Consider the following 72,089-nt stretch of genomic DNA (forward strand, 5'->3'; position numbering starts at 1 on the left):
ATAGGTATTTTATTTTTTAAGGATTATATTTATTTGAGAGAGAGTGCGAAAGCACACATGAGAGAGCATGGGCAGGGGAGAGGGGCAGAGGGATAGAGAGAAGCAGACTTCCCACTTAGCAGGGAGCCCAACGTGGAGCTCGATCCCAGGACCCTGGGATCATGACCTGAGCCCAAGGCAGATGCCTCACTGACTACTGAGCCACCCAGGCACCCGTGCATAAGTGTTTTATTTTATTTTTTTATTATTATTTTTTATAATAATTTTTTATTATGTTAGTCACTATACAGTATTATATCCTTAGTTTTTGATTATAGTGTTCCATGATTCATTATTTGTGTATAACACCCAGTGCACCATGCAATATATGCCCTCCTTAATACCCATCACCATCCTATCCCAATCCCCGCCCCCCTCTGAAGCCCTCAGTTTGTTTCCCAGAGTCCATAGTCTCTCATGGTCCATTCCCCCTTCTGTTTACCCCCTTCATTCTTCCCTTCCTTCTCCTACTGATCTTCCTTTTTCTTATGTTCCATAAATGAGTGAAATCAAGGTGGTTTTGATTTGAATTTCCCTGATGGCTAATGATTTTGAACATTTTTTCATGTGTCTGTTAGCCATTTGTATGTCTTCATTGGAAAAGTGTCTGTTCATATCTTCTTCCCATTTTTTGATTTGATTATTTGTTTCTTGTGTATTGAGTCTGAGAAGTTCTTTGTAGATCTTGGATACCAGTCCTTTATCTGTAGTGTCCTTTGCAAATGTATTCTCCCATTCCGTGGGCTGCCTCTTAGTTTTTTTAACTGTTTCCTTGGCTATGCATAAGCTTTTTATCTTGACAAAGTCCCACAAGTTCATTTTTTCTTTTGTTTCTCTTGCCTTTGGAGATGTGTCATGAAAAAAGTTGCCGTGGCTGATGTCAAAGAGGTTGCTGCCTATGTTCTAGGATTTTGATGGATTCCTGTCTCACATCGAGGTCTTTCATCCATTTGGAGTTTATCTTTGTGTATGGTGTGAGAGAATGGTCAAGTTTCATTCTTTTTCATGTAGCTGACCAATTTTCCCAGCACCATTTATTGAAGAGACTGTCTTTTTTCCACTGGATGTTTTTTCCTGCTTTGTCAAAGATTAGTTGCCCAAAGAGCCGAGGGTCCATTTCTGGGGTCTCTATTCTGTTCCATTGGTCTATGTGTCTGTTTTTGTGCCAGTACCATGCTGTCTTTGTGATCACAGCTTTGTAGTACAGCTCGAAATCCGGCATCGTGATGCCCCCAGCTTTGTTTTTCCTTTTCAACAGTTCCTTGGCGATTCAGGGCCTTTTGTGGTTCCACACAAATTTAAGGGCTGTTTGTTCCAGTTCTTTGAAAAATGTCATTGGTATTTTGATCGGGATGGCATTGAAAGTGTAGATTGCTCTGGGTAGCATAGACCTTTTAACTATGTTAATTCTTCCCATTTATGAGCATGGAATATTTTTCGTCTTTTCGAGTCTTCTTCAATGTCTTTCAAGAGTGATTTGTAGTTTCTAGAATATAGATTCTTTACATCTCTGGTTAATTCCAAGATAACGTATGATTTTTGGTGCTATTGTAAATGGAATGGATTCCCTAATTTCTCTTTCTTCAGTCTCATTGTTCGTGTATAGAAATGCAACTGATTTCTGAGCATTGATTTTGTATCCTGCCACATTACTGAATTGCTCTATAAGTTCTAGTAATTTGGGGGTGGAGTCTTTCCATATAGAGTATCATGTCATCTGCGAAGAGAGACAATTTGACTTCTTTTGTGCATAAGTATTTTAAATACATTCTTTATGTTCTAAGTTCTTAGCAATGTTTAAGTTATATAAACAGCATTGCTTCCTTCAGATATCCTGTTCATAGCACTGGAAGTAGCCGTGTATTACTGCAGATTTGTTTCTTCAATCTCAGTGCTGTGATCTTCTGTCAAGATCAGTATCAGTACCAGTATTTAAGCTGTGGCAATAGATGGGTATTTTTTTTTTAATTTTTAAGATTTTATTTATTAGGGGTACCTGGGTGGGTCAGTTGGTTAAGTGTCTGCCTTTGGCTCAGGTCATGGTCCAGGAGTCCTGGGATCGAGCCCCACGTCGGGCTCCCTACTCAGCGAAGGGCCTGCTTCTCCTTCTCCCCTAACCCCACTTGTATGCTCTCTCTCACTATCTCTCTCCTTGTTTCTCTCAAATAAAATCTTAAAGACCTTGTTTATTAGAGCAAGAGAACACAAGAGTTGGGGGAGGGTGAGAGGGAGAGGGAGAGAGAGAATCCCAAGCAGGCTCCGCACTGAGCATAGAGCCCAGTTCAGGGCTCCATCTCACGACCTTGAGATCATGACCTGAGCCAACACCAAGAGTCAGAGATTCTACCGACTGAACCACCCAGGTGCCCCCAGTGGGTGGGTATTTTATACCACCATTTTGAGATAGTCACTTTTTGCATCAAGTGCAAACTGATGCTGCCTTTTCTGTAAGTAAGGGGATACCTGACATTAGGATGTAATTACTCGAGTCTCAGAACTACATGTCATAGTAGCACTTTGCTGTGCATTGTGGGAAGTATAAAAATGAAAGGTAAAACCTCAAAGAGGTTTGAGTACAGTTGAAGAAATTATGGGAGGCATACATCTCCCATAAAGGAGAAGAAAACTAGCACAGAAAGAAAAGTAACGAGAGGTGAACCTAATTAAGGGACAGAATGACTTTATATTTTAAATTCTGTTTCTTCCATTTACTAAGAGTGGCCTTGGGCAATCCACTTCATCTTTCCATGCTTCAGTCTCCTTATCTGCAAAGTGGGGATACAATTAGTACCTTCCCGTATGGTTCTTGTAAGGACTAAGTGGGTTACTCTATCTAAAGCACTTCTAACAGTGCCTACTAGAAGTGCTTTATGAACATAAGCTATTGTTATTAATTATGAGGAGTTCAGAGAAGAGAAAAGCCTGGTGTTCCTCCTTTGGGCATATCTGTGGGACTCAGCAAATAGGATATTTCCAAATATTTCTCTTCAAATTGAGATTTAGCCTCCCTGAGTATGTGGGGGTAATGTTCTTACATAAGTTCTCTTTTTAAAAAATGTTTTAAATAAAAATTGCATATTTAAGGATTACGAAATGATTTTGATATACACATGCCTAGTGAATATGCTGGACACAGAAAGAAAAAACCTGTATGATCTCACTCATATATGGAATCGAAAACAGTCAAATACATAGAAGCAGACAGTAGAATGGTGGTTGCGGAGGTGGATAGATGGGGGAAATGGGGAGATGTTGATTCTACACAATCCCTTTGATTTTTCTCCTACCTTTCTTCTGCCTTCTTGCGCTCAGTTCACTTGCCCTGAGAAGACTGAGAAAAGTAAAATTAGAATTCTTTCTTTCCATTTCCAAGCTGGAAATGGAACCTTTTCTTCCTTAAACCTAAATGAAGTTCCCTGGGCCCATCTTTTGATATGTTAAATAATGAGATCAAGGAATTTCAAATATCTCCCTCTCTCAAGACAAAGCCTGACTTTGTAGCCTGTTGCCTTGCTTAGGACTGTCAGAATCTGTTTTACCTTTCCTTTCCTTTTGTAAGCACCCTATATAAAAAAATCTTGGTATTGCACCCGCATGTGTTCCAAAGCACATGGATGCCTTCGGTTGAATGCATCAAAGGCCCACTCTTGCACAGACGGATAACTGCTCTAACTTTCGGTTATTTAGGAATAGATACCACATACACTGGAAGCCCTTAGATTTATCTCAGAGTTCTTGCTCAGAGAATATAATTCACGGTTATCGCAAATTGTTCCTTCTATGAATTATTGTTATGACACAAATACACTTAATCAACCCGAGACATCCATGTGTTCTGGAGCAGATGTGGGTGCAGTGGAACAAGTTTTATCTGTGTGGAATATGAATGTTTTTTTTTTTTAATATATGGGGAGTAGCTATAAAGTAAGAAGGCACAGTTGCTTATGCGGCTTGTGAAATGTGTCCCCTTATTTTATGGTGATGAGTATGATGGGAAAATGGTTCAAAGTTCAGTAATATTGTCTCCATTTATTGAGTACCAACTATATGCCTGGCAAGATGCTAAAGGTTTTGAGTATTTCATACCCAAGGTGCCCCTGGTGTGATTAGAAACAGAAACACATGTGATTAAAGAATTAGCGTCTTCTAATTATCAAAAGTAGAATATTTAGCAAATGCAGTGATCTTCCTTATTTATTTCAAAGTGTTTTAACATTTTAAATGTCTTGACCTGACATATTACTGTTTATTCTTAGTTGTGCTTGGCTACCCAGTGCGCAACAGAAGATTAGGAAATCTCAGATACCCTTCGGTGAATGATAATGCAGTTTCTTGTGTTAATAATTATGGATGGTGGGCAATGAGGTCGAAAGCTGCCCAGTGGATAAAGAACACTCTTTGTTCCTGGGCAAGGTATACGTTGCCTCGTCTTCCTCGTTCTTCTCACACTGTATGTAGTCTGATTGCCATTCTTTGTCCTACCCCACTTAACTTCGGGGCAACGAGGGCAGAGACTGTGTCTGCATTCCCAGCATGCAGGATGGGGTCTGAAGCCAGCGTCAGGAAACGGTTGCTCAGTGCCTGTTCATGACTGTTAGTTGACAGGGGCATGCAGTGCAGGGTCTAGAATTGACATGTTGATAAACTGTGATCCAGCACTGCCCATTTCTTACCAGGTAGCCTTCTGTTAGTAACAGTTAGCTTTTTGGACTGTCTGTGGCACTTTTTTTTTAAAAAGATTCTATTTATTTGAGAGAGAAAGAGAGCACGTGAGAGAGAGAGCACGTGTGTGAGAGGTCATGAGCCAGGGAGAGGGGTAGAGGGAGAAACAGACTGCCTGCTGAGCCGAGAGCCTGATGTGGGACTCAGTCCCACCACCCCGGGATCATGACCTGAGCCCAAGGCAGACGCTTAAATGGCTGAGCCACCCAGGTGCCCTGTGGCACATTTTTACTTATAATTTTCTGCTCCCCGCCCCCCAATACTGCTTTGTTTTTGATTCTGTGACCCGCAGCCCCCCAACCACTCCTTCTCTTAGCATTTTCTTCAACTTTTAGTCAGAGGTGTGCTTTTGTTTTTTTTGGTACTTGAGAATGAAGCAGACAAAACCACAGAACGGTCACTTATGTGAAATATGAACAAGCAGAAAAACCGCAAAAGGAGCCGTGCCTGTTCCACATGCTTGAACTATACGGGTACTAGATAGTGTGGAAACTGACTTCAGGTGTCTGTGTTGTACCAAAGCTGATGGTCCTAACAGGATAGTACTTAGACAATAATGTGAAGGAAATGGGATTTTAAAAACCGCATTTCCCTGGGAACCACGTAAGAGGTTTGTCAGGTTGCTGTACAGCTCTTCATTTGCATCATTTTCAGCTTCCGCCTTCAGCCATGTCATTGGGCATTAAATCAGGAAGCAGTCCAACAGGGGACGCTGATGGCAGGCACAGGTTCTTCCCACCCCCTGAAAACAGGTAGTCTTAAAAAAGTAGGTAATAAATACAAGTCTTTTATCTTCCATAGAGAGCACACCTGGACTGTGCTATTTAATTGAGGATTCCCTGCAAAGTATACTTCAGTTTCATATTCATGAAAGCTATAAAATCATTGCCCACAATGTTGTGAGTTGTTAACATCAGTTCTTCTTAATCTTTTAATACAGCAGCTCTGAATTAGGATGGAATACGTGTTCCTGAGTTAAATGAAATTTGCCTTTCGGAAATATTTTTAAATGTGTGCTAATGTTTACCTCACTTAGGTTTATTTTCTTATAAGTCAATGATAAAAATAAGGGGCACTATGGAATTCTGGAATTCCTTGAAATTTTTTTTTTTCCTGGAGCCAGTAAAACTGGCAGGCTTATTGTTTGTTTGTTTGGAGACTGCCCTGAGGCATCTGTTCTCCTTTAGCTGTGGGACAAATGGTACACCAACTTACTCTCTCCTGTTGTCAATAATTAATGGGAAGTCTTAAGGAGATTCCCCCCGGAGATTCCCCCCGCTCTGTCTTGCAAAGAGTGCTGGTTTGTATTTTCATACTCTCAACCCTCCGCTTTTATACTACCAGCTGGTGATTTAGCACCTCATACCACTCAGTGGTTTTATATTCACAAGGCTTAGGTTTTTCAAACACCAAAATACGTGGGGGACCAGATCGTGGCTCAGTTTAAGGCATTCTGGGATGTGACACAGACTATCATCAAAATCAGATTTTATGACAGGCATTTAACTAAATGGGGATTGAATTCAGAAAAGAGGAATTACTACAGGCAGGAGGTACCTGGAGGTCAACATTAGAAGGATCCCATTGAAGAGGGACAGAGGGTACTGCTGAAGACTGCGAAGGTGTCTGTCGCCCAAGACACTGAGTATCTTTTGCGGGATACAGAGATTCCTCCAGGAGTGTTTCCATCCACAAAACCATTCAGGTTGATTTCTCACCCTAACTCAATATAGCCAGATGAATGGTTTTCAGAATCGCATTGGTGTTGAGCTCAACCTTTTGAACATTGAATGAATTAATCTCCTCAAAATAGTCTTCCTGTCCTGAGTGTAGATCTACCTCCTCTTTCATCGAATCCCTCCTACAAGACTGTTTTGAAAGGTTTTGTTGTTGTTGTTGTTGTTGTTGTGTTGTTTGACCAGATAGTGTCACTTTCCTGCATAGAAGTCTTGAATGGCTTGCTCTTTGGAGAACATTCAGAAGCTTATCAAGGTGCACATGGCCCTTTATGATCTGGGGCTGCCAGCTTTCTCAGCCTTCCCTTTTGCTGCTTTGTCCCCTTTTGTCTGTGCTCTAGTCAGAAGGAAGGGGCCAAGCATATTGGGCGCCATTAGCTAGCCCTTATCCCTAGGCCTGTTTACAGCTCCTTACTCAGGAGGAAGCTTTCTCATCCTCCTTCCCTGCATCATTCCAATTCATCCTCCAGGTCCAGCTCTTCTCTGAGAAGCTTTCCATGACTTCTCCAGTGTGGATCAGGTACTCCTTTTTTGGTTGTACTCCACAGTGTCCTGTGTATTTCTCCTATATTAGCCCTCTTCACATCTGATTTTCATTATTATAAGTTTGCTTGCTAACTTGATAGTTCCCTCCGAAGTGCTGTATCTGCTCTATCTTCTTCTCTCCATCATGTAGCACTGGAACTGGTACATAACAAGAATCCTACGTAATTACTGAATAAATGAATGACAAAATGAACAAATGAAAAAATGATGGACCTCCAGGAGTTTCTGATGCTTTGTTGAAGTGGTATGTTCAGATTAGCTAGACTGATCCAGATTCCACTAAGATGTACATCTCCTTGAAGAACTTTCATTGCATTATTGCCTCACAGGATTTTGTCTTTTAGGGCAGAAGGGAGGGGATCTTGATTCTTACTGCTTCTGTACTCATGGCCAGTCCTAGAACGGGGCTCAATAATACATAAGACCCTACGGGTTAAGTCTAGACTCTATAATGTCCTGAGAGTTTTATAGTTCTGAGTTTTACTTTTGGATCTGTGATATGTTTTGAGTTAATTTTTTGAAAGACGTAAGGTCTTTGTCCGGATTCATTATTTGCATGTGGATGTCCATTGTAGCAGCACTGTTTGTTGAAAATACTGTCATTTCTCCATTAAGTTGTCTTTTCTCCTTTGTCGAAGACCATTTGACTGTATTAGACCTATTTTTGTATAATCAGGAAGTTCATTACATAACTCAAAACTGAAAACCTTGATTAAATTCCCAACACCACAGAGGCAGTCTTGTATACTGGTACTTGGCTATACTCTTAGTGTTCCTTTTTGTATATCAACTTAAAAAAAAAAATCCCTGTTTACCCTCAGCTTCAACATCTTTTGCGATAATGATTCTCAATTCTAGCTTCCAGCTTTATCCTGTACTGTTCCCCTGCTTGTCCCTGTGCTCCCACCACATGGGCTATTCCCTGTGCTTCAAACACACCTTATACTTCCCTGCATATATGATGTAGCTTATACCATTCTATTCGATAGTTCTCTGTTCTTCCCAAATTCTGCTGAAGCATTCTGTCCTTTCTTGAATCCTAATTCTTCTATGGAATTCTTCTAGGAAACCTTTACTGGTTACCATGACATGTTTGCTTCTGCCTTTGAACCCTCTGAAAGTGATGTTTTTACCTTCTCCAACATACATTCAGGTCATACATATATAATTACAAACAGGCCACTTCATCATCTGCATTTTATAGTTCTCGTATCTTTTTTTACTGTCACGTATTAAGTCCCTGAGTTGCTTATTCATAGCCAGAGATCTCCAAGCCTACTGTTTCTGTACCTTCTGCTGAGCTGTCTAATTATTGAAGTTACCGAGCTCATTTTTTATTTATCCTGTCATGTGCTCCCATTTAATTACAACTCAGGCTTCTCACTTTCACCGTTTTTGTGACAGAGTACATACCATTAAATGTGACCATTTTCATAACCAGCCAGTTCGGAGCCAGGGTATTGGGAGGCAAATGGGTTAAAGTAGGAATCGTAGTAGAGGCACCACCTAAACCATTAATATTGTAAAACTAATAAACTTGCCTCCTCCTGAAGGTCCCAGGTGGTTTTATTTTTGTATTTTCTAATTTTTCAATATATGATAATATCTTCTACACCATCTGGTCAATCCCAAGCTTATTTTAGGTACACAGAAAATAATAAATTAGATTCATCAAAATATTTGATTTTTATAGTAAAACAGTGTTTTAGAATCCTAGTTTTTAGTTCAATGATTTATCATCTGTAATATTGCCTGCATTAACAAAATAGTCTATCTGTTTTGTTCACTGTTTGGATTTGAAAATAAGCCTGCCATTTTAGTAGACATTAGATAAACACTTATTGAATGAATGAATGAATGAATTGAGCTGCATATATTATTTTTCTTGAATATTAGTAAAGGTTTAAAAACTAAATTTTCTTCTGTCTTTCGGAAGTTAAACATTTGAAATTGTCTTCTTGGCATTTGGTATTTTTGATCATGCTTCTTCATTCTTATGTCCAGAAAAGAAAAAAATAGATAGGACCTGTAGAGAAGAAAAGTACCAGAAAGAATATTTCAGTCCATGAACACAAAGATATGTCAATTTTATAGTCATTCAAAGAGGTGTTTTGTCAAACACAATGAAAAATTTTTATTTAGAATTCAGGTGATGTATTTAATCCTGATAGCCACACAGGTCTTAAGTGCAGGTCTGATGGAGAGTGCCTCATCAAGATTGGAGTTGATGTCTGAGTCACAATAAGGAGAAAGAGCTAGGCTTTTGGGGTCCTTGACATATATGTGTTTGGACTGAGTATGCAGTTCACTGAATTGTCATCCCTTCAAAGGATGCTGGTATGTACTGTTCAGTTATTGAATGTTTCTTGGCAGGTTGGGATCAGAATGCCTGGCAGCACCTTGGTGTCTCTAAAGGAATATTTCCCACATTGCAGATAGGAATTGGTTCCAAATTGATTTCAGTGACCCCTCCAAAACTAACCTTAACCCCTTTGGATAGGAGTGCTTCTGTTAGAGGAATTGCACAGAAGTACAAACAGGGAGAAAGCATGAGAAAAGTTTACCAGGTTTGTATAGTAATGCTTTCGTTCTGTAGAATGACTTATGGTGAAGGTTATTTTGACCCTGTGTTAACTATGATTGATGAAAATGACGCAATCTAGATTCCCAACTAATAATAGAAATATGAATATCAATCATGAGTTGTTCAATACATTCCATGTTACTGCAAATAAAAAATAAAGCAACTGAAATTAATTGTGTGTGTCACTATAATCTTAGCATTCTTTGTTGTCACATCTTTGGAACAGTGGTAGTCTATAGATCATTTTAGCTAATCTGTATTTATCTAATACCAAAATAGGGAAGTATAATTTAAGCTATCAAGGTCAATGATAATCAATATAAATATATTTTCCTGTGTAAGTAGGGCTTGGATCAATTCAAGGTGTTACTACCAGGTGGCCAGTAAGTGAACTAAAGACGATTTCAACAGACTTCTTTCATAGGCCTTTTCTTTTCCTGTTTCTCTCTAGCTGTTGTCTATACAACCTTCTCTATTTTTTCTGTATGTAAAGCTTACACAGGCTGTGACCAAAGACAAAGCCATCTTATTTTATGATCCCCAAACCGCAGTCGCTTAGAGACCCAGAATAGAAAGTAATTTCTAGTGAGCTCATCCAAGCTTTAGCCTACGCAGTTCCTTTTTTGCACAAAATGACTTGGCTAACATTCCAACCAAGGACCATAAACCAGCAGTGTGCATAGACACTGAGAATAAAGATATATTTAGATAGATTGCATGGATTAAAGAGGCCTAAACCATCTGTCTTTAACACAGGCGAATGTCATTTTCTTTAGTCAAGGGCCTGGGTTTTCCAGCAATATCCCAGCATTTAAAGATTCAGAGAGGTGCTTTAACAATTAGATGTGGATATCATTCACAGAAAAGTCGTATGCATCTGTTTCTCTCCTTATTTACAGACTTTTATAAACTCAGAGAATCTTAGTTATGGTTTCAGAAATAATTTGTTATGTACTTCTTTTTTTTCTTCGTTGCTCCTCAGAATCTGTTGATGTTGCTATTCCAAGCACACTATTTTTCGAGTATTTGTTTACATGTCTACCTCTTCCTCTGGAGGGTGCACTTCTCCAGGATGGGGAGAAGGCTTTATTTAATCCTGTGTCCCCAGTGCCTGACACTTAGTAAGTGATCTACAAGTTTCTGTAAATGTGTGTTGAGTGGATTGCATATTTATAGAACCCCTGGTGATTGGGGATTATGTGCCTGGTGGGAGTGATGTGAGGAATTATTGAAGTGGCTTGGCAGACTCTAGTGAGCTGGAATGGGATTCTTTAATAGATGTCTCGTCCTCTAGTAATAAGGTTGCTCAGATAAAATACACGATACTTAGTTAAATCTGAATTCAGATAAACAAATATTTTTTTGGTCAAAGTATATCCCAAATATTGCATCCAGTTATTGCATGTCTCAGTATTTGCTGTTCATCTGAAAATCCAATTTAGCTGGGCATCGTGTATTTTTATTTTCTAAGCCTGAGAACTCTTATCAATATGGATGGGTTACCCAGTGGAACACGGGACCAGAGAGAGTGCCCTCACTCAAAGAAGTTGATGTATTTTATTATGTAATTAAAGCATAAGCAATTTAAAGACCTGATACCTATGTTCTTTGCTACTCACGGTAGCATGCCTTAATGTTGTAAGAAGAAATTGAGAAAAGTTTGGAATACCCTGACCTCATCTACCTCTTCTCTAGAAAGAGCTGCACCCTCTGCTGAGAGAAGCAGCTGTTGGCTAGTGTCAGGGAGTCTGAAGACCTCCGAACTTGTCAGAAAGAAGTCTTATTTAGAGTCACATGATGTGTGGGTGACATCGCACAAAGCAGACTCAGCTCACATGATGCCTAATCAGCTAATGATTTTGCCATAACAGCCCTTAAAAAGATATAAAAACATATATTCTAGATGAGCATTTGAGGGGGTGTTGAATTGGGGCCGTAAAGGCTTTTCACCAAAAACACATAAAATACGTGACAGGAAATGACATTTTGCCATTAGATTTTCAGGCAGACGTACTTACTTACTCAACTAACAATTTCCAGTCAGAATATATGGAACACAATTGAGTCATGTACCCGAAAAGCTTTACTTGGTGTAGGCACAGCATGTGAATGGGGTAAAGACATAGCATCTTTTACTGCCTTTTAGTCTTCTGTGCACATTCGCTTTTTCTGTGGAATTAAAAATGCTCTCATATTCAGCCTTTATTTTGCCCTAAGGTATTTTTCTATGCTACGATGTTATTTTTTAAATGCAGTTTGAGTGCAAGAGTACTGTGAACTCCCAAGTGGTTGAAACTTTGTGAAGAAAATAGTGCAAAAATTAGAAGAATGAGAACAGCTTTAGGCATTAAGCAAAATATGTGACAAATATGACAAAGGCAGTGGAAAAGATGGGGAAAGCAGAAGATACCTCTCCAGTATTAGCTCACTCTTCTGGGTATGCTACTGAACGGCTGCCAGAAGTCAATTACCTGCCATTTCAACACTTTGCAAAGGATCACAGACTGTGTCTTCTTCTCCACCAACCACCATCCACTATCAAGTTTTTACTTCTTCCCTTGGCAAGCACAACAAGACTTCATTGTGTTACACTTAGTGTAAGCATATTAATTTAAATTGTAATTTGGGTTGCTTTTATAAATTTGATTTTTTAAAAAGATCTTTTATTTGAGAGAGCAAGAGAGAACACATGACAGTGGGAGGAGGAGCAGAAGGTCAGGGACAAGCAGACTCCATGCTGAGCATAGAGCCGATGCGGGACGATCCCAGAACCCTGAGATTGTGACCTGAGCTGAAACCAGAAGTCGGTTGCTTAACCGACTGAGCTACTTAGGTGTCCCTATAAACTTGATTTTTATTCAACTTTTTTTTTTTCTGTGGCAGATGTTTAGATATTGTTGGCTGGCATGGAATTCACAATTATTTGGTATTGATGTTCCTGAAAAATTTAGTGACTTCTCGTATAGAAGCAACATTCCCAGTAATATATTAATATAATTAGATACATTCATATGAGACCCATTAGAATAAAGGAGGTAGCAGTGGAGATGGTAAAAAGTGGGTTATAGAAATATTTTGAATGTAGAGACTAATAGTTGTATTAGTTTCTAGGACTGCTGTAACAGAGTACAATAAACTGGGAGGCTTAAAATCATAGAATTTATGATTTTATGGTTCTAGAGGCTAGAAGTTCAAAATCAAGGTGTCCGTAAGGTCATGTTCCTTCTGAAACTTACAGGAGATCAATCCTTCCTTGCCTAGTCCTAACTTTTGGTGGTTGGCTGGTTTGTTGGCAATCTTTGGTTTTCCTTGGCTTGTAGTTACAGAACTCCAGTTTTGTCATCATATGGTGTTCTCCTTGTGTATCTCTGTGTCTTTACATAACCATCTTTTTATAAGGAAATCTTATAAGGACATCAGTCATATTGGATTGGAGCCTAACCCTCCTCCAATATGGCCTCATCTTAATTATCTCTGCAATGGCCTTCTTTCCAAATAAGGTCACATTCTTCAGTACTGTGGGTGTTAGTACTTCAACATATCTTTTGAGGTGGACACAGTTCAACCCGTAACACCAGGATTTCCTGACAAACTGACATGGAATGGGAGAAAAGTAGGCAAGTCAAAGATGACCCTGAGCTTTTTTTTTTTTTTTTTTTTTTTTTTTTTCAGTCCAGCAACGAAAAAGGAAAATGTTGCTGTAAACTGAGGTGAGGAAGATTATGGCTGGAGGAAGTTTGAGCAGATCAACAGTTCACTTTTGTATATGTTATGAATTCTGTTAGATATTCAAAATGAGATGTTGATGAGGATATATTAGTTTAGAGTTATGGACACTATTTCTGGGACAGAGTGTGTGTGTGTGTGTGTATTGGAAAAAGTCAGGGATGAGCACAGTACTGGAGAAAAAGTTGAAGAGGATGTGGTTTTTCTTTATGATAGAGTATGTATGCACACAGGTGGGTGTGTTTGGTGGTGGGGGGTCTGGAATTTCTCTTGTACGCAGACCGTTTTATTTGCAGTGGTTTTTGGAATGTCTCTTGTGATTATTTCAGTGTTACTAATGAAATAGAAAGCAAAGTCATCAGCTGATTATAAAGGATGAGAAAGTAGTCACTGGGAGTTTTGAGGTGAGAAGAAAAAGGTATGAAATCATTTTCTCAGAATTAGGAGAGAATGGAGTAGGAAGTGTATTAGAGTTACGTGATAGCATTAAAGACTCACTTGAGATTAATGAGCATGAATTTTAAGTGAGACCAATCAGCATAGATAACTCTTCAACCATATTCTCCTGTATTTTTGTAGGGAGCACTAGACTGAACTAGTTTTGTAGTTTTACTCTAAGAAGACTATGAGTAAAGAGAGGGGCAAGGGAATTAAGGAGCGTGTGAGGGGGTTCTTTTTATGATTTACCGTAAATTTGAATGAATTAATAAGTTGGGTGAGGAGAGGAGAAATGACATCAAGAGTCATGAAAAAGTAGAGATTAAAATTTGTTGGAATCTTCGTATTACAGGAAATAATCTGGGAAGATAGGACATGGTAGACAGCAATTGAGATTATAGAGAGATTGCACTTGTTGGTTTTAACAAAATCTTCTGTCCACAGGAGTGAGTGATTAGGTTGTGTGGAAGACTAGATTATTGGATGAGAAGAGGCAAGGAACTGAGAAATTTCAGGATATTAGAAGAATCATCTGGTCATATTTTGCAATTGCCAAGATTTATAACAGAAGTGGTATAGGAGGAATTTTAAGCCTAATTGTTTCTGCCAGAGGCACTGTGATACAGAAATTCTAATAGAAGCATATGTTAATCATATAAAGGAAGAAACTTCCTCTGCAAAGCAAAGCCTATAGGACTCTTCACTTTAATTGTACTACTAGTGAAGAGCTTTGTTACTGTGTGTATGGGGTGGGATTTTGATGGTGTTCTCAACAGGAACAGCCCATGGTAGTGCTCTTCTTTATATTAATAATCCCATCTGCTGCTGTCAGGAGTCCCTCTCATCCCTCTGGGTATGTTACAAAAAAAAAGAGGAATGTACTGATCTTGGGACCTGCTTTGAATCTTAAGTTGAACATAAAGTTAAGCACATATAAGTTCTACCCACCGGCACAATGTTTCTTAAAGTATGAATGAATAAATAAAATGACGAAATTAAAAAAGAAAAAATCAAGTTAGAGTAAGGGACAAAAATTGGACTATTAATACTGTGGTCATTAGTTATAAATAGTTGTATGAATTTTCAATAAAATGTACTTCCTGTCAGTCTTGCATGTTTATATCAACATGTTAACTGTGGTACACCTTGGGTGGCAGGATCACAGTTGGTTCTTAAAAGGGAAGTTTGTAACTTAACTGCCAGGCAATCTATTGGGGTATCCTGGACCACTTTCATATTGATAGCCACGTGAAAAGACGCAAATATTCTTGGTCTCGTGGGCTCAAAGCTAACAAATAACTCACATCTAACAAAGGGAAACTTTTAGAAGGAAACAATCCCTTGGCGGTTGGTCTCCCATCCCTCACCTCTCTCATTCAGACATATGAGTTAGCATAAATGCTAATCACAGATGTTTTCTGGGGCTTTAGGCAAATCTCACATAGGCATTTACAGACTAATTATTTGAATAATTAAATGTTAATTATAATTGTTTATTCAATATAACGTGAGATAGTTTGTTATTTTCCTTAATTGACCCCATAATTTTGATGCATCCTTCAACCAAAGTTCACTGCCAGATGAATATTTAATAGTTATGCCATTCAGAGATATTGGCTTACAAAAATCACAGCCATTTGTATCTGGAAAAGAAAATGCGGTCTATCCATTCTGGGTGTGGCAATGATAAGTAAAACACTAGGCCCTTTACTGAGGCATCTCCAAGTGCCCCTGTTCTTGGGCTGCATAGGGATACCAATACAGATTCATTGTAATGAATATTTTCTAACAAATTTCAATTTATTGAGAACCCATCCACTTAACAAATATTTATTGAGAACCTACTACATCTCAGGTAATGTTCTAGGCCTGCAGATACATCAGTGAAGAAAACAAAATTATCTTGCCTCGTGGAATGAATATTCAGGAGGAGGATGTAAAATAAATACATAATTACATATAATCAATCTGGAGGAGATGAGGGCTAAGCAAATAAATGAGGAAGCAGGTTATGAAGTATTGACATTGAAATCTTGAATATGTTGTTAAAGAAAAAAAAAGCAACAGATTAACTTATTGAAGTTTAAATTACAGGGATTAAAATGTATACTTAAGTATTTTACATTTAAGAAGTTTGACAATTGCATATGCTCATGCTGTAAGTACCTGAAGCAAGGTGGAGAACATTTCCATGTCCCCACAAAGTTTCTCTTTTCTAGTAGCAGTAAATCCTTCTCCCTACTCCCATAAGCAGCCACTGTTGTGATTTCGATCACTCTGGCTTAGTGTTGCCTGTTCTTTGACTTCATAGTAGTGCAGTTGTTTAGTGTGTGTGTGGTGTGTATGTGTGTATGTGCATGTGTGCTTGCCTTGCTACTTTTGCACAGTATAATGTTGGTAAGATTCTCCAAGTCGTGCAAGTAGCAATAGTTGGTTATTTCACATGGCTGCATGGCATCCAACATGATTTTCATCATTTTGCTGTTGTTGTTCACTATCCTGTTGATGGCCATTAGCATTCTTTTTGTTTTAGGCTTTTATGTCTAGGACTGCCTTGATCATGGTAAATAAAAAAATTTTTTTTGTAGACCCATGCTTTCATTTCTCTTGGGTAAATACAACTGGAATTACTTTATCATAGGGTGTATGTGTAGTTAACTTTAAAGTTAACTACCAAATAGTTTTCCAAAATAATCATTTTATGCTGTCATTAGCAGTGTATGAGAATTCCACTTGTTCCACATACATCCTCACTGATATTTGGCATTGTGTACAATTTTTATTACAGCTGTGATAGAGTGTAGTGACATTTTATTGTGGTTTTAATTTACATTCCCTTATGACTAATGAAGTTGAATGTCTTTCCATGTGTTTACTGACCATTTGTTTAAGAAGAGGATCTGTTTGTTTGTCTAATTTTTATTGTATTGTTTGGCTTTTTAAAAATTTATTTATTTGGGGTGCCTGGGTGGCTCAATCAGTTAAGCATCTGCCTTCAGCTCAGGTCATGATCCCAGGGTCCTGGGATCGAGCCCTGCGTCAGCCTCCCTGCTTAGCAGGGAGCCTGCTTCTGCCTCTCCCTCTGCCGCTCCCCTTGCTTGTGCTCTCTCTCTCTCTCAAATCTTTAAAATTTTTTAAAAATTTATTTATTTACAGAGGGAGGGGCAAGAGGCAGAGGGAGAGAGAGAATCTCAAGCAGGCTCCATGCCCAGTGCAGAGCTCAACGCAGGGATTGACCTCACAACCCTGAGATGATGACCTAAGCCGAGATCAAGAGTGGGATGCTTAAGAGACTGAGCCATCCAGGCGCCCCTTGTCTGGCTTTTGTTTTTGATTTTTGGAAGGTTTTAATGTATTTTGAGTAGGATCAGATATATCTATTATCTTTCTCAGTACGGCATTTGCCTATGAATTTTATTGTGTTTTTTGTTGTTGAATAGGAAATTGAAATTTGATGAAGCCCATTTTATTTAAACATTTTCTTAAGACTAATGCTTTTTTAACTTGTTAAGAAATCTTACCTACATGAAGGTCAGGAAAGTGTTCTATGCTTTCCTCTAGAAGGTTTATGATTCTGGGATTTATGTTTGGAATGTGATTTATGGTGCAAGGCCAAAGCCCTTTTTTCCATATAGATAACCATGTGTTATGGTACCATTTGCTGAAAAGAGTTTTCCTCTCCCAATGAAAATTACTTGGTGTGTTGATGGAACATACATTGATCTCTTTCTGTTATCTTTTATTTTGTTCCATTGACCTTTATTTCTATCCTTATACTAGTATTGCAATGTCTTGATTACTGTAGCTTTATAGTAAGTCTTTAAATCAAATAATTGTTTCAATTTTGTTCTTCAAAATTATTTCAGCTATTCTAGGTCCTTTGCTTTTCAAAATAAATTTTGAGTCACTTTGTCAATTTCTTCAAAAATTTCTGATGGAGTTTTTATTGGGATTGTGTTTGAATCTATGGATAAATTCAGGGAGAATGAATATCTCAATGTTGAGTTTTCCTATCCATGAATATGGCTTACCTCTCTTTGTGCTTTCCAGACCGTGGGAGATCTTTTTTCTGTTCTCCAGCATGGCTGCCAGCTTTTAGGGTAACTGCAGAATTCTCTTTGTTTGCCATTCCTGCTCCAGGCTTTCTGTACCTTAGGATCTTTCTCTGGCCTGCTTCTCAACCAGCAGTCTTCAGAAAACAATTGCCTTACTTAAAATTTACTAAGAACTAGAGTAGCTAGAAAGGATTTCTCTCAACTTTCCTTCCATTACCCTAGCTTTTGTGAAAGCATCTTCGTATACTCAGTGAAGACTCTTGGGAAGGATTTGGCAGACGGATGCAATTTCCTTCTGTTTTGAGGGCTCTTTGAAATTCTAATCTATCACCCTAGCCAGTGTGTAGGCATTACAACTTACTAAACTTTTGGCTAGTTTCTTTTTATCGCAGCCTATGGAAAAATTCTTTCTTTCTCCACCATTCCACCATGGACTAAAACAATCATGGATCTCTTCTTCTCCATGAAGGGCCTTTTCTTTTCTGGAATTTACTTCATTTAGATTTCTTGGATCTCTGCTTTCTGACATTTTGTTTTGCTTGCTTTTGTTTCTTCTTTTTAACTATGATTTTGTAGCCTACCTGGCTCTTTTTAGTTTTTGGGGTGAAAACCATGTTCTTTTTACAGATTTCTACATCCTAACTGGAAGCAGATGACCTGAGCAGGTGACCTTTGAGTACAGAACTGAATGAAATAAGATTGCCATGCCAGATATCTGGAGGAAAGAAAACTGGAAGGGACTAGGAAGTACAAAGACACATAGGTGTGGCCTTGCTCATTGTGGTGAAAGCACAGTAGGAAAGCCAGTGTGGCTGGAGAGTATTGAGGGATGACAAGAGTTGTTGGAGATGGTTGAAAAAGTACATAGAAACCATTAGGCTCCTGTAAGATTTAGTAAGGACTCAACCTTTTACTTTATGGGAAATTGGTTATTTTTGCAGGTTTCGAACTGAGAAATAACCTATTCCACCTTAGATTTAATGTGATTACTCTAGCTATTTTATTGAGTATAGAAAGAAAAGACTTCCAAGAACAGAGGCCAGGAAATCAATTTGAAGGCTATTGTAATAATCCAAGTAAGAAATGATGATTGTTGGCTTGAGCTAGTGTGGTACCATTACAGATGGTGATAAATGATTGCATCCTAGATGCATTTTGAAGTTACAGTCAACAAAATTTCCTATAACATTAGATGTGAGATGTTAGAGTGAATGAAGTCAGAGATGACTGAACAATTTTTTGGCATAAACAACTTGAAGATTTGCCATTGTCTGGAATGAGAAACACTGCAGAAGGACTTCATTTGAAGGGAACATCAGGGCCTTTGTTTTGGTTGTATTAAGTTTAAATCATCTATTAGACATTTAAGTACTGATGTGAAGGATGCAGTTTGACATATGGGTCTAGAGATCAGGAAAGTGCCCTCAACGTATATGTTGGGAAGTCAGCATGTGGTTGATAAAGACAGGACATTGGATGAGACCATCTAGAGAGTGAATGGATGAAAAATGCCTGACGTAAGTGGGTTCTAGAAAGGATGGGAGGGAAGAGATTGGGCTCATGTTATATACAATGCTCTCAAATCCTTCTGTAAATAAGATGGACTAGAGCTGTAAATAAAAGAAAAATGGTCTCACAAAAGGTGTATTTTTAATTTGGAGAAATGATCAGTGTTTTTTTTTTTTTTTAATGCTGATTAGCATGATCCATTAGAGAGCAAATTGTTTCTGTAGAAGAAATAGGGAACAATTGCTGTAGAGATGTCTCTAATTTGGCACAGACTACATAGGCACAGATGTAGGTAGGTGGGTATATGTGGATGGTGGGAGCACTTAGAAATTCTTTTCTAATTCTTCAATATCCCCGGTGAAATAGGAAGGAGAATTATCAGCTGAGAGTGAGAATTGGAGAGGAGGTGTGGGAAATTCGAAGAGATGGGAAAAAGTTTGGAATACTAGTCTAAAAAGGTGGGAGACAGAACTGACCGAAAAAAAGAGTACTAGGATTACTTGAAAGCATTAAGGCCCAATCAAAAAGTATTTTTTTAAGATTTATTTATTTATTGGTGGAGGGGGGAGAGGGGGAGAGAATCTGAAGCAGACTCCCCACTGAGTATGGAGCCTGATGACATGGGGCTTGATCTCATGACCTGAGCCAAAATCAAGAGTTGATCGCTTAACCAACTGAGCCACCCAGGTGCCCCAATCATAATTTTAAAGTGCTAATTGCCCGTGGAGTTGTTAGTAATCTTCCATGTTCATTTTAGGCATGGAGTATGCAGATAGTTGAGTTTAAGCCGTCATGATGAAGAAGATAAGGGGCAAAAAAGTGGTATGTATACTGGAAGGATTATAATGATTGGTCAATATTTGGGTATAGTAGTAGTATATCAGCATTTTCAAAGGCTGTCAACATCCTGATTATTGAAATAGTGTACAGTCATTTAACGTGGTACCGATCACTTAAGAGACTTTCTGAATCTGGTGTTTCACCATCAGGGTGAAATTCAAAGCCCTTAATATAGATTAGCTCTTTATGATGCCATCTCTCCCTTGAATCAAATGCCTTCCCTTTCACACTAAATTTTAGCTATGATGCCTGTCTTAGTCTGTTCAGGCTACTATAACAAATATACCATAGACTGGGGGGCTTATTAACAACAGAAACTTACCTCTCACAGTTCTGGAAGCTGGAAGTCTAAGATCATGGTTGAGTTCTGGTGAGGGACCTCTTCTGATTTGCGGGCTGCTGACTTGTATCCTTACATGGTAGAGAGCAGAGCAAAGGAAGCAAGAACTCACCTACTCAGTGAAGCTTTGCCTGATCACATCTTCCTGGGGTACTCCTCTTTTCCATTCACTCTTAGCACAGAGAGAGTGTGTGCATTATAGTGGAAAGAGTAAGGTATCTGAAGCCAGAGAGATGAACGCTGGGTCTGCAATTTTTATATCCACACTGCAGCTACTAGACCTTGAGCAAGTCACTCAAGCTCTCTCTCAGTTTCCATATTCACATGCTTGTGAGACTAAATCCTCCCGCTTAGGGTTGTCATGGGAGTTAGAGAAGACTAACATGCATGGAGATGATAGTACATAATAAACAATGAACAAATATTGTACCAAAGAATGAATGCATTTCTATTAATTTATTTTATAAATGTAATTGCTTGTCCAACATAAATATTCAAAGCAATAAACAAATCCTAATTTTATGAATTAAGTTATTGGGACTTATATGAGAGTACAAAATATATATATATTCCATGTAATTGTTTCTGTATCTTGACTATTGTAAATAATGCTGCCGTGAACATGGGTGTGCAGATATCTGAAATCCTGATTTCATTTCCTTTGGATATCTACCCAGAAGTGGAATTGCTGGAGCATATGGTAGTTCTATTTTTAATTTTTAGAGGAACTTCCATACTGCTTCCCATAATGGCTATACCGTCCTTCATCTTTTTTTAATAAAAAATATGCAATTCAAAAAATTATGTTTTAATTAAAAAGGTATCCTTTATATGTGGCTTAGGTATGCCGTAACATAGAGTGAACTGGTACTATTTATAATAATGAGATGAGAAGGAAAGTGGAGTTATTGTGATCCTGAGCATTAGAAAAATTTTAATTGTTTTTAGTCTTCCGTGGGGAACAATCTCAATAATGCCATTTATCAGAGAAATGTTTGAAATGTGAGAATATATTCCAGAGTTCTCTAGAGACAGACATATGAAAAAAGGGGAAACAGGAACACCTGGGTGGCTCAGTCGGTTGGGCGTCTGCCTTCAGCTTGGGTCATGATCCCAGGGTCCTGGGATCGAGTCCTGTGTCAGGCTCCTTGTTCAGCGGGGAGCCTGCTTCTCCCTCTACCTGCTGCTCCCTCTGCTTGTGTGCACTCTCTCTCTCTCTGACAAATAAATGAATAAAATTCAAAAAAAAGGAAAACAAATAATCTTACTAGTGGAATTCTCCCAGTGGATCTCATGAATTCTTCCACAGATTAGCTCTCATGTAAGAATTGATGAGGCCATTATAAGAATCTACACTTGTAATATTGCTGTCCAGGTTCACCTCTACATTCCCCTGCATAACTGAGATTAAGAAATAGAATATTAACAGAATGCCATAAGATACCTTCTTACCCTTCTTACTAAATATCTGTCTTCCTCATAAGTAGCTGTTATCTTGGTAGTTAGTACCATTAACTAGTTTTGTCTGGTTTTGACATAGTGTGTGTGTGTGTGTGTGTGTGTGTGTGTGTAGTGTTAAAATGACATTATATGTTCATACAGTGTTTATGACTTTGTACTTTCTTTGCTCATTCTTATGTTCCAAGATTCATCCATATTTTACATGTAGTGTGAATTCATCTGTTTTCTATTGTTGTATATTATTCCATCGATTACTATACCATGATTTTTTCCCCATTTGGGTAGTATCTAGTTTGGGGCTATTACGATAACATGTCTGTTCATGTGCTGTCAAGTCTTCTATATAGTAAACTGTAATGCTCTTTCAACAGACGATTTCAGATGCTAAAAGTAATGTTTCTACGTAATCTTTTGTACATATCTTGGTACACGTGTGCACATTTCTCTTAGCTATACATTTAGGACTACAATTGCCAGATGGTAGGTTATCTGCAGTATATACAACCGACAAAAAGTTTCCCAAAGTTAGTATGCCAGTGAACATGTTACAGTAGTACATGAGAATTCTAGTTGCTCTATATTGTTGCTAACAGTTGATATTGACTATCTTTTTAATGCTAACTATTCTGGTGACTGTATAATGGTATCCCATTGTAGTTTGAATTTGTATTTTCATGGCAAAATGTTGAACAGCTTTCCATATGTTTATTGTCAATGTAAGTATTTTGTGAAATGCCTGTTCAATTCATTTGCTCATTTCTCCAATGAGTTTAATTTTTTATATTGATTTGTAAGAGTATTTATACATCCTATAGATGAATCTTGTCAGATATGTTAGAAATGTTTTTGTTGCTATAGATTGCCTTTTCATATTCCCATTGATAAATTTTGATAAAAGTTCAATTAATGACTATCTCTTACTACTAGTGTTTTATAATCTTCATAAATCTTTGAATACCTCAAGTTCACAAAAATAATTTCCCATATATGTATATATTTTTGTGTGTGTGGAGACTTGTTTTACTTTTCATGCTGTAAAACATATGGAATTGATGGTCATGTATAGTTTTAGGTAAAGATAAAGGTTTATTTTTTCCAAGTATATATCAAATTGACCCAGAACCATTCATTGGAAAAAAAAAACAATACCTTTTAGACAGCTTTGCAATGATCTCTGTGTCATAAATCAAATAACTCTTTGTGTGTGTTTCTGATATCTCCTTTTTAGAATGTCTTTAGGTCAAATGTACACTTCTCATTATTCTAGCTTTAAAATGTCTTTATAGACAATAGTGTAAGTCATCCAATAGTGGTCTTCTTTTAAGATTGCCTAGCCTATGCTTGTCCCTTTGTATTTCCATATCAATTGTAGAATCAGTTTGTCAGTTTTTTAAATATTTTCAAGGGGATTTTGATTCAAATTGAATTGAATCTATACATCAACTTAAGGATAAATGACCTTGTCACAACCTATAAACATATATTTGTATGTATTTTTGATATTTAGATCATTAAAATGTTTTCTTAGTAATATTTCATTATTTTCTCTATAGAGATTAGTCATATCCTTTGTTAAATTTATTCCTAGCTACTTGATATTTAATGCTTTTAATGGTATTTAAAAATTCTAACTTTTGGGGGCTCCTGGGTGGCTCAGTTGGTTGAGCACCTGCCTTTGGCTCGGTTGTGATCTTGGGGTCCTGGGATCAAGGCCTGCATTGGGCTCTCTGCTCAGTGGGGAGTCGATTTCTCCCTCTCTCTGTCTCTCTCTCAAATAAATAAAATCTTAAAAAAAACCCCCAAAAAACAAAAAAAATTCAAACTTTTGGTCTTAGTATGTAGAAATAAAAATGATTTTTATAATCTTGTATCTAGCAACTTAGCAAAATTTACTTATATTACTAAAGATTTATTAAAAAAAAATTTCATGTTGCACTGTCCAGAATTTGTGGTAGAATGCTGAAGAACGTAAGTGGCAATTGTGGGCATCCTTTTCTCATTCCTGATCTCAGGAGGGAACGCTTTCAATATTTGACTATAATGTATGATGTTTGCTGAAGGACTTTGTAGATATTTTACTATTTTAAAGATATTTTCTTTTATTCTTAGTCTGTTAGCATTTTTGCCATGAATGAGTGTTGAATTCTAGCATGTTTGTTCCTGCATATATTGATATGATCATATTATTTTCCTTTTTATGTTAGTGGAATAATTTACATTGATACTACAACATTAAATCCACTTGCCTTCCTAGAATAACTCCACTTCAGTCTGCTTGTATTTTATCCCTTTTACATAATACTGCATTTCTTATATATAGGATTTTGCATCTATGTTTAAGAGAGAGACTACCCTGTAATTTGTTGTTGTTGTTTTTGTTGTTATTATTGTAAAATATTCTATCAGAGTAATGCTGACTTCATTAAATGAATTGGAAAATATTTATTTTCTAATCTCTGGAAGAATGTTTGTAATAACCGTGTTGTTATTTCCATAATAGTTTAGAAAATTAACTGGTAAAGCCATCTTAGCCTGGCATTTTCTCTCTTCTTCTGTTAGTTTTTGTTTATTGAGCTTTTCTAGGAATGTATTTTTTTTAAGATTTCTTTATTTGAGAGTGTGTATGATGGGGGGAGGGGCAGAGGGAGAAGGAGAGAAATCCTCAAGCGGACTGCCCACGGAGCACAGAGCCCAGTGCAGGGCTTGATCCCAGGACCCTGAGATCACTACCTGAGCTGAAATTAAGAGTCGGCTGCTTAAGTGACTGAGCCACCCCGGTGCCCTGGAATGTATTCCTTTAATATAAATTTTTATATTTTCATAAAGTTTATACCGATATATTTTGTTTTATTGTCTATAGAACCTGTCATGATTTTCCTTCTTTTCATTATCAACATTGGTGAATCTTGCCTACTCCATTTTTCTTGAGTGATCTTATTAAGGATTTATCACTTGTTTTAGTCTTTTCCAAGAATCAACTTTTGGTTTTGCTAATTCTCTTTTTTGTACATTGTTTTCTGTGTCTCTGATTTTTGTTTCATCTTTGTTCTTTATATTTGGTTTTCTTTATCTTGAGACTGATACTTATTCAGTTTAAGCCTTTCTTCTTTTCTAGTACATGTGTTTATAAGAGTTGAGAGATGAACCACTACAATAAATGCACAGATTATCAGTTGTCACTTGAGTTTAGGGTAAACATAGTGGGACAGCCATCTTTCATTGGATTAATGGTACTGGTTGTTTAGTAATAGAATACATAATTGCTGCTGGAGAAATATAACTCCATGAGCAATGAGGAGCCATCATAGATTTTGAGAGGTAAGAAATATGATCAGAGTCATATTTTGGGAATATTAATCTAGCCCTTTTGGGAAAGGTGAATCAGCAAGGAGAGAAACAAAGAGATACAAATAATTTAAGAAGTTATTCAATTATTTAAGGAGAGAGATAATGAGTTAGAGTGGCAGTACTAAGGACAGACAGGTGGGGAAAATTACAAAAAACATCTTGGATGCACAGCAGGGAGGATATGAGTTGTTTGTTTTTTAGGTTGTTGGATTAGTCTAGATCCTTTTTCAAAATTTTAGAGAGAGTGACTAAAGAAAGGAGATTCTTTAGTGAACAGAGAAAGCAGCATTCAATGTAGCATGGGAAAAATGTAATCCAGTGTGATAATGCATCTGTTAATATAGAGAGTAAAGAATGTAACTTATCTAAAAGATTCATGTTGATTGTGTCTATAAAATGTTTAAAATAACTTACTGATGATTTTGTCAAATGATGAATCACTTAGTGGAATAATCATAAAATAAGTTTAGGAAACTCAATCAGCACAGTCTGCATGCGTTATATTTGTAATTTTTCATGAAAACTTTACCTGCACATTTAAAAATGTGAAAAATCATACCTTAAAATCAACCATGAAAAGAATATCTGAATTCTCTGTAGCCCGTCCGTCATTCTCTCTGCCTGCGTCTTGACTTAACTTGCTTTGTAGCACTTATTACAAACTGACATAATATTCATTTATTCTCTGTTTGTTTCTCTGGAATATTTATCTGAGGGAAAGGTATTCGTATTGCTTTTCTCCTATCCCACCAAATTTAGTGATGTGCAGTACTTTCAAAATACTGACCGAATAAATGATTGAATGAATGAATGAATGAATGGGCGATTTGTAAACTGTGTCTGCGGCATTATCGTTAAAATTTCCAGAAGATGAAATGAATGGTTTAGACTCCCAGAGGGCTAGGATTTGTTTTATGAAGAGTTATGCTACCCTTAATTTTATATTCTTCTTCCAATCTGAAGAGAACAAAAGAATGGCACCCATGATCTGTTGTCTCGGATATCTCAGGAGCAGATTCTAAAATTTATTTTGACCTGGTTAAATACACCAAGAAACATAAAAATTTTCAAATTAGGTGTTCTAGGTGCAGAGCAGACAATTGCACAGGGCAGATGAAGTACCTTTGTCTTCTCTAATCTTCACCCTCATTCTGGCCCTGATTAACTGGCCATACTTGTCCTCCTCTCATGTATCTCTGTCCCCCAGTTCTCTGTGTCTGACACTTAGCAGGCACTTGGTAAATACTGCCTAATTGAATCCCATTAAAACTAGTCTCCACATACTGTCATAATCACAGCTCAGATATTTCTTTATTTACTATCTGACCTTTGTATTTCCTACATTCAGCCTGTTTACCTCCCTTTTAACACACTTTAATCACAGTGATTTGCATTCTCTTCCATGTACATCTTTGTGCGGTTCTATCGCCTTTAGATCCAAGTGCTACACAGAATCACAGGATCAAGGCCTATGTTAGTGCTTTAAAAAAAAAAAAAAGCCTTCTCTGTAGCTAGGTAGTTCTTTTGCCCAAATCTGACCCCCACAGTATTGTATTGGTGCCTCCACGATGCCCTGTATACAGGTATTTGTGTACAAATTTGGTTCATGTATTAGGTTATAATAAGCCTCCAGAGGGCAGGGCCCACATTCAACACCATTTTATATTCTCTGAAGTGCCTATAAGTAAACTTTGAAGAATTGTTGGCTAATTGAATAAATGGCTTATTCGGATGGGAGACCCGAGTCTTCTCGTAAGCATATTTCTCATACATTCTTCTGACTGGTTGTGTCCAATTCAGAGCTAAGTAGGCGAACTTATTAAATTGTAATCACTTGGTTGAACAAAAGCTGACTTCATAAATCATAGTTTAATAGTTTGTCTGCAATTTCTTGAGGGTTTTGCAGCTGTGTGGTAATGCTTGTTTAGCCAGTGATTTCAATTATTGAAATTATACAGCCTTTACTACTATAAAGGTTGTAAATAGCCTGTTTGCTGTGGGTCATGAAGCCTCATTTCAGGGATTTCTGCGTGGAGGTTTCTGGGATGCCATAAGATTTAATGCCATTCCCCATGTACATACTGATACCAGAGAAATTGTTTGGGAATTTCCTAATCTTTAATTTTAGACCCAGGCTGATGTTTTGTTGTCCATGTAAAAGACAGTGGTGTGGGCCTCCCTCGTTTAGATGTGCAATCATATTTCAGATCTTTCTAATCTGTTTATCATGGATTCACTCAGGTGGCAGATCTCTAACTCCTCTAAATACTATGTATCTGTTTCTTTATCAGATATGAGATTTTAAGTTTAAGGAATGCTTTTTTATAAAGTGATATAAGAGAGCATATAGGGAAAATAAAACCATAGGATTTAAAAATAACCATAGGGTTTATTTTATAACTCCAAATTCTCTTTAATAACTTTGAACAAGGGCAGATGTCTTTACACCCCCCCCCTTTCTGGTGGGCTTATTTGTTATAAACTCTTAGAAAGGAACATCTAAGAAAAATCCCCATCCTTAGGTCAAGGCAATTCTAGGTCAAACAAGCAAGCAAACAAAAAAATGGAATCAAAACTCTGTTCTTTGGGCATTAGGTCACTCGAATGTTTTCTGGGGTAATTAACTCATCTTAAATAAAATTGGTGAATGCAGTCTATTCTAATCAAGGAGTTTGAGGTTGAAAATGCAAATATGCGGTTAGAATCTAGCTTTGCGTTTTTAGAGGATTGTTGAATTAATTTTCCCTATGATGTTCCAATCCATAGGTGTCTGGCCATGGGGCTGTGCTTGGAAGATAGAGCTGCAGCCATGTGGTCATAATTTGCCTGTTCTTGCCCCTTCATCCCTTTCATTTCCCAGCAAGAGGGCTGAAGTCAGCTGACTTTGTACATAAGACGGACCTCAGTGGCTGACACACTCTAGTTTACTCTCAGATGTGAAGATAAGGACATAGCCTGTGCTGCTGTTGATGCAAATGACAGTACCTGATACCAGAAGTATGTGCTGGCTCTCCTTTGGTAAAGGAAGAAAACACAGAGCTCTTGATAATTCATCCCAGTTCTTTACCATCAATCTATACCATGTGTTCTGTAGAGAGGTAGCAAATTATATCCATCCTAGTGGATGTGAAGTGGTATCTCACTGAAGTTTTGATTTGTTTCTCTAATGGCTAATAATCTAGAGCATCTTTTCATGTTAAGAGTTCTTTATATCATATGGATACTATATACACTTACTATTTGTATTTTTTCAAATATTTTCTCTCATTCTGTAGGTTGCCTTTTTCACATTCTTAATTGCATCCTTTGAAGCAAATATTTTTAACTTTCAGATGTCCACTTTGTTTTTTGTTGGCTGTGATTTTGAAATCATAGAAGTCATTTACACCTGTGTTTACTTCTAAGAGTTTTATAGATTTAGCTATATATTACTTATATTAGGTCTTTGATCCATTCTGATTTAATTTTTGTATATGGTGTGAGCTAAGGGTCCAACTTCATTTTTCATGTTGATATCCAGTTGTCATAGCACTATTTGTTGAAGCAATTATTCTCCCCCCCCATTGAATTATCTTGGAATTGTTGTTGAAAATCAATTTAACATAAATGTGACAGTTCATTTCTGGACTGTAAATTTTATTCTATTGATCTATATATTTATTTATATCAAGATACCTACCCAGATACAGATATATACCTCCTTTCACAAATACCACAATATCTGGATTACCACAGCTTTGTAGTAAGTTTTGAAATTGGGAAATATGAGCCCTCTAAATCATTTTTCCCCCCACAAGCTTGTTTTGGCTATTTTGAGTGCCTTAGATTTCCGAATGAATTTTATGATCCACTTGTCACTTTCTATAAAGTAGTTTGCTTAGATTTTGATGAGGGTTTTGTTAAAATTGTAGATCAATTCAGGAAGTATTACTATCTTAATATTAAGTCTTCTGACCCATGATGAGTCTTACACTTACTTTATTAAATTTGTTTTTAAGTATTCTTTTTTAAAGCTGTTGTAAATAAAATTGTTTTCTTAATTTTTCCACTTTCTTTGCTAGTTTATAGAAAATCAACTACATTGATTTTCCGGTATTGATCTTGTTTCTTGCAATCTTGCTGAGCTTGTTTATTAGCTTTAACTTTTTTGATTTCTAAGAATGTTCTATGTACAACTACATGCCATTTGTAAATGAAGATAAGCTTAATTACTTCTTTCTGAGATGGATGCCTTTACTTCTTTTTCCTTTCTTCATTTCACTGGCTGTAATCTCCAGTATGATGATAACTAGAAATGGTGGCCCCAAACATCTTGTTCAAAAATTTCTGGAGAAAGCATTCATTCTTTCACAATTAAGCATCATGTTATGTTTGGGTTTTTCATAGATGACCTTTATTAGGTTGAGGAAGTTCTTACTGTATTTCTATTTCATTTATGTTTATTATGAAAAAGTTGTATTTTGTCAAATATTTTTGTGTACTGAGACGGTATGGTTTTTGTTCTTTATTCTTTCGATACCTTGTATTACACTGCTTGATTTGGGGGTGTTAAAACAAACCTGGATTCCTGAGTTAAATCTCACTTAGTCATTATATATAATCCATTTTCATTGTTGCTAAATTTGGTTTGCTACTAGTCTTTGGTTTTTTTTCTTGCACATATTCAAAAGGGATATTCTTCTGTACGTTTCTTGTGATGTGTTTGAATTTTGTAAAAGGTTGTTATGGACTAAATGTTGACCCAATACTCATATGTGGAGACAGTACCCCCCTTTTTTGATGGTACTAGGAGGTGAAGCCTTAGGGAGATAATTAGGATTAGATGAAGTCATGAGAGTGGAGCCGTCATGAAGAGTATTAGTTCCTTGTAAGAGTTGCTAGAGAGCTTTCTTCCTCTCTCTGCTCTCTGCCATGTGAGGTTACAGTGAGAAGTTGCTGGTCTGTAAGTCTGAAGAGGAATCTCACCAGAGCCCACCTGGGCTGGCATCCTGATCTTGGACTTCAAGCCCCCCAGAATGTAAGAAATAAATTTTTGTTGTTTATAATCCACCCAGCCCATGGTATTTTTGTCATAGCAGCTAGAGCTGACAGAGTTAAGAAGGGTTCCAAACTCCTCTAGTTTTTGAAGAATTGCTATTAATTCTTACTTTAATGTTTGGTAGAATTTACCAATGATACCTCCTAGGCCTGGGATTTTCTTTGTTGTAATTTACCTGGTTTTAATTTGCATATCACTCTTGGCCATCTGATGACAATATTCCTTCTGGTATCTACTGTTATCACCCTCACTGACATGATATTTGTGTGGACACAGACCCTTGTCTTAATTTTCCACTGTCTCTGATGGGGTCAGATTGTGCATAAAATAGTCTTAAAACTGTAAATGAGATAAATTCCTCTGCTTCTACTGTATTTTCCAAACACTTTAGCTTTTTCTTATTCAAAGCTTTCCATTTTAGAACGGGATCTAGTTTTACTTCTGCAAAACTAAAAGTGTCGTCAGTTGTTCCCCCAACCCCAGAACAAAGGAGCTCTCTCAAAGATGAATTCATGTCTGTTTCTAGAGAAAGAAGGAAAAAAAACAATAAACATACTTCTGTGTGTTATTGTTTTCTCCCCCCTTTAAAAAAATTTTTAACTGAAGTATAGCAGACATATAATGTTCTATTTCAGGTGTACAACATAGTGATTGGACAATTCTGTACATTATGCTGTGCTTACCAGCGTAAGTATAGTTCCCATTTGTCATCATACAGAATTATTAAAGCGTTATGGACAGCATTCCCTATGCTGTACTTTTCATCTCTGTGATTTACTTTATAACTGGAAACTTATACCTCTTAATCCCCTTCACCTATTTTGTATATCCCCACAGTCCCTCTTCCCTCTGGCAACCACCAGTTTTCTGTATTTGTCCGTTTGTGGTTTTTGTTTTGTTTTTTAGATTCCACATATAAGAGAAATCATATGGTATTTGTTTTTTTCTGTCTGATTTATTTCACATAGCATAACACCCTCTAGGTCCATCCATGTTGTCATATATGGCAAGATCTTTTTTATGGCTGCTCAATATTCAATTATATATATACACCACATCTTCTTTATCCATTCATCTATCGGTGGACACGTAGATTGCTTCCATAATTTGGCCACTGTAAATAATGCTGCAATAAAATATTTCTGTGTAATTAAAAATAGTGATTCTAATCATCTAGATAAAAAGTAGAAAGGGAGTTCTGTCATTGCAGGGTACCCTGTATAATATTAATTTAAATCTTACTACCATGAAATGTGTAGAAAAAGAAGGAATCTTAGAAATATTTAGAAAACTAATAATAAGGCTGATGAATTCTTTTGTTGAATAGATTGAGACTTTTTAAGTTAACTAAAATCTTGTGATTTATATCAGGGACTTACTGGAAATCAGTATATATAAGCATATACTTGCACAGACACACATAGACTCTTAATCTACCATATTAGAGATGTTTTTCCTACTTGAGTTACAAAGAGTATTTGATTGATGGTGAAAGAAAGGGTGCAAATAATGGAACCCAGTTCTTGTTTCCTAAAGTTAACTAACCTTTCTGTAATCTAGCTAATAATGGATTGGAATCCAGGTTGCTCTGACCCCAGAGTATATACTGCTTCTTGTTGTAGGCCATGCTGAATATGAGTTTGGAGGTCTGCACTTCAGTTCTTGATATAGGTGTGGTCTTTAATTGGAATGTTATGTAAGCATCTAGAAGACTTCCTAATTTTTGTCTTGGGCTATCTTTATCATGCTATCTTATTCAACATTAGCTCTTGATTTTACAAAATGTTATGGTGATTAATTTTGCTTGTTTCCAACTTAAACATTTCTTAATGTATTAGTTTGCCATGATTACCATAACAGAGTACCTTAGACTGGATGGCTTAAACAGTAGAAATTAGTTTTTTTTACAGTTCTGGAGGCTGGAAGTCCAAAATCATTCCTTGCCACAAGGAATGGTTCCTTCTGAGGGCTGTGAAGGAAAGATCTGTTCCAGGCCTCTTTCCTTGGCTTTTACATGGCTGTCTTGATTCCATGGATAAAGACCCTGTCTCCTGGATCTGAAACTAATATATATGTTGGCTAATTGAATTAATAAAAAAAGTTACATTCTGAAGCATTGGGGTATAGGACTTCGACAGAAGATTTGGTCGGGGGGTGGGGGCGGTTCACAGTTCCATCCATAACATTCTACTTTGAAAATCTAAGCTACATTTTGATGTTGCCTCCATTGTTTGCTTTTGGATTTCGGGTTGCCTGACCTAAGAAAAGAATAAATGGAATACAATGATCTGAAATGGGAAATTATGTAAAATTATTATAGTCCTGGGGATATGACAACTTGTGAATCTGTGTAACAGCATCACAGGTATCCTCAAACTGAAACTCAGACTACAGAGAAATGTTTTTTTCTTTTTCTGTTTTATCTGTGACTGGACTGGAATATATTTGTCTAATATAATTATATATGCAATTGTTTTAGGTATTGCATTTCCCATTTAGATAAAACTGTTCTTTCAGACATCAGTCTCCTTCTTTGTTCCTCTCTAAGAAGAATCCATTCCTCCACTCAAAGCCTCGGATCCAGTGCTTTCAAGCCCCTCCTAGGCTGTGATGTAGTCTTCATCTAGTCTCTTTAGCTGAGTGTCCCTGGCCTATATTGCATGGTCCCCTTGCCTACATCCTGGTCAGCCCCACATAAGGTTTGCTGGTTTTCATTTCTGCCTCTGTGGCAGACAAGGAGAAACTGAGGTGAACTCGTGGGTACCATCTAGAACCTCTCAGCCTAACCACACCAGTCTATACTCTTAAGTAGTAGCAAAGGGACAAAAATAGGGGTGCCTAGGTGGCTCAGTTGGTTAAGCATCCACCTCTGGCTCAGGTCATGATCTCAGGGTCCTGTTATCGAGCCCCACATCAGGCCCTCTGCTCAGCAGGGAGTCTGCTCCTCCCTCTCCCTTTCCCCTGCCTCCCCCTCACCGCTTATGCTTGCTTGTGCTCTCTCTCTCTCTCTCTCTCAAATACATAAAATCTTAAAAAGAAAAGACAACCAGGTAGCACATCTATCTCCATTCATTATCCCGAATAGGTTGAGAGAATCTCTGCCTTCAGTGTTCACCTCAGCTTATTTACATTTTCTCCTTCAAGGCTGAGAAGTGGAGAGTGGAGTCTGAGACACACATGTCTCATTATGTCTCTCTTCTTTTCTTCACACTCTTGGGCTAGAAAGAATGTGCTTTCTTTTACTTCATCTTTCTGGGTCATATAATTTTCACTGTGGGTCAGTCCATCACATTACTTACCTACATGGTAAGTAGGATATTTATCTTCTGCCCATGATGGAGTGGTCTCTAGTTCTAAGTCCTCATGGATCAATTCTTAAATTGTCCTTGAAATGTCAATTAGAAGCAAAAGAATTTGGGACAGTTATTTTTCTCTCAATAATACATGGATCTTGAGCTTTTCCCATGCTGCAAGTCCTCACTAACCTGGCCTACCACTTGCAACAGAGAGATGCCTTTAGAAGAGGATAGACATGCAAAGCAAGAAAAAGAGAGCGAAGTACCTTCATGTGTTTTTTTGAAATCACAAGTTTGCCTCCATTTTAGCTGTTTTAAGACTGGCATGTAATAATTTAAATGATGTGTTAAGTGCATCGAAAGTATCCTTCAAGGTCAAAACCACATCTAAGGGGTTCTAATTCAGTCTCCCTCTTTTACATGCTATTATTTTTATTGCTTCACTGCTCATACAATCATTTGCAACATTTCTACTGTGAGCTCTTCGTCCTCTCTTAACTGTCTTATGATTTGATATATTGGCAAAGACAGTCTCTTCTGGGCTTGGTTATTGTCTCAATCTTTTATCTAATCCTTTTATTAGGTTTATTATACCCAGATGCATATCATCTGACTCTGGCTCCTGCTGCGGACCAGTCAACACTCATGACTTACTGCAAAAACTAGGGCATATACTCTTACATATTTGCTAATTCATTCCCTCTGTAATACACTCATCCATTCATGAGCATTCCTCTCCATTCTACAAACATTTAATGAATGTCTGCCTATACACGCTAAGGGTAATAACGAGAGCACCCAAATGTGATCTTGAATTGAACTCCAGAAATCTTATCTAAACTTGCTCTTCCTTCAGACTTGCTCATCCTTCTAGTACCGCAGGCCAAAAACCTGGGTGTCTTCCATACTTCACTCTTCCCTTATTTTCCCACATCGAATCCGTCAGCTAATCCTACGGGTCTCTAGCTCCAAAAATCATGCATGTAGTATGCCCACTCCTCCTCATCTCCACCGCTGCCAGCCTGTATCCTGTTACCGTCATCTCTCCTGGATCATTGCATTTCCAACTCTAATGTCACCCTGCTTCCACCCTTACCTCTCCCAAAGTCTGTTCTCAGAACTGCAGCCAGAGTGAGCCTTTAAAAATATATGTAAGGTCCTGTCATTCCTCTGCTTAAAATTCTCTGGTTCCCCATCTCAATCAAATTAATAACCCAAGTCTTTATACTAGCTTTAAAGGCCTTTGGATCTTGTCACAATTTTTACTCTGTCCATACTTCGTCATGCTTGATCTCCATCCTGACACACAGTCCATCTTTTGTCTCAGGGACTTTGTACCTGTCATGTTAAAAACACCGTTTAAAACATTCTGTTCAAAACAGACATCATCCACATTGTTAAATCCCTCATGTCCTTTAAGTCATTACTCAGGTATTTTCTACTGAAGAAGACATTGCCTGATCAACTTTGAAAAATACACACACACACACACACACACACACACACACACACACACACCCCTGACATTTCTTCCTCATTTCCCTCCTTAATTTTTCTCCTTAAAATTTATCCCTGTCCACAAACTACATATTTTAATCTCTTCATGATGTTCATTTCTCTGTGGACTCTTGCTAGAATATAAGCTCCATGAAGGGAAGTTTCATTTTTGTCCTTTATTTTGTATACTGCTACATCTCTACCACCCAGAATATTATCTGGCACCAAACGGTGGTCACTGAATATTCTAGTTGAATGAAGGCATAATTATATGAGTACAACTAATTTTCAAAAAGCTATTGTGTTCAGAGAGCCCAATGAGACGAAAAAAGTAAAGTCCATAGGAACACCTAGGAATGAGTTTGTTGTTCAGGATCTACATGAATAAACTAGAAATACTTCTTGAGAATAAAAAGGTGACTTGATTAAAGGAATATAAAATGATGATCCCGCGTAGGAAGTCTAAATAATGAAAATGTGATAAAATTGCTCTAATTTACACATTCACCATAATGAAATGATGTTCCCTGATATATCCCCAGCACTTAGAACAATCTTCTCAAACAATGGGTGCTTAATAAATATTTGCCAGTAAATGACTCCTGCCCTCAAAGAGCTTACATTCTAGTGGGGTGGATAAAGTAAACAGGGAAAGGTATCTAAACAACCACCGAGAGGGCACTTAAATACCTGTGCTGTGGTGGGTCTTTTTGTGTCTCCATAATGACACACCTTTGATGTCATATATGGTGAGGTACGTGTGTGTATGCCTCCTCACTTAGTTTTAAATGTCTTGAGACAGGAAACTGTGCCTTAATTTTCTATATAGATTTTCCCATCATGGAGCTTTAAACACAATAGAAATTCAATAAATGGAATATGCTTCATCTACTGTACCTTTCCAGTATACCTTTTATTATGGCCATAATTGACTACTCCCTCCTTACCCGCTATGTATTGACATACATGATTATAATTCTCTTCCTTTGGGTTTCCTACCTGATCAAATTCTACTGACAAGATCCAATCTAAATAAACTTCGTGAAATATCCTCCAACTTCTCAGGAAGAATTAACTCCCTCTCTTTGTTTTCATAACATTTTGTACATAATGCTATCGATCGTGAAGATAAGGGCAACAACCTAAGAATGTGAGAGTAACAGGAGCCACACATAGAATCTGGATCCTGGGCACAAAGGAGTCCCTGACACACCTTCACACCAGCCCTGACAGTTGCATGGAGCAGAGCTTGCATACCAGCCTACACATTTATTGGAGGAAGAAAAAACCATATATATTATTTGGGATCTTTATTACCCTCATCCAATCATGTAACTTGAGAATTTTTTTATAATAATTTTTTATTATATTTTGTTAGTCACCATACAGTACATCCCTAGTTTTTGATGTAAAGTTCCATGATTCATTACTTGTGTATAACGCCCAGTGCACCATGCAATACGTGCCCTCCTTAATACCCATCACCAGCCTATCCCATTCCCCCACCCCCGTCCCCTCTGAAGCCCTCAGTTTGTTTCCCAGAGTCCATAGTCTCTCATGGTTCATTCCCCCTTCTGTTTACCTCCCCTTTCTTCTTCCCTTTCTTCTCCTACCGATCTTCCTACTTCTTATGTCCCATCTATGAGTGAAACCATATGATAATTGTCTTTCTCTGCTTGACTTATTTCGCTTAGCATTATCTCCTCCAGTCCCATCCATGTTGCTGCAAATGTGAAATATTTCTTTTTGATGGCTGAGTAATATTCCGTAGTATATATGGACCACATCTTCTTAATCCAGTCATCTGTTGAAGGGCATCTCAGCTCCTTCCACAATTTAGCTATTGTGGACAGTGCTGCTATGAACATTGGGGTGCATATGGCCCTTCTCTTCACTACGTCTGTATCTTTGGAGTAAATATCCAGTAGTGCAATTGCTGGATCATAGGGTAGCTCAATTTTTAACTTTTTAAGAGACCCCACACTGTTTTCCAAAGTGGCTGTATCTACCTGCATTCCCACCAACAATGTAGGAGGGATCCCCTTTCTCCACATCCTCTCCAACATTTGTTGTTTCCTGCCTTGTCCATTTTTGCCATTCTGACTGGTGTAAGGTGGTATCTCAGTGTGGTTTTGATTTGAATTTCCCTGATGGCTAATGATTTTGAACATTTTTTCATGTGTCTGTTAGCCATTTGTATATCTTTATTGGAAAAGTGTCTCTTCATATCTTCTGCCCATTTATTGATTTGATTATTTGTTTCACGTGTATTGAGTTTGAGTAGTTCTTTGTAGATCTTGGATACAAGTCTTTTATCTGTAGTGTCATTTGCAAATATCTTCTCCCATTCCGTGGGCTGCCTCTTAGTTTTTTTTGACTGTGTCCTTGGCTGTGCAGAAGCTTTTTATCTTGATGAAGTCCCACAAGTTCATTTTCTCTTTTGTTTCTCTTGCCTTTGGAGATGTGTCATGAAAAAAGTTGGTGTGGCCGATGTCGTAGAGGTTGCTGCCTATGTTCTCCTCTAGGATTTTGGTGGATTCCTGTCTCACATCGAGGTCTTTCATCCATTTGGAGTTTACCTTTGTGTATGGTGTGAGAGAGTGGTCAAGTTTCATTCTTTTTCATGTAGCTGACCAATTTTCCCAGCACCATTTATTGAAGAGACTGTCTTTTTCCCACCGGATGTTTTTTCCTGCTTTATCAAAGATTAGTTGCCCAAAGAGCTGAGGGTCCATTTCTGGGTTCTCTATTCTGTTCCATTGGTCTATGTGTCTGTTTTTGTGCCAGTACCATGCTGTCTTTGTGATCACAGCTTTGTAGTACAGCTCGAAATCCGGCATCGTGATGCCCCCAGCTTTGTTTTTCCTTTTCAACAGTTCCTTGGCGATTCGAGGCCTTTTGTGGTTCCACACAAATTTAAGGGCTGTTTGTTCCAGTTCTTTGAAAAATGTCATTGGTATTTTGATCGGGATGGCATTGAAAGTGTAGATTGCTCTGGGTAGCATGGACATTTTAACTATGTTAATTCTTCTGATCCATGAGCATGGAATATTTTTCCATCTTTTTGTGTCTTCTTCAATGTCTTTCAAGAGTGATTTGTAGTTTCTAGAATATAGATCCTTTACTACTAAATCTGACGATATCTCATGTTAGCTCTGAATTCTCTGATGGCTTCCTTGACACTTGGACTACTCACACGAAAACCCATATTCCTAACTAGCCCGGGAAGTCCTGCACAATCTTGCCCTTGGGAAACTTCCTTTCTTTTGCTTTCCCCATTCTTCCCTCACTGATTCTGCCCTAACCACACTGGCCTTCTTGTTGCTCAAATATGCAGAGCTTAATGCATTTGCTAGAGGGTCTCCCAGGAAAGCACTTCTCTCAGATATTTTCTCACACTGTCATTTCGTTTAGGAATCTGCGGAAACCTCACCCCCTCGGAAGCCTGTGCTGACCATACAATATAAAATGTTCTTCTACTGCTGAGGCTTTCACCCTTGTTTTGTTTCTTCATGGCTCTTCTCACTGGCTGGCATTATATTACATATATGGTGTTAATTGTCTCCACTGCCAGAACGGTGGCTCCATCAGGGCAAGGGCTTGTTCTGTGTTGTTCATTATTGCATCCCTAATGCCTAGTACTGTGCTTGTAACATAGTAGGTTTTAAGGATTTTTGTTAAAGGAATGAATGCATAAACTTGGAGCCGGGCAGATTGTTCAAATATGCCTCCATTGTTGACTAAAACTGCATCACGTTTAATCACTGTATTGTGCACCGGAGCCTAATGTAACACTGTATGTGAAGTATGCTGGAATTAAAATGAAATCCTGCATCACATTTTTGTCCTAAATAGAATAGCTTCCTTTAGAGAATTATTTTCTTTCTGATTCTCTCAACAACCCTGTGAAGGAGGGAGGTATATGTAATTATGAATCTTATTTATAGATTAAGAAACTGAACGCTCACGGAAGTTAAGTAATACATCTCTGGTAACATAGTCAATAAGTGATAGAGGCAAGAATTCCGATTTGGCTCTAACAGCGCTGTCCTCTTGACTATAGTACTGTATACTTCTTCAGAGACTCTGAACAGATCTATTTCTTTTCTACATAATAGTCCCCCAAATTTATAAAATTAATAATCTTCCATAGTATTACTTCTGCATAGTATATTTGTCCATTTTCTTTAAGTTTTTCTATTACAGTTTTCCAACCATGTAGCATCATTCCTGTTTTCTCTAAATGCACTCCAGTATGTATATATGCATCTTAAAAGGGGGAGCTCTGATTTCAACACAGTATTCTAGCTGTGATCTGACTGGTCCCAAGAACAGCGAGAGTACTAGTTGTTGATCCGGGATCTGGTTTTCTATTGTTGTTGTGGACGCTTGCATTGGATTTAAAGAGATAGCCAGAGAGCACCACTGGATGTTGTGATTAGTTGGCGTTGTGATCAAGTAATCAGAGGTATTTTTCAAAGGAACTGCTGTCAGAAGTAGTTGACATTTAGTCTTACTCTAATTGATCAAAAGTCTATTCCATGCAAGCAATCTAAAGGTAAAACTTTATCTTTTTTAGAATTTATTGTGTTGACTGTATTCACCTAGTGGTCTGGGCCATCAGGATCACTGGGGACCTTGATTTTGTCTTCACCGTATCCTGTAAACCATTATTTATCTGGGGTATAAGAAGTGCCTTTTAAATATCATTCTCTCAGTCAAGATATGGAAACTCATTGTGTTTGACTGAACTTCATTTCTTAGTATATTTTTTGTTCCATTGCTCAAGTCAGACTTGTAGGCCTGGAATATCTACCCTTTTCCCTGCTGCCTAGTTAAAACCTTTACTTGTAGTTCTCTTTTCACCAACTGATAAAAACTATTTTTATCTTTCGTTATGCACTCTGAATATGGCCATAATTTTATACAATCTAATTCATAACACTTACTTTAATCTTGCATACAAAGGTTGTCTGTGCACAAGCGTAAGTGTGTGCTTGTGTATGTACCCATGAGACCAAGCACAGTTTTTGGTGCATTGTAGGTACCCTGAAGATTCTTTGCTTAGTATTGAGGAGATCTGGGAATTTAAGCTTGCTTTTGCTTGCAGTTGTATCCTCATATATCCAGTGCTGAATACAGTGCTTGGCAAAATAGTAAGCAGTCACTAAAAGTTGGCTGAATGAGCAAATGGACAGCATTGTGAAAACCCTAGTCAGTCAGGTACTAAGAAATCATCTACACATCTATCCAGTCATTTATTCAGCATTTACTGCATGCCTATATGCCAGGTACTATTCTTGGTATTGGGGTTATAGTGGCAAATAAGAATGGTAAGTTCCCTACCTCCGAGCACTTAACATCCTAATGGAGAGAGGCGAAACAGTGAACCAGCACTCAAAATGTTTTCACACACAAGCATGTGCCCAAGAAGGAAATAGAATAGGGTGATTATTTAATGCGGCAGAAATTGACATGAGGTCTACTCATCAACCAGTTTGCAAATTTTCTTTGCAAACAAGGGTGTGGGTGAAATGACGCAAAGGGTTTTAGGGTCTACTCCTTGGCCTTGCAAAAAAACAAATGCTATGCAAATCCTTAAGATAACTCTTCTCTTTACTCATCTGAAATAATTCCTTGTAGTGGGTTGAAAAGTTTCCTTCAAACATTCCTTCACCTGGAACCTCAGCATGTGACCTAATTTGGAAATAGATCTTTGCAGAAGTAATTAATTAAGGTGAGGTTAAAAAAATTAATAAATTAAGGTGAGGTCATACTGGATTAGGATGGACTTTAACCCAGTGACTGTTGTCCTTAGAAGAACAGGGAAATTTGGACACAGACATACACAGAAGCGCTCTCCAAACGAAGACACAGAGACCCTCAGGAGGAAGGCTGTATGACAACTAAGGCAGAGTTTGGAGTGACGCAGTTGTGCAAGCTAAGGAAACCAGAGATGGGTGGCAATGGAGAACTACGAAGAGACCAGAGTAATTCTTTTCGAGAGCTTTCAGAGGAAGCTTCACCCTACCACACCTTGTTCTCTGACTTCCAGTCTTCAAAAGTATGAGAAAATGATTTTCTCTTGTTGTAAACCACCTCCTTTGTGGTACTCAGTCACGGCAGCCCTGTGGAAGCTGCCGTACTGCCCCAGTTTAGGTAGTGTCTTCCTTTGAAGGATCTTCTTCAGCTGTCATGCTCATTACTTAGGCCTTTGGCTTAGAAAATAAGGGAGAGTGACCGTCATTATTATGATCTGGTGGTGATGTGTGTCAGGCCTTCGACCAATTCAACTGAAGGAAATCCCATGGCTAAAAGTTGGGGAGTTCTGATAAACCTAGGTCAAATCTTGTAGCCTAAAGCATGAAAGGACATAAGAGCATTATTTTGTCACTCATCATTTTTACCTTTAGAGTCAAGAAGGGCTAGGAATTTTAGTACAAACTAAGGCAATTACATAAAGCCCACTTGAAAATCATCTTAAATGCACAGAAATAAGGAGGAAGCAGTATGATAATCGTGGCTTTTGGAGGTAAGAAATGTGGCTTGAATTTTGAATATCATTTCCTCTATCTTACTGTATGATCAAGGCTGAAGGCATTTATGGGCTCTGAGCCTCAATTTACTCAGGCATAGAATAGGAAAAATGGTAATTGCTCCTAAGGGATTTTGTGAAGAGTGGAGATAATGTAACAAAGTACCTGGTAAAGTGTCTGGCAAATATCCTACCCTCGGTAAACAATAACTATTATTAAACTAGGTTAAACAAAAATTTAGAACTGTAGAAATATCAGTTTCGGAAAGATAAAACCAGTTTGGAAAATTGTTTGGGCTATAAAGGGCGAAGGCAAAACTAATTAGGATCAGCCTTCATTTAATTCCATCCATGCAAGTTAGACTTTGGAGAGTATTTTCTTCTGGTCTTTAAATTTCTTATAACATTAATTGTTTCAATTTTTCCCAGTAGCTCTGTGGAATGTTTAATATACAAAGTCTTATGTTGACTTTATCCAGTCTTGTTTTAACTCTAGTATATTCACGAGGCTACTTATAGTCATTTTGAGTTTCCTAACTTTGGTATTAGCCAAAGTTGAAGGCAAATGTCCCCACCTTAGTGCTGAGCATTTATTGCCTTGTTTGAGACTGAATCTACCGCTAAGCTAAAAATGGGTGTATTAGTGTAGATATGTGCGTTGATTCTGAATGTCAGAGCTTTCACTAACAACTTCATCCCACGGCAGCAGCAATTTAAGCAAAGGGCAGTACAAGAGATCTCAGAAGGGTTAAGTAGTTCCTTCTGACACCATTGCTAACTGTAGTGCCTCAGTGTTCTTTTATGTTTTCCAATGACGCTGTGTCCCTGTACATAAGTATCTTGGCATTTCACAAAAACATTTCAAGTTGATGGTTCTTTAGTTGCCACGTTTGCCTTGCTATCTTCTCCCCACAGATGCTCTCCTCACACAGTGTTCCCTTTGAAGTAAAGCAGCCAGAAATCTTCAGCAGAGAGGGAGCAGGCAAAATGCAGCAGTTCGAACAGTTTGTTTTGCTTACTGTGTGCTCATTTGGGAGCTTTTAGATCTCCTAGGCTGCAAAAGAAGTTGTGCATTCAAACACTTTGCCACTGACTTGGGGAGGAAGTTCGTACTAATTGCCTTGGAACTGAAACTCAACTATTAGCACAATTAATATTATGCTAGCATCAAACATTCATGTCAAGAGACATGATTACATTATACGGCATTGATTTTTCAGTTTGTGGGCTAGAGACCATTGGGATCCCTGAGATATTTCGAGGGTGTCCCATGAAAACTTTTTGATAACACTAAAATATTTTTTTTTTCCTTTTGCATTCTCTTTCTTTCACAAGTATAAAGTGGACTATTCCAAAGACTACATGAGGTGTGATATTGCAATAGGCTGATGCAGAAGCCAGATATGAAGGTCGAACCTGCTTTTAAAGCACTGAAGAGATTTGTCATAATATAGAGCCATGCTATCATCCTCACTTATTTTTGGAAATGTGATTATTTCATTTAAAAATGTTTTTATGTTTGTATATGATGGTTTTATTGTCTTTTAAATTAAGCCTTTTACTTTTAAGTAAAAGTAAAAAAAAGATTCACGTTCAGTTGTAAGAAATAATAAAGAGAGGGGCACCTGGGTGTCTCAGTCAGCTTAAGCGTCCAACTCTTGGTTTTGGCTCAGGTCAGGATCTCAAGGTTGTAAGATCGAGCCCCTGTGTCAGGCTCCACACTCAGTGGGGAGTCTGCTTGAGATTCTCTATCACTCCCTCTACCCCTTCTCCTGCGTGCATGCTCTCTCTCTAAAATAAATAAATCTTTAAAAAAATAGAAATAGTAGAGATCGTGTATATTCTGTATCCAGTTTACTTCAATGGCAACATCTTGCAAGACCATAGTATCCTACCACACCCAGGATAGTGTCATTGATTCTGCCAAGATATAGAATATATAGGACAGGTTCATCACCCCGTGGATATTGCCCTTTATTAGCCACAACTACTTCCCTCTCAGCAAGAGAGCCCCAGGCAAGCACTGATGTGTTCTCAATGTCTATAATTTTGTTGTTTATAGGAATTAATACATAAGCACTTAATATTTATCAGTTTTGATTACTCCTATGGAAAATTTCGATAAGTATACTCAAAACAACAAAATGCCTTTGGAACATTCAGTAAATTTTAAGAGTATAAAGAGATCCTAAGACCACAGTGTTTGAGAAATACCAAGGTAGTGGTTAGGAGCATGGACTGTGAAGCCTGACTGCATGGGCTCGAGTCCTGGCTCCAGCATATTCTAGTTGTCTTTTGGGCAAGTGCTAAGCTGTGTGCCTGTCAGTTTCTTCCTCCCTGAAATGGGGAAGTCTTCATTAGAATTTGAGGATCCAGTGAGTTCATGCAAGTATAAAGCAGCTAGAACAATGTTTGGCACATAGCAATTACTATGTAAGAGTTAGGAGTTATTTTTGTTGGATGTCCGAGCTTTAGTCTTAGTTGTGGGTAGGAGGGCCAAGTAAGGATACAGAAGTAGCTCTGGCCCTTGACCCCACACTTGCCAAATTTTCCTCTCCATGTTCAAACCCCACCTGTCCCAAATGACAGGTCAAATTCTACCTCTTTCAACTCAGTGTTTATTGAACACCTTTGCACTCTCTGAAAACACGTAAAGAATGCTTAGGATATGACTTTTGAATGCATGAACTATGTCAGATTGTGAGGACTTTAATAATTTCTAAACCTAAACTTTGTATTTAATAAAGTATTTCCAGATTGAGGGATCTACCAAACTTTCTGTACTTTTTAAGATAACCTTTGAAAATATTTTCCAAGTAGGACCTTAGAATGACCTCTTGATGAAAAAGTTAAATTCATACTGATGCCAACTAATTTGTTGATATCAAATGGAAATAAAGATATTCTCTCTCTGTACGGCTATATATTTGTATGTATTCTATGTGTGTATGTGTATCATTGTGAAGGCACAGTTCAAGAAAACGTGGGCTCATTATTTCATAGCTAACTGTAACCATATGAGCTTACTGATTCATATATAACAAAGGCTAAATTTAAGTCTAAACCGTACCTTGGGTATATATCATAAATAGGTAACAACACCTTTGTATTTGCCTTATTTCTATATTTGGGAATCCTTTACACATGAAATGTGGAAATTTGAAGCAATTGTGTAGAACATAACAACAACATAAATATTTAATGACCAAAAATGTCTGATGCAGCAACAACCTTAAATAGTAAGGGACTGACATGCGCTGAGCCACTGGGTTATAAGAGGCTTCTGGGCCTCCTGCCAAGGTTCAGCCTGACACCAAGGGTGATCGTATAGTCTGATAGCCCAGTTTAGTCTCTAATACCACGCTTCCAAAGTTAAACTACGGTAACCACACCATAGGCTATGAGTATCAATGATATTTGGACAATGAGGATAAAATGACATGGCTGTGTTTGTGTTGCCCTGCTATCTAAATCGCGAGAACAAAGTAGGTGGAAACTGGCTAAAATGGCATTCTTCCATTCCATGTTGATTAGAATGCTTTCTTCTTTATCCTTTTTCTACTCATTCAGTGATACTTGGGTATTTTCTCCCTGGTGCTCTCTCACATAGCATCTGCCATAAATCTTGATTATAGCACATGTCACGTTGCTGTACTTATTAGTTTCTATGTTTTCTTCCCCAAGACTGAGTTCGTAATCCTATTTTGTGTCACATAAACCTTTAAAAATCCAGTTAAAGTTCTGGATTCAAGCCACAGGAACTGTAGAGTAGATACCGGTAATTTCCGCATATAGACTCTGAAGACACGCTGCCCAAGTTTGAGTCACAGATCTGCCACTAAGTGACTGTGTGACCTTGGGAATGTTGCTTAATGTCTCTGTGCCTCAGTTTCCTCATCTACAATACGTGCATGATAATTGTATATGCTCAATGTTTTTGTCAATATGAAATGAGTTAATCTATATATTCAACACTTAGAACAGGGCCTAGCCTGTAATAAAAATGAATGAATACACGTGAACACAGATTTGCCTATGATTTCAGAGTGTTGGTAGGTTTCAAAGTGTGTTCATGTATAATCCCTATTAAATTTCTGTTTTTGGTTGAGTGCCTTCAGGAAAGGAAATTTGACTTATCTGTGTTTGTCTTTTGTACCTAGCACAGAGCCTGGCACACAGGAAGGGTTCAGTAAGTTCCAAATACAAATGCAGTGTAGTCTCTCCCTTCCTTGTAAATCTCAGTTCAGGGGGGCCTGTTAATGGAATTAGCTGTCAAAGGAAAGGAAAGTCTAAAGAAACAGAATAGGAAAAGCTAAGCCCCTTTCTAGTATTTATTATTAATACTGGTTGTAGTATAACGATTGGTAGTAATTGGGATAATAATAGCAACACCTGAATGGTAAATGCTTACCTCATGCCATTCGTCCACTGGCTACTGTACAGACATGGATTTTAATCTTATATGATAAGCGGCCTTTTGGAGCACTTACATTATGCCTGGATTATGTCACTTAATCCATTAAAGGCAGGTGTCCCTGGTATTCCATTTTGAATGTTTACATTTTCTTGCTATTGTAATGTTGTCTACAATTTACAGGTGGGAAACTGAGGCTTGAAGATTTTGAGTAAGTTGACTGAGATCCCATCCCGGCATTGAACCAAAACTAGGTCTCACCAACTACAAAGGTTCTTAACTCTAGTATTCAGGGTGATAAATAGGGATCCACCAGAGATCCCATTTGCTGGAGGGTCCAAAACTGCAAGTTTCACTTCCCCCAGCTCTGGAGCTTTCTGTTGGCTCCCCTTGACCCCCTTGACTAAGAGCAATTGGTTTGGTTTTTTAAAACAAATACTCAAATATGTATGAACCTTAGCATCTCTAACTCCAAAAGTGTAAGAGTCAGGAAGGTGTTAGAAAATAAATTTTTTGTTGTGGTTAGCTTCATAGTTTGGCCTAGAATGCCTATTGGCCAACTCAGATGAAGCCCCATACATGTTTATTTGCTCTTTTTAAATGAAGGAGTATTTGTATTTACAGAAATTAAAAAAAAAAAAAAAAAAAACCCTGAGATGTTCTGTGTCTAGAGCTTCATCCTTCCGTTTCCTAGGTGTCCCAATAGAGAGGCTACGAAAACCCCACCAGTGTTCATAGTGGGTTTTTGTGAATTAAATCCCATCATTAGAATCATAATAACTATAAAGCTTAGTGCAACTGTTGGAGTCTGTCTTTAGGAATGCAGTGCCTCGGAAATAACTGTGACCCTTGCCCTGAATTTTTTTTCACCATTCCACCCACCTCTCACCCTGTTCCCTCCCGCAGTCCTTGGCACCATGGTAACCTTTCTAAAACACAAATTAGAATATTACCTCCTTGCTTAGAAAGCGTTAGTGCCTCCCCTCATTGTTGTTTGCCAGCTTTTTTGTGCTTCAGCATCCCTTTGGGTCCTTCCTAATCAGCAGACTTATCACAAAGACTCTGATTCTGGAGCCCTAGAGTGAAACCGAGGAATCTGCATGTTTAATGAGAACCCTGGTGATCTTTGATGTTGGTGTTTTTAAAAACTACACTTTTGAAAATACTGATCTTCAGGATACATGTCCAGCTCCTTCATCTGGCTTTCAAAGGCCTTGCTTGGTGTGGCTCTGCATGCCAATTATGGGTATTTTGAAAACTTTAACGGATACTAGATTTTATAGAGTTGGTGTTTCGAATTTGGAGAGAATCCTTTTTTGGCATTTGGACATGATTTGTTCATAGGCTTCCTGCCATCTCTTCTGTCCATCACTTCTTCCCTTCTTCCCAGTTACTTTCTTCATTGAGTCCTTACAGTCTCTGTCCTAGATCATTATCCTAGCCTCCTAATTGGTCTTCAAGCCTCTGATCTTTAAATCTTTTCTACTGCATTCAAATGGGTCTTTGAAAAATGCTAACATTTACTTAGCTACTATTTTAGTGAGTGTTAACAAATTCTAGACACTGCTTTTCACGGTTTTATAAACAGTCACATTCAGTGATCCCAGTAGCCCTATGATGGATCTATTGTTACTAGCCCTATTTTGAGGAATGTTAAGCAATAGAAAGTAGTGAAGCCAGGATGCAAAGCTGGTCATTATAGCATGCTGTTTTTAATCACTTAATGAGACCACTTTACCTATATGAAAAAAATTGATGGCTTGAAAATGACCCCAAACCTACTTCTTCAGCTATATCTTCCTTCCTTCTTCCTCATATGCCCTATTCTGCTATAACAAACTAATAGCTATTCCTGGAATGCATTGTACTTTTATATCCCACTAGAGCATTATTATGCATTATATATAACACATTATACAGAAGCCTACACGATGCATTTGCGTGAATAAGAAAAATGCATGCTCTTTGGGCTGACACGCTAGGAGAAAGATGTAACATGCTGGGCAGATACAGCCCTCAAGGAGAGTCCATGGTGAGTGGAGCACAGGCTGGATGTAGGCTTCCCTTCCTTTTACTTCAGCTGGGTACCCTTTTTATGATGCACAAACTATGGTGGGGCTCAGTGTCACTGTCATTGTGTGTGCTGATTCCAGGGGCTGGAATGCCTGTTTGCTCCATCTGCTGAACCATCCTTTAACACTTGGTGGAAATCTATCTTCCTTCCTTTCTTCCTTATTACATTTCAACAAGATATTTATTGATGGCTACTATGTGAAGGGATACTGTAGTGAGCATGATAAACAGGGTCCCATCTTTTTTTAAATTATTTTTTTAAGGATTTTATTTATTTGAGAGAGAGAGAGAGAGAGTGTGTGTGTGAGCGAGAGCATGAACAGGAGAAGGGGCAGAGGGAGAGGGAGAAGCAGACTCCCCGCTGAGCAGGGAGCCCGATGCAGAGCTTGATCCCAGGACCCTGAGATCGTGACCTGAGCCAAAGGCAGACACTTAACCGACTGAGCCACCCGGGCACCCCACAAGGTCCCATCTTTTATGGGGTCAGTAGTAGTAGAGAGGTATCTTTATCCTTCTGGAAGCTTTCTGTAGATCCTCCAGATCATTTCACCATTCCTGATTTCATGGCATTAGGTACTTGTGGCCATTCTGATCTCCATGACTCCATTTCCTCAACTGGAAAATGATACTAATAAAAAGCCGTCATCGTGCTGGTTTTCAAAATCATCTGAAGTAACAGTCAGTATGGAGAGTCTATAGTACTTAGTAGACTAGAAAGGCACGAGGTACATCCGTTAATCTTCTAGAGAGAGTGCTCGTTAGAATTACTTTGCTGTCTGGTAAGATTCCATTTGTGGGGGTGAGTACAGGGAGGATGGGTGTGAGGTAGAAACGTGGAGAACGTTTTCTAAGAGTCTGTAGGGATAGGTGGTCTGTGGTCTTGCTATTTTTCCCATGCAGGTATTTTTAGTATACTCTGCATTTATTGGAAAATAAACTCAACTAACTTTGGAGAGTCTAAATACAAGTAACAGTAGTCACTACCAGATTTAATCAGGAAATAATGAACTGTGTCTTGACATATATTTTAAGTAAATGTGGTTTAATAGTGCAGATTGGTAATTTGATCAACGATTTTCCATAGAATATGCAGGGAAAAGGCAAAGTGTTATCAGAGCAACCTGCTAAAATATGACCCATCAATATTTTAATATTGAATAAAGCTAAAGCGTGGTATGCTTTAAATACTTATATATAATATAACACTGAAGAAAATAAGCTAGGGAAAAGTAAAATGTAATCATAAAAGGTATTCTCAAACTTGAATTATACGGTAGTTGCCTTGTTGGTTATTCCTGCTCTCTTTCCTTCCTATGTTCTTTTTTATTCATTATATTTACAATTATAGTTTTGTCCTTCTCCTAAAGATCAAGTGAAATGAAAGTCAGTGCCTTATCTAGTTACTCACAGCTCTCCCGTAAGTTTCTGTGATATTTGAGTAAGTTCCTGAAGAATAAAATACTGGTGTGTGAAAGTAACGTAAGTCGTTGTCCCCTTGTCAGGTATTATAACTCTTAGGGGCATCAGGAAGCACAGTACTGTCTGTTTCACTATACGCCTGGAGCCTTCTGCTAATTACCGCTTTTACCTCCTAATAGTCATTCTCCCCTTCTTTTTATGTATATTGTGTCCCATCTAGTAGCAGCATTTCCCAGCCTTCCTTGAAGCTAGTTGTATATTTGCCTGGTTTCCCTTTCTTTCCCTTTGCCCTGGGCCCAAACATCGAGTGGTGACTACCTGCTTTCACCCTGGCAGACAAAGACATTATTCCAGGTCAGTATTTCTGAGTTGGGCAGTGTGCCTTCCAGGGGACGTTTGGTAATATGTGGAGAAATTTTTGATTGTCAAAACTGAGGGGTGGTATACTAAACATCCTACAGCAGGGAACAACCTCCCTGCCCCCATGACAGAGACGAATCAAACAGAAGAGAAAGATTTCAGGATCTTTAGCAAGTTTCTAGAGAGCATTCACAGTTAACAGTAGGTGTCTGATACTGCCTGTTGCCCAGGAATTCACTAGTTTCCTTGATCCAAAGGCTCTGGCAATACTGTGCTGATCCTCTAACACCGGAAGATGACACAGACTTAAAACTCTTGGGGACTGTGATCATAGTCTCATGTCTTCCATCTGGTTCCCAGATGGGATATTTTGGAACCTTGGTCCGTTTGGCAGGTTTTGAGGTTCTTCCTCATTAAAGCAAACGCAGGGGTTCTGGCACCAGAAACTTTGATAATTGTTCTTTCCATTGAGACTTTATGTGAGAGAGAGGTCTTCCTGAAGAGATCTGTTATGGGATATATTCTTTAAAAACACTGATGGCATCAATCTTCACATAATGCTATCTCTACTAAAATACATGTCATTGTTGCAGATGTTTGAGTCAAAGGAAATTCAGTTGCAATTCAGAGCTTAGGGATTTCATTTTAGGCATACAGGTCTGGGGATAATGCATCAGAAATCAGGTGGACAGACAAGAGGACAAAATAAAGTGAGAAGTCAAACATTTAGGCAAGCACGAATGTTAACATCCAGAGGAGTGGGAGAGGCACAGAACGGTGGGGATTTAACTATCCAGTCAGATACTCAGGAATAGGGAGGGAATATCTGCAGACTAAGGCGTTAAACAACTGAGTGCTCAGATAAAAATCACCGGTATGGTTCTCATTTTGGAAGAAATCCATTCCCCTGCAGATTACCCAGACCGTGCTGTGAGAATGTAGGTAATTGAGAGTATTTGATTGATGTTAAAAGTTATGCTATTAGATGGAAGAAATGGGTTTGTACAGATATGGAAATTACAATTTGTTTATACATCTAAATTGGCATTTATTGAGCCCTTCTTCTGGGTAGGTCTCATTCTACTTGATGGGGAAAGATATGAATAAATCATGGACCTTCTTCAGTAATTCACTGACTTTTAAGGAGACAGAAAAGTCTGTCATCAACCGATGGACTACAATACAGTGTGGGAGATGACATGATAATAAATATGTATGCATTGTTGTGGAAGACCAGAGAAGGATGGAGAAAGCAGAGGAGACTTCCTGGAAGAGATGGGATCAGGGCTGATGACTGAAGAGAAAGCAAGTATTAGGTTAAGAAGTGGATGGAGTCAGGGGCGCCTGGGTGGCTCAGTCGTTAAGCGTCTGCCTTTGACTCAGGGCGTGATCCCAGGGTCCTGGGATCGAGCCCCGCATTGGGCTCCCTGCTCCGCTGGGACCTGCTTCTTCCTCTCCTACTCCCCCTGCTTGTGTTCCCTCTCTCACTGGCTGTCTCTCTCTCTCTCAAATAAATAAATAAATAAAATCTTAAAAAAAAAAAAAAAAGAAGTGGATGGAGTCAAAGCATGGTATAGAGGCTGAGGGAAAACTACAAAGTCATGGGAACAGGAGAAGTCTTGGTGTTTGGGGATTCATTCAGTGAATATTTGTGGAGCACAGAAATTGTGCCAGTAATGAATCTAGGTACTGGTTATGGTCAAACAGGCACGATCTTTAACCTCATGCATCTTGCAGTCTTTTGAGAGAGACAAACACCTAAATGGAAATTTAATAGACTGTGATAAGCACTCTGAAAAGGGCAGTAACAGAACACCAAAGGGGGAGCACAGAAGGAGGGCGTTTATCCCAGCAGGGGGAAAGAGAAGGGAGAGCACAGGATGACTAAGCAAACATCCCTAGGAGACAACTGAGTCTTAAAGAATGGGTATGAATTAATCAGGCAAAAAATTGGGGAAAGTATCAACAGTGAAAATAGCGAACACAGAGGCGGTGAAGCAAAGGAAAACCTGGTATCTTTAGGAAACCTGAGTATTTCTGGAAGTAGAAGATAGTGTTTAGGTATCTGTTATGTGGTTGTTTATGGATCCTAAGTTAGATCGAGAAAGCTATACATTTAGGCATTATCTATAGACTGAGAGAAAAGGAATAAAAGATGACAGGAAGTTTCTCTGAGGTCAAAGAGCACATTTAGAGATAATTTGGGAGTGAAAGAGCTGGAAGGATGGGTGGTTGAAATTAGTATGTGGGGGACATATTTGTGATGTAAAAGGTGTAAGAGTTTGGTTAGTGACAGAATCCTGATGGTGGCAGTGGAGGTAGAGAGGGAGGTGTAAGTCCTCGGGCATGGAATTAGTGAGGAACTTTGAGGCCAAGGCATTAGCCGTAACATTGTGGACATCGATGCAGAGTCACCCAAGTTACCGACAGGATTTGGGGTAGAGAGGAAGCCAGATACCCACATCTTAAGTCAATGTACAGGAGTGGCCATGGAAACGATAGATGAGAGCAACACAGAATAGAAAGTGGTATATGTAGCTGACAGGAGATTTTTACAGTGGCCAAAATGGCATTGGAGATTGAGGTAGCTGCGGATCCGTCCTGTTGTCCTAGCGGCACTTGGTGCTGCAGACCTGAAGACGGACTCAGTGGAGAGCTGAGTTTCAGTGTGGGTGGGAGATGAAGGAAATACACAATTAAGAGGCTTGACTTGGAGAGCATTCTAAATGTCAAGAGCACAAAAGGAGTCTGAGAGAAAGCAGCTCAGGTCAGTCAGAAGGGGACAGAAGGGCACAGCAGGATGGGGAGAAGGGGGTAGGATAGGTTGGGATAAGGGGGATGGGACTTGCCTTTTGAGCAGGTGATGGCTGGCAAAGATGAGAGGCTTGGGTGGGTTGAATGAGTTAGCTGTTAGTTTCCCAAGGGAAGACTGTGTGCGTGTGGATCAGAACTTGGGTGGACGTTGGGGGCCATGGCCCCCACAGCATTAGGGATCTGTGGACATTGGTTAACTGCGCCCCCCCCCCCCACTCCATGCCCTCCTGTTTCCTCTCCTGTTAGTCTCGCCTTTCTGCTTGAAAAGTTCAGGCCAGGTTAATACAGTACACTCTTTTTCTAAACCTCCTTGCTTCTGGAATCTAACTTTGACAGTCATTAGGCAGCTTCTCAGAGCACCTGCTGCAAATCCTTTTAAGTGTAGATCCTATGCAAAATCCAGAGCTCCAACTGCTTCACAACTGCTCAGTCCTTACCTAGCAGCTGAGGCCAAAGTCACTTGCAGCACATCTATGCCTTTCCCACACTTCTGTGTCTCTGTGGGAGCTCTGTCTCAAGGGGCACATACAACTGTCTTGCAGGAAGTCCACAAAAATCAAGAGTCCAAAAGTGTGAGTGTGTCCTTTATTTCCAAATTGCTGTTTCCCCCTATTTAATTGTCTACATCACATTTCTCAAATTCCTTATCTTTCATCATGAACCTTGGATACCTTTCTGTAATATCCAGTCGATTTCTAATTTTCAGCCTGGATTTACTGAACAGTGGTCAGAATAGATGTTGATATGCATTTAGTTTTTATATTTCACTTTGTAGTGATCCTAATAACACTTTACATATATAGAGCATTTTTACCCCTGAAAGCTTAAAGCACTTAACAGGAAACTATTTAACAACCCCCACAACATTCTTGGAAGACAAACATGTGATACATAACTGCTGCAGCCTCAAAAATGCATTTTCACTTAGAACAACGTTTATTGAAAACAATATCTGAGGAGCTATCGGCTGAAGATTCTGGATTTATTTACAGTAATTTAGCCCCTATCTCTACATCATCAGCATACCTCCCATGTCCACAATGAAGTTATTTATGAGTCTGGAGCTTGGTTTGGACTGTCGTTTTAAATTAAAGTAGCTTATCCGTTGTATATCCGATTCTGATAAAAGAACCAGAGAACGTGTTCAAAGCCGCGAGGTGACATAGCAAAGGGAGTTTAGTTTTTGTGATTGGTAGGAGATAGGGTAGGAAAAGAGTAATGAATGGGATATGGTGGAAAGAACATGGTCTCATACGTCACAAAATTGGCCAATTTAACTTACTCAATATGTATTTGGTATCTGCATTAATAAGGATTAGTTTGACTGTAAGTAATAGGAAAACTCAGAGGGCCAGTGGGATAAGTGCCATGGAACTTAATTTCTTTCCACATCAAGTCCCCCTGAAGGCAGATCCTGGCTTGCTCTGGCAGCTCTGCTCCGTGAGGTCCTCAGGAACTGAGTTTTCTTCCAGCTGAATGCTCTGCTTTTCCACATCTTTGTAGGTTAAAATGATAGCATTAACATTTCAGGCAACAGGTAGAAGAAGAATGTTGAACAAAGATGAAGTGGGTTTCCCAGCTGTCTCTTACAGGAAGTTCTTAGAAGCGATCACAAGGTATAATATTTCCATACACTGTTTTGCCAGAACTTCATCACATGGGCCCATCTAACTTTAAGGGAGGGCAGAAATTTAGTCTCTATCTGCATGACTGTATTCTTAGATAAAAATTCTATTACTATCAAAAAAGAGCGAAGGGGTAGCAGGGGAAAACTAATAGTAGCTCTTTGCAGTTGAGATTATCTACAAGTCGCTGCTTGCTTTTTCCACAAAGTCACTGTTTGACCTTGGGCAGTTTTATTTTTGGACTTAATTTCCCTGTCTGCAAAATGAAGGAATTGTACTAGAAGATGTTCAACAGCCCTCCTATTTCTAATAGTCTGAGAATAAATGAATGAATGACTAGATGAATCAATAAATGACAGGAAAGTGGCTTAGGGATCTTCATAATCCAGTAGGCTCAACAAGGTCGGTAGATTCATGCTGTGGGACTCTGAATCAATTACAGTGAAAAGGAGCAGGTCATACGGCTATGGGTATAGCCTTTTCTGATTAAATATTTATAACTCAAATCTTTAATTATATAATATACATCATTCAGAAACATGCATAAACATAAATGTGTACTTTAATAAATAGCTATTTTTTTAAGTTTTTTTTTTATTTATTTGACAGAGATAGAGACAGCCAGTGAGAGAGGGAACACAAGCAGGGGGAGTGGGAGAGGAAGAGGCAGGCTCATAGCAGAAGAGCCTGATGTGGGGCTCGATCCCAGATCGCCGGGATCACGCCCTGAGCCGAAGGCAGACGCTTAACCGCTGTGCCACCCATGTGCCCCTTAATAAATAGCTATTAAATAAACACTCATGTAGTCTTAATTGAAGACAAAAAAAGAAATAACATTGACAGCAGTTCAGAGGTCTTTCGTGTTTCCCTATCAGATCACAAACTTCTGGTAGCCCTTAAAATTCTAAATCATACAGATGATTTTATCATGACTTTTGTGATATTATTTCCTTTACTGTTCTACCTATGCATGTATCCTTAAATACTGTAACTTAGTGTTTCCTGCTTTGGGACTTAAAGAATTAAATGATTCTTATGCTAGCCTCAATAGGCAACATATCGTATGGTTCTATTTATTTGAAATGGCCAGAAATGACAAATCTATAGAGACAGAAAGTAGATTACTGGTGCCAAGGGCCAGGAACATTGGCGGAAATGAGGAATAGCTGCTAATGGGTACAGTAATTTTGGGGGGAGGTGAAGAAAATGTTTTAGAACTGATTGTGGTGATGATGGCACAAGTCTGTGAATATACTAAAAACCACTGATTCATTTAAATGGACAAATTGTGTGCTATGTGAATTGTATCTCAGAGTTGTAAAAAAAAATCATTCCATATATAGTATCTTATGATATAGATCTGTTTGAAATTGTGAGATCCATTATACAGCTTTACTTTGTTCATTTTGATTACGTGACATTCTATTACATAGTGTATCCTGCAGTTTATCCTTTCGACCGTTGATGACATCTGAATTTCTTTCAGATTTCTGATTCATGAGCAGTGCTGCTTTTCACATACCTGTGTGCATCTTGTGGTATGTGTATGTACACATTTTTCTAGAGTAAAGATTCTTAACCTGGAATCATTGGACATCCATGGGAGGTGCTTGGTCATAGGATCAGAAAGCTGTCATACAGTTTTGAAAGTAGTTGTACCAATTTCTACTCTAGTCAACAATATATGAGAGTTTTTGTTGCCCTCCGCTCTCTTAAACATTCGATATTGACAGATTCCTTTTTTTTTTTTTTTTTTTTAAAGATTTTATTTATTTATTCGACAGAGATAGAGACAGCCAGCGAGAGAGGGAACACAAGCAGGGGGAGTGGGAGAGGAAGAAGCAGGCTCACAGCGGAAGAGCCTGATGTGGGGCTCGATCCCAGAACGCCGGGATCACGCCCTGAGCCGAAGGCAGACGCTTAACCGCTGTGCCACCCAGGCGCCCCTCGATATTGACAGATTCCTTAATATAGATTTTGCTTTTGTAGATGTTAGTTTTATGGCCTAGGACAGGCCTGAATCAGGGAGATGTTACTAGTGTAAGTAGTCTTAAGGAGTATGGGAGCAAAGGAGAAGAATGGCATTTGTACAATAGGGATTCTCAAACTATCTGTGCATCAGATGATGTCATCAATATATTCATTCATTTATGCAATCAACAAGTATGTATTGAGCACTTGCTTTGTGGCAGGTACCATTCCAGCTTTCATGGAGCTGAAGGCCTTGATAGGGAGAGAGACGGTGAAATAAACGAATTGATGAGAAGTGCTGGAAGGAATATGCTTCTACAAGAGCATGCAAGAGAGGGACCAGCTTACACTGGGAAGTGTGAGGGAAGCTACCACGGCTGAGAACTGAAGGATAATGTAGAGTTAACAGCAAAGATTGGAGCCTTCTAGATGGGGATAAGAGCACTGAAAAGAACTTTGTCAGGGGACCATCGTGCATTCAGGGAGCTTAAGTAAAGCCAGTTTGCCTAACTGCAGAATGAAGGTGAAGGATGGAAGTAGAAATAAGGCAGAGGGGTCTGGTCATACAGATAACTGAAGGCCACATTCAGGAGTTTAGTCTAAATTTTAACTTCATTTTATAACCCTGCAGTGTTTTAAGCAGGGAGGGGTCACATGATCAGATTTTCATTTTGAGAAGTCCAATCTAAAGTAGTGGAGAGAAGAGGCAAGAGTAGTTTGGTCTAAAATTGTGGTGTGGTAGAAGGTGGGAAAAGACATGATAGATGGTAGATAGAAGCATAGATGGATAATAGATGAGAAGTTAGATAACCTGATAGATTCTGTAGCTTTTAATAGGTAGATACACTGAGTGAGAGAGAAAACATCAAATTGACAGTTACATTTCTGGTTTTCGTAATTGGATAAATGGAGGTAACTTTCACAAAGATAAAGAACACTGGAAAAAGACAGAAGGTGGGAACGGGAGACCATGTTTCATTTTGTACCTTTTGAGATATGTAAGTAGGGCTCTGCAGCTGACTGCCTGGATTTGAATCCTGGAGCCTCCATTTGGAAGACCCAGGGAAAATTATCTAGTATTATTGTGTCATCAGTTCCTCCTCTGTAAAACAGGAATAATAGGAGCCACCTTGTACAGTTCTTGTGAGAAATAAATAGAAAATGCTTATAAGAGAGATGGCACCTGTTAAGAGCTTAATGTTATTTTAATTTCTGTTTACTATGTGCTGCTAAGGAGATGTGAAGTAAGCAGTTGAATATAGGGCTATTGAGCTGAGAAAAGCATCCTAAGGTAGAGAGGTGTTTTTTCTTATGATAAAGTCCAAAAATCTATAAAAGTAGACAGAACAGTATAATGAAATCCCATATATGCAAGCTGTAGCTTCGAGAATAATCAGTTCATGATCAATCTTGTTTCATTTATACCTTTCATCTGCACACGCTGTGCTTGTATCTTGGATCGTTCTGAAGCAAATCACAGACCTGTCGTCTGATCTGTCAGTATACTAGTGTATGTGGAGATAGAAAGTTGAGAGTCATCTGCATATAAGAGGCAACTGAAGTCCAGAGTGCACATATGTTTGCCTGAGGAGAAAGGGTAGGGTGAAAAGAATATCAGGCCTTAAGACATTCCAAAATTGGATGGCCAAATAGAAGGGAGGAGGCCTATGAATGGGAGAGGTAAGACAAAAACCAAGAACTCACAATATCACAAAAACCCAGGGAAGAGAATATTTTAAAGAGGGTGTTCCATAGTGTCACATATTTTCAAGTGGTCAAGCAAGATGGGTTTGGAGAAATGTGCATTGGCTTAGGCAACATTAATGGCATTAGTTTTTCAGTTGAATAACGGGGGAAGAAACCCAATTGTTGTGATTTGGGAGTAAAAGGTGAGGAAATAGAGACAATGGGTTTATTTAGGTAACTACTTCAAGGAAGGAATCTTAATTATATTTATGTCCTCATGAAAAGAAATCTAGCTGAGAGGAATAAGTTTATGATTCCAGAGAGCTTGGGGGATAAGTTGAGAGTGGCCGGTTCCTGAGAAGGGGGGAGGGGTTCAGAGCCCGGGTCGGGGCATTAGCCTTGGAAAGGGCAAAAGATCCCTCATTGAACATTTAGTCCAAATCCAGATTCGGAGATTCTGATTCAGTAGTTCTTGGCTGTAGCCCAGGAATCTGCAATTCAAAAATGGATCTAGAGTATTTCAGATACAAATGCTGAAGGACCATCTTTGAGAAACCTTGGCCTGCAAGTTTAGACCAACTGCTTGCTATGGAGACACGACTCTAACATTCTCAAGTAATCGTAGCAATTCTTGGAGAGCATTTTGACTTGTTTCCTCAAAATATGTGTGGTCATTTTTTCATTATACAAATAAACAAGCTCAGTATCAAAAAGTGTTAGAAAGGAACACCTATCGTTCTGTCCCTCAAAGTGGTCACTGATTACATTTGGGCATGTTCCCTCGAAAATTTATTTTTCTGTTTTCTCCCCCACACTTAAGCTCTGTAGTTTGTGTGAGTTGGGTGCCCTTTTTCACTCATCTTTAGATGGTTAACGTTTTCCATGTTACTATGAATGGTTTATAAACATTTTATTGGATTCCCATTTCCACAGTCTGTTTTCCCAGTTCTCTTTTTCTGTACCCGCATAAGCAATACTCTTGTCCTGCACATGCATAAACCCCAGGTTATATTACTGTTCTGGCCAAATAGCTCTCAACTCCCACCTGTCTTAAGAAAGCAATCCTACTAACTTCCCTAGGCAACTCACTCTCCCTCTTTTCTGTATCGCTTTTTCTCACTGCTGCTGGCTCTCAAACGTCCCCGTCCCCGTCCCCGTCCCCGTCCCGTCCTTCCCCCCCCCCCCCCCCCCCCCCCCCCCCCGCTGTCAGGCTCAGCTGATGACTTCAGCGAGAAAACTAAAGCAGTCAGGAGAGCATTTCCATAGATGCGCTCTACCCTATCTACCCATCTGCAATCAAATAGTCTGGCTTCTGGCCTTTTGACTATGAGGAAATTTCTCTGGTCTTATCTATCCTGCCACTTGGGCGCTAGACGCCAAATATTTCATGGCAGCACACCATTGATATATCTCTATCTACAGATTGATTTGCAGCACTGGAAGAGGGTTTTTTTTTTTAATTTTTTATCCTTAAAAAATTTTCTTCCATCATAATTCACAAATGAACACATGCAATACTTTTTGGAGCCCCTTGCTGTTACTGCCTTATTTCTTTTTTTTATCCTCTGTAGCAAAACTTGTAGTGTAAGAAACGTCTATATTTACTGTCTCCAATTCTTCAGCCCCATGCAGTCAGGTCCTTGCCCTCGCCACTCTACCAGAATTGCTCTTCCAGAATTTACCGATGACCTCAGCATTCGTAAAATCATTAATAACTTCTCACTTTCACCTCAGTCAGCCCAGCAGCAGTATTTGTCTCAATAGATCACTCCCTCCTTTTTTTTTTTTTTTTTTTTTTTTTGGCTACACTAGAGTCACGTGGGTTCCAGAATGCCAGGTTTTCATGATGTTTGCCTTATCTTAGTGTATGCTCTTTCTCAGTCCCTTATTTTGGGGCTTCCACTTATCTTCAGCTCCCTCCCCCTAGTTTTACTGAGAAATAATTGATACACATCACCGTAGAAGTTTAAGGCATGCAGCATGATGGTTGGACTTACATAGATTGTGAAATGATCACTACAATAGCTGAAACTCACCTCCATCTTCAAGATGCAATAAAAAGAAAAAAAAATGTGACGATAACTATTAGGATCTACTGTCAAAAACTTTCCTATATATCATACAGCACGGATAACTGCAGTCATCATGCTGTACAGTAAATCCCTCATACTTATTTATCTTATAGTTTGCTTATAACGTTTGCATATCTTCCTCCTGTTCCCCCGACCACCCCCACCCCAGCCCTGGTAACCACAAGTCTGATCTCTTTCGCTTTTTTTCACATGCAAACGCTGTCTTAAAGTATTTGTCTTTCTCTACCTTATCTCACTTAGTATAATGCCTTCAAGGTCATCCATTTTGTCACAAGTGGTAATTTCCTCATTTTTTTATGGATGAATAATTACATTGTGTATATACATCGCATTTTCTTTATCTGTTAATCCATCTATGGACACTTAGGTTGTTTTCATGCCTTAGCTATTGCAAATAATGTGTCTGCAGCTTTTAAAATGTAATAGTTCTTGGTCTCCTTCCTTGCTCTTTGATTCTCATTTACCGGCTTGGTGAGCTCATCCAGTTTTATGGGTAAATCAGATATCTCCTAGCCAGCCTGAATTTAACACCTTTCGGGACCAAAATCTTGTTTTCTACCACCCGAATTGCTACTCCCATTATCTTTTGTATTTCAACAAATGGCAAGTCCGTTCTTCCACATGCATGGGGGATCATCCTTGACTCCTCTCTTTCTTTAATGACCCACATCCAATCCATTAGTATATCTCACTGGCTCTACCTTCCTATATATCCAAAATCCTACCACTTCTCGCCATCTCCACTATTACTGCCCAGATCAAAGCATTCCTCTCAGCAAAATCACTGGCTTCTCTTCTAACTGCTTGCAGCAGTATTATTTTAGAGTTGGCGAGGGGAGCACCTCTTCTGCCCTCAAGCTCAGGCTGTAGGTTAGGGTAAGTCAGTCTTGGAACATGGGGTTACATTCGAGTAAAAATCATATTTAGAGAAAACTGTTGGAGGTTTCAGTTGTGCAGTCAGGGTGTGGATTGCTAGTGTAAAGGCTGCCGCGTGAATATACTGATTGTGTTGCACACATGTAGCCCCTGATTGATTCAGACAGGGGAGTCCAACTGCCTAGTAATAGACAGGGAAGGAGAATGAGTTAGAGCCATGATCAGTGTCCAGAATGGAGTTGGAGAGGGAGGGGCCCTATCTGGTGGTGGGGAGCATGTGTGCTTGAGAAGAGGCACCGCCTTCCAACCCCCGGAATTGCTGTGCAGAAAGGAAGAGTAGGAGTAGGCTTTGATGGTGATTTAGGAAGCTGGCAAGGCAGGAGTAAAGAATCTGCCGTGTGTAATTCAGAGAGTGATAGGAATGAGGTGATGAGAAAAGTGGGTCATTTAGAGCCAGCTCTGGAGGTTTCTCTTTCAGGTTGCATCCATCTTTGTAGCTGGCTGCTGGAGTCACACTCTGAAATCCTGTCATCTGAAATCCTGTCAATATGGAGACATATCCTAAGAGGACACCAAGACCAAGGGAAGGGGGTTCAGTGCATCGAGAGTAACTTCTTCCCCTTGGACTACCATCTCTTACCAGGATTACTAATACAGCACTCTTGATGGCCACATGTGAGAGTGTGAGAATGCTGAGACCAAGTGTGGCCCTGTAGATGTTAATAAGTCCCATAGAGCAAAGACAATGGATCTAGCTTCCAAGACATGTTTTCACAGGACTTAGGAACCACCTTTGGATGCTGCATTGATGTTTTTCCCAAGTAGGGTCTATCTTGACAGCTTTCTCCATTAAATTATGGCTGGAGGCACAGAACAATGCCTGCTGTGCTGGAATGTTCCAGGAGAGCCCACTGAGAACACTAGTAATGAACAAGCAATGGTATTTGGGCCAATTCTGTTGTATCCGTAGACAGTCACAGGGATAAAGTTGTGGCATTTTGGATGAGTTTAGGGAGTAATTCAAAGTATTTTCTTACAATTAATATTCACAAAACTGGTTATCAATTTAAATATCTTTTCTAATATGCAAAGTAATCCAAAGTGGGCCTTTTCTTTTATATTATGGATTAGTCATCCAAAGTAAGATAATGAGGCTTTCAATGACATTTACAGATAATTCTATCAGCAATGAGAAGAAAAATAAAAGGAAAATGTCTGTTCTTCAAATTATTATAGAAGTAAACAAATTTGAGTCACAAGTGTTAGAGTGCTCATGTTTTTCATATTTCCAAAGATATTTCTTACATGGTAAAGAATTTGCAGAGAAATATTTTGTTTCACTGTCCAAGAAGCATATTTCATTTATATGTTAAACATCACCTTCTTTATGTTCAGTTTTTTACTAAAATAGTTATTACTATACTAGTTTTATAAAAATCAATAAATTATAAGAAAGAAATAATGAAAAAATCATATACCAATTAATGAAGCCATACAAGCAATGTGTTCCTTCTTGTGAAATTGGCTTTTTTTTGTAATGTTTTCTCATAATTAAAGGATTAATTAGATTCATAATACCCTTTTGAGATAGTCATCAGTAAACCCATTTTATACCTAGGAGAATTGAGGGTTAAAGAAACTGATTTTTCTCAACATCATAACAAATTTAATGTTGCAACTTCAAGAATTGAACCTCAAGGTATTGATGTCTTGCTTCCAAAGCATAATATACTCTGGTATGTGTTTGTTTGAATGAGGCGTGTGTGTGTGTGTGTGTGTGTGTGTGTGTCTTGGAGAGTTATTTTCTCATATTATGTAACCCTTGTAACCAAAGCTAACCTCCAGGGAAGGGAAAGATAATGTCCCACCTCATTTTAAATTCCGGGACCCAGCATATGGCTACAGGTAATGAAAGAATAGGTAGTCCCATGAGAATTTGGCAAAAGACCCTGGGAAATAGTTGTTCCAAGAATTTTCTTAAGGGCAGAGTTCATCATTTCCTCAACTGAGCAGTGTGTCCAGAGAAATCTCATTGGATGGATGATCTGTAAGTCTTAGTCCCAGGGCTCATATCCCAGCTGTGTTAATAACTGGCTGTGTGACTTTGAGTTATTCACTGAATCTCTAGAGTTGCTTTTAGTGCTAAAAATCAGCGAATGCTCAGATTCTGTGCAATACAAAGTGACATTACACAATGCTGGCTTGAAGGTGTACTGACAGTTAATCTGGATAATTAGTTTTATTCTAATTGCAATGGGAATTTAAGCCAACACACTTTTCCCCTCTCCCTTGTTGCTTCTGCTCATATAACTTTATTTAGAGAACCTCAGGGTTCTTGACCTTAACTTTCCTGATTGGTCGAGGAATATTCAGTCATATTTCTTTAGCTGTGGTATTTAACTTTTTAAACACCTTGCAATCAGTATTGCTTTCTCCTGTGGTTGATAATGTTGTTGCCACAGATAGTAGCATTGACAGAGAACTGGAAGAGAGCCCAGTGATTTAGTCCACTTGAATCCATTATCAGGGGTTTTTAGGGGTTATATAACCCGGCTCCTCCTTGTTACAGTCCCCTGTTAAAAATTAACCATCTGGCTTGGTAGAAGCTGCCTTCTAACTGTTTTTCATAACAGTGGCCCTGGTGCCAAATGTTGGTTCCCATGGAAATGATTTAAAACATGCATTAAAATCTGGGAATGGCTGTGTTTTCTCCATCTAATTTCTTCCATTGTCTTCTGTAATACCAAAGTTTCTATTTTATTGAGAGTTACATAATTGTCACCTGTTGGAGACACTGTCAGAATAGGGGCTGGGATTTGGGGGCATGAATCTATCTATCTTCCAGTGTTATAATGTTATATAATTATGGAGAAAACACATAGAACCAAATAGCTTAAATCTGTTAAATAAATAAGAGCTCTATAAACTGTTAATAAAATACCATATTTTATTAAATGCTTAGGGTAAATTCTAAAGGTTTAAAATCCTTCTACTCTTGGAAAAAAATATTTGACTAGAACTATCAAGGCTAAGGAAACTTTTTATTGACCAAAACGTAATTATCAAACTGTCATGTTTTTTAATAATACTAACAACATTCGCATCTTGGTCTCTTACTCCGAGGTAATGTGATGAAAACGTTGCATACGTTGACTTATTTAATCCTTGAAGCAGACCTATGAGATAGGTAATACCGCTATCCCCAAATTACAATGAAGGAACCTGAGGCACAGAACATGTAGATCTGTTGTCCAGCTACTGGGTGGCAGAGATGAATCTGGAGTCCGGGTTTTTTCTGCACCACACTGCCTCTCATAGAGGTAGTAGCTCTATGTGGACCCATTTTGGACAGATCCAGAACACGTTTCTTAACTTTCCTTAAGAGCATACGGCAGATACAATTTAACTTTGCTGTGATGGCTGAGAAATGACTTCCTATAAGAGGCTATCTGGAGTAATCTCAACTTTTCCCTTATCCCCGTTTATGTGACTCACCAGCACGTGCCTCAGTTGCCCAGACACTATCTGCGCATAGCTTTGTGTACATAACGTAATCTGACCCAATTGCACATCCTTCACTGACCTTTCAAAATGTTCTCTTGTGCTCTCTGGAACTCACAGTCCTCAGCAAAACCCTGAATATCATTAAGTTTTTTCAATATTTCCTTCATCTTTGTGGTCTAAGTGAAAGCTTGCATTCCGCTCATGATACAGACTCCCCTACAGCCTGCTCAAAGGAGTAGCTGATTTTGGTTTTCTCCCCGTCACTTGCTCTCCTACTGTAGAATTTCACACCTGGGTTTGTAGTGTGTGTTGGGGGGGACGGTTGTCCACCACTGGTCCTGTCAGCGTTCTTTGTATAGACAGTATGTCTCTCATATAAATGGTATATCCAGTGATGTTTTCTTTCACCTTGCTTCAACTCCCCACCACACAGACAGACTCCAGACCTTGTTATTAGCAACGTCAGCTCACAGTCCAAATGTCTCTTTCAGACATCACTTTCTGAACACGGCTACCTGCCTGCCTAGTTCACTTTTAGTACCTTCAACACCAATTCTTTTACCCCATCACGAACTCGAATTTACAGCTTTATTGCTTATTCTCAACCCCATGCCAGCAGTTTCCTCCTTACTCAGTTTATATCCCATGCTCCATCATGAAACTCACTCCCTGTACCTCTCTCCTCTGCCGTACTTGCCAATCCCCTCCGTACTATGAACTTGCCCCTGAGGCGTTCAGTGTTGCTAAAGGAAAAACCCCGAGTATCTGGTGGAGTTGCTGCATGTCCCAATATATTTCCTCCCTTACTCTTCAAGAAGACTGCTTCACTTTCAGTTAGTTAGTTAGTTAGTTAGTTAGTTAGTTAGTTAGTAAGCTCTACACCCAATTGAACTCATCACCCCAAGATCAAGAGTAGCACGCTCCACTGGCTAAGTCAGCCAGGCACCCCAAAGAAGACTGTTTCCAACTTCCCCTGTCTTATGAAATCTTCTATTCTGTTTCCCACCTATAACTTTGAACTGAAGTCCTCACTTTTTATTTCACCGAGAAACTAAACAAACAAACTGAGGGCTTCGGGGGTGGGGGGGATGGGATAGGCCGGTGATGGGTAGTAAGGAGGGCACGTATTGCATGGTGCACTGGGTGTTATATGCAAGTAATGAATCATGGAGCTTTACATCAAAAACTAAGGGTGTACTGTATGGTGACTAACATAATAAAAAAAAAATAAAAGCAGTTTAGTAAGAAATAGCTCTCATTTTCCTTTAGCAAGGATAGTGACCGAACATCTGTATTCATATATGCTGCCTTTCAAATTGTTACACTGGATGAATTGTCCCTACTGAAATGTCTCTTCTTGGACTGTGGATCCCCATCTCTTCTTGCCTACTCAAGAGGAATATGCATTTCTCCCTAATTTCTCTTCATGTTGAATGTCTGCCTATTTACTGGATCACTTCCATCAATAATAAAACTTGCTATAGTATTTCCCCTCTTAATAAGAAAAGCAGAGTCCTGTCTTGGAACCCACCTCCTGTTTTTTACCAGATGCATGTACTCCTCTTCCCTGTTTCTCTATATTCCTTCCTAATCACTTCATTCTCTTCGGCTGTCTCTCTTTCACCAATCTCTAAATACTGGAATATGTTTAACAAGCCATCCTCTTGTCTCTTCTTTTCTCTATGGGTACTCTTTTGGTAATCTCACCCTATACCATGATTTTTCATATACAATTTGTATTGACTTCTGAGATCCAGACTCATACATCTAACTGCACACACAGTATCTCCACTTGGATATCTGAGAGATGCTTTGCTTTTAACACATCCAAAAGTGAACAGCATCTACGCTATGGTCGTTTTCTTCCCCAATCTTTTCCATCTTTGTCATTTCACTATTATATGACTTGATATGCCAGTCTGTCTCTCTCACGTTATAACCTGGAAATCCTCCTGGCTCTGCCTTCAATATATATTTTGTATTTTGAACCTCCATAACGTCCCTTCAACACAACTGTCAAAGGGATCATGCTAAAAGTTAAGGTATATCTGAGTAAAAATACGACAGACTACAAACAAGGTCCTAGAATTCTTCGCATATTTTGGCTTCCTGTTGCCTCTCTGAACTGTAGTTCCCTTGGCTCCAGTTATGTTGGGCATCTTGCTGCTTCTCAAACCTCAGAGCCTTAGCACTTTTTCCTCCGCTGGGGGTGCCCTTCGTGGTCTTTGTTCAGGTATCTTTACAACTTACTTATCTCTTTCAGGTCTCAGCACAAATCACCCCAGAGAGTACTCCTCCCACTACCCCCAAGAAAGAGCACTGCTTGTCCCCTCTAGTAACAATTTCCTTGCATAGCTTCCTTTTTCTTCCTAATACTTATTTTTATATCAAATTGTATTTTTTTAAAAATTTACTTCATTCTTTATTTTTTGCTCACACTAGAAAATAAGCCCAAAGAGGACAGATAACTTACCTGTTTTGCTTATTCCTATAAGTCCAGGCACGAAAACCATGCTTGACACCTACAAGTTCAATAATTATCTGTTGAATGAAATATCCTCCTGTTCCTGTGTTTTGCTCAGACCCTCCCTGCTGGAGGGGAATTGAATAGTAATTTGCGAATACAGGTCCTGTCTTAAAAGTTTATTATGCAGTTTTCAGTTGACCAGGTACACCTAAATTACTAAAGTACCCTTTATAATTATGGAATGGTTTTGTGAGAAAGAAGATATTCCAGCTACCCCAAATATTATGCCCCCTATCTCTTCATTGCTTAACAGTTTTTATAATGACAAAAGCTTTCTGTTCAAATTTAACTAACTCACTGTAAATGTTAGGCAGTTTAAAGTGATTTGCTACTCAAAGTAACCTTAGGTAGTATTTCTGTTTTGCAGATGAGAAACTAGAACTCAGTGATGATATAACTTGCCTAAGTTCCAAATCATAAGTGATATAGACAGGACTTAAATCCATGTCTTGCATACTCTCTACTAGGTCAGAGTGTCCTTGTTTATATGTTTTGCTAGTTTTTTTTATGTATCAGGATTAAGCTTAACAAAGCCAAAAGCTTGAAGAGTTAATACATTGGTGTGAATGAGTTTCAAAACCTGTGACTCCAGAAGTGATTCGTGTTAGGGTGAGAGGGGATGAAATACCAGACCACAAGGGTGTTAGATACAACTGGTGGAAGAGGGAAAAGGCTACAGCAAACTTTACAGCCTTTACGCTGATAATACAATGGGAGTGTGTGTTTGCTGTAGGCTAGCATAATTGTAAATCTGTGCGAAGATAAAGGTGAGCATAAAAGTATTTTTTAAGCCATAATCATTCTGAATATCAACAAAAAACAACAATCTAGTATCCTCAGACTGATTTTTGCTGGGTTCTTTGTTCATATGTTAAATAACCTCAGACTCCTTGCACCCCACCCCCCCCACCCCGCCTTGTTCTTGTATTTTCATTAAAGAAGGCTTTTGTGAAAATCTCTACCTCTGTTCCTCTATCTTGGCTATTAAATAATTTGTTCTAGATACTCTCATATTTATACAGAAAGATAAACATGTATGCATATTTATACATATGCATCTGAAAATGGTCTATGCTATATATACTAATTTGCAGATTCTTTCTTTAACCTATCATAGTTCTAGTTCTAAGCTAAGTACGTATAAATCTAACTTATGTGTTTTAAAACACTTCCATAAGCGTCTGCCCTTCAGCTCAGGTCATGATCCCAGGACCCTGAGATGGAGCCCCCTGTCAGTCTCCCTGCCCAGCGGGGAGCCTGCTTCTCCCTCTCCCTTTGCCTGCTGCTCCCCCTGCTTGTGCGCTTCCTCTCTCTCTCTCTGTCAAATAAGTAAATAAATCGTAAAAAAATAAAACACTTCCATAGTATTTGTTTGATTATACAGTATTTTATCTAATTTTCTTTTGATAAACATTCATATCTTTCCTTTGTATTTTTACTTACTTTTTTGCTTTTGCAAACAGTGCTATAGTATCATTGCAATGATATTTTTAATCATCACAATTTTATTTCTGAAGGATAAATTCCTAGAATTTGAAATGTTAGGTCATAAAGCATTCGCAATTCTTTTTCTCTTCAAAGATTATTTATTTATTTTAGAGAGAGCGCATGTGTGCATGAGTTGGGGGAGGAACAGAGTGAAAGAATCTTCAGCTGAACCCAAACCCCACACGGGGCCCATCCCACAACTCATGAGATCACAAGCTGAACGGAAACCAAGAGTCTGATGCTCAACTGATGGAGCCATCCGGGTGCCCCCACAGTTCTACTTTTAAGAGCTACTGAAGGGACGCCTGGGTGGCTCATTCGGTTAAGCATTTGACTCTTGAATTCGGCTCAGGTTGTGAGCTTGGAGTCCTGACATCAAGCCCAGTTTTGGACTCCGTGCTCAGTGGGGAGTCTGCTTGGGGTTCTCTTTCTCTTCCTCTCCCTCTGCCCCTCCCACCTCAAATAAATAAATCTTAAAAGAAAAAGAGCTACTGAAAAATTGCTTTCCACGAATTTATACCAATTTACACCCCTCCCCCCCAAAAGTGAGAATGTTTGCTTCCTTATACTCTGACAATATTGGATGTTTTAAATCTTTCAGGAAAAGTTTGTGGGGTGTAAAGTGATTTTCCTTGTATTAATTTTTTCATTAACTATTAATGAAGTTTACTGGCAATTTATATCTCTTTTATGAATTTCCAGTATATCACTCAGTGTCTTGTAACATGACATATTCAATTGAGCCAGTTAGGAGGGTTAAATAAAAGGGCCTATTTATGAAGGTGAGTATAGCATTTTAGGTAGTGGTTATCAAACTTTTTGGACCCCAGACCACTTTATACTCTAGAAAATTTTAAGGACCTCAATGAGCTTTTATTTGTGCCCATTATCTATCCATATTTAACATATTTGACTTTAAAATGAAGTATTTTCGTGGTATCTCTTTCATTTAAGAAACATCAATAAACCCATTATATGTTAATACACAAACATAATTTATGAAAAATAACTATTTTCCAAAACATAATTACTGAGAAGAGTTGCATTGTTTTACAGTTTTACAAATCTCGTTAATGTGTGGTTTAAGAGACTATAGCTGTCTTATATTTACTTATGCATTTAATCTGTTTTGGCAAAGGTAAATAACATCTTAACATCTTGAATATAGATTTGGCCTCACGTAGTCTCTGAAAATGTTGTAGGGCCCCAGGGGTTCTTTGAACAACATTTTCACTATGTCCGGTTTAAAAAAACAGTGGATAATACAGTACCCCAGAGGCAGTAACAACAGAGAGCTCTTAACCACAAGTAGGACTTAAGGCATAAGGGTGGCCTAGGCTATCAGGAGGAGTGCCTGACAGGAGCTGTGTTCTTTGATAGAGAGGTATAGCCAACTCATAGCAAACAGGCAAGATGATAATCCGCATGGTTTACAGTGCCTCCATATGCCAAACCCCACAGGAAGCTAAAGGGCAATGGAGACAATTGATGTTAATCTGTAGGGATCAACATCCTTGGAGAAGAGGATATAAGGGAGGACAGACAGCAGCTACATAGCACATTCATTCCATTTTCCTTGCCTTTTGTTTTGTCTTTTTATTGGATTGTTTCTAGAGGTTAACTTGTATTTGAACTTTGTTACAATGCTTTTTATAATAACGACTTGTTTTTATATTTTATGTGCTCATAACCTTCGTTTTCTCTTTTGGTTCAGTGCCCTCCATTCCAAATTTATATATGTGGAATTTTGGAAAAATTCTTCCAATAATATAAAAGTTTATCTTAAGTCCCTGAATACATTTATTTGTCTATGAGTAGGTGTTTCACTTTATTTAAAAACTGTTTCAAGGTAATTTCACTTTATGGTGTTTCTCTTTATTTAAGAAATGTTTCAAGGTAATTTAAAATTCCAGTTTCCATTTCAGTTATAGCTTTATGTATGTTATGTATTATATATTAATATGTATTAATACAATAAAATTATATGTAATATTGACATATAAAATTATTTTGTGCATATATACATACATTTCTCAGCTTGTTAACTTTGTTTAAATAGTAAAATACTGCCTATACAGAAGAACCAGGCAGGGGAAGGGAGGATGGGGAGGTGGAATTTATGTCCTTTAATACATTAACTTTGTAAGCTGCCGATGCAAGGCCTTGTTTTGCTGTCCTCTATGTCGTCGTCAGTTGGATTTTAGGAAGTTCAAGTTGGCAAAGATAAGTCACCTTCCCAAGAAGTCTGTATAAGATAGGAAAAATATATACATTACAGGAGAAGAATTACATGTGCTCTACTTTTAAGGAGGAGGAAACTTTGTGTTCCTGTATTACCTGTTGTGCTGAACACAATTTTTTGAGATAAAAAATTGAAATATCTTAGGGAAGGACATGAGAAGAACGTTCAGAAGAAAATGTACATGGAGACACAGGTTGAGAAAAATAAAAGGTCCTGGCAGCAAGATGATGTCGTGAGAAACACTGAATAGAAAAAATGAATCCAGGAAAGCCAAATAAACAGTTTTGAGGGATGAGAAAAAGAAGGGATCAGAGTAGCCTTGATTGAGTATGGAATTTAAAATAAAGAGATGAGTGAAATAACAATTAGGAAATTTGGCTGTGTGATCCCTGCTAATTACCTTCATTATATCCTGGTAAAAGCATGTAAAAAGTTGTATGTATCTCTCAAAGAAGTTTTGGAGTCCAATTTGAGTTTCATTTCCCTGTGTCACCATGCTGAAACAGGCTTTAAAATGGGGAAGGGAATGTCCAGCTTTATCTGGATTATGCCCGTGGCTCTGCTGATTTCATTGATTTCCCTAACTTCCTGCCAAAAGCTATTTTACCCTAGATAAGGAAGTAAAGGAGGAAAATATTTGATAGGAGATATGAATCTATTTGATATGTTACTTTTTACTGTTGCAGGAAAATCAGTAGGGTGGAAATGTATCAAAATTGTTGTGTTTTTAATGGATTCCCATATTGGACTCTCTATCTCTCCATCACTCAATGTAGTCTTTTTTTTTTTTTTTTTTTAAAGATTTTTTATTTATTTGACAGAGACAGCCAGCGAGAGAGGGAACACAAGCAGGGGAGTGGGAGAGGAAGAAGCAGGCTCCTAGTGGAGGAGCCTGACGTGGGGCTCGATCCCAGAACGCTGGGATCACGCCCTGAGCCGAAGGCAGACGCTTAACGACTGCGCCACCCAGGCGCCCCCACTCAATGTAGTCTTGAATTATAGTTTAGAAAGCACTTGTACACACATAATCTCATTTTCTTTTACAATATTTCTATAAGGTAACAGAAACTCTGTGTGTGTGTGTGTGTGTGTGTGTGTGTGTGTGTGTGTGTAATCATTGATGAAGAAAGTGCAGGTAAGAAGCTTAGCAGCTTGACTCAGTATATTTAGAATCACCTGTTTGTGTGTGCATGCGTGTGATGCTTCTTATATAAACTTCATGTTTTTCTTGAGCAATTGAAATGACTACTGGATTAACACATGTAAATTTTCTGATCTAAGTTTCAT

Source organism: Ursus americanus, chromosome X, assembly GCF_024610735.1.
Source record: "Ursus americanus isolate L20-20 chromosome X, mUrsAme1.1.p, whole genome shotgun sequence".
NCBI lineage: Eukaryota > Metazoa > Chordata > Mammalia > Carnivora > Ursidae > Ursus > Ursus americanus.